Below are 56,628 nucleotides of genomic sequence, written 5' to 3' on the forward strand. Positions count from 1 at the left end.
AACTAGATCAGCCACACAAGGCCTTCTCTCAATCCCGCCAACCAAAATAGCTAGGTTGGTGGGTACAAGGGAGAGAGCCTTTTCTGTGGTGGCCCCCACTCTCTGGAACTCCCTCCCATGTGATCTTCGACATGCCCCTTCCCTAGAGGTATTCCGCAAGGCCCTGAAGACGTGGCTATTCCAACAGGCCTTTGAGGTCCTTGGGAAGGGTAAATCTTTATGATTTTACCATCTATCATATGCTGCTAATATAATTGTTTTATATATGTAGTGATGACTGTCCAGTATTTATTTTATCTACTGATATTAATGTGACTGCATTTGATATTATTGCATTTGATATTATTGTATTTATCTTATTTTAATGTACGTCGCGTAGAGTGGCTATTTCCAGATAGGCGACACACAAATTAAATATTACTATTATTATTATTATTATTATTTCTCTGATTCTTAGGAACATTAGTCATTCTGCCCGATCTATCAGCATTAGGGATCGTAAAAAATCGAATTGCAGTAAAAGCATGACTTAGTTTAATATGCAGTGGTTGCAAAAGATAATGGGCACAAGTAGAGTCAATTTTAAATCTCCAGTACCATGGGGCTACACGAGTGCTGAGTAAAGTAAGTCGATCTAAATATTTACAATGATTAAAAATAACCTCTCTGAGCATTTTATTTGACCCCATGCTACAGAACTGCTGAGAAGTGAGATGATATCGATGCAGTAATTCATCTATTCTATTATTCCAAATTTTATTTGAAAAAGGATGGCCTAGGCAACAATTTAATAAATCCTTGCCTTGCGTAAATGCAAGAGTTCTCACAAATCTCAAAAGAGCTAGATGTATGTGAGCACATAACGGAACGGCTCCAGTTTCCGCCCGAAGCATAGGTGCAGGCGTTCCGGGGTGAAGAAACAACAGGCGCCTAAGGAAATTTGACTGGATGGTTTCTAATGCTAAAATTGTTGTAATTTCCCACCCCCAGATTGGTGCTGCATATAAAACCTGCGAGATTACCTTTGCCTCAAATATTTTAAGGGCTCGTAAAATCAGATTCCCCCCATCAGAGCGATAACATTTTAAAATTACCCCCACCATTTTTAACACTGATTGCTTTATAGATTGAACATGAAATTTCCAAGAGAGGGTGTCTGAAAAGGTCACCCCCAAATATTTAAATGTTCTGCACTGATCTAATTGCTGGTTTTCCACCGACCATCGATGAATTACCGGCCTTTTACCAAAAACCATGATTTTTGTCTTCCTATAGTTTATATTCAACCTATCTGCTGTGCAAAGTTCCTGTAGTCTTTTTATCATCCTTCTCAGGCCAATAGGGGCCAAAGAGAATAAAACCATATCATCTGCATAAAATAATGTAGATACTTTCCTTTGTCCAAAAGATGGAGGAAAGTATTGATGATCGGATAATTCTGAAATTATTTTATTTACAAAAAGGTTAAATAGAAGGGGAGCTAGGGGGCACCCCTGCTTCACCCCTCTCTCTACCGTTATCAGAGGTGTCATGGTTCCTTGTAGATTTACCTTAACCTGGGCTTTGGTGTCAGTATAAAGAGCCTTTATAAGGAATAGTAACCGTCGATCTATTCCCATATTATATAGTTTGGACCATAGATTGTTTCTGTCCACTGAGTCAAAAGCTGCAGCCAAATCAACAAATGCCACATAAAGATGTTTTACCGGACCTGTTATATTCATTTTGGCCAAAAAATAAAACGTTAGGCAATGATCTATCGAAGATGACCCTTTTCTAAATCCAATCTGTTCAGGGGGTATCAGCTGATTTAAATCCGCCCATTGTTCTAGCTTTTGACAAAGAAATTTACTATATAATTTGGCTACTACATTTATTAAACTGATAGGACGGTAGTTTGTCGGGTCAGCAGGATCATTTTTTTTATATATTGGCACAATGATGGTACGTCTCCAACCAACCGGAATGACACCAGTATCATTAATTTTAGAAAATAAATGAGCCAATAAAGGTGCCCACCACTCTGGGCAATATTTAAATATTTCCGCGGGCAAAAAGTCTTTCCCTGGAGCTTTCCCATTTTTCATCGATTGAATTAACAATCTTATATCTTCAGTGGAAACCGGAGACCACTGTTGTAAGTTTCCAATCTCCATTTCTAAAGTTTTAGTCTGGGAAGATGGAACAAGAGAATAGAGATTGTGAAAATGATTATACCAAATCAGGCTCGTAATTTGTTGTACTTTATTTTGGATGTAAAACCCCATTCCCTGTTTGGCTAAGTCCCAGAATAAACGCTCTTGGTTTGCATTGATCGCATTTTCTAGCTTCTGCCAGCGATATACAGCAAAATCTAATTTCTTTTGGCGCAAAAGTTTTTTATATGCTGCCTTCATTGATTTAAATAAACTAGTATAAGTTTCATCATTATCCTGCCTGAGAGTTAACCGAAGTTGTAATCTAAGGTATCTTTTTGCTGCTCTGCATTCGTAATCAAACCATGAGGGAGGACCATGTCTCTTATTTGTTACGACTACCTTCTGCGTCATTAATGGTTTAAGCAATAGGACAATATTTTGAAAAGCCTGAATCGGATCTAAGGCACCTTCTAATATTCCCTGCCGAATAAATTCGAAAGAATTGGACATTAAAGTTGCTGCTAGCTGTTCCCCCTTTCTTTCAGACCAACGAACCCTTTTCACCGGTCTGGGGTGTATCTGGTGTGGAATTGGGTATACTTTGGGCACAGAAAAAATAAAATTTAATTGAAGCAGAAAATGATCACTCTCTGTTCTACATATTACTTTAAATTCATTAGTGGCCAGTAACAGTGATCGTGAGACAATTATATAATCGATTACACTTGTCCCAAAAGAGGACCAATAAGTGAACGAGCCAGCAGAAGAATCAATTGCTGAACCATTTAAGATTTCTAAGGAATGCGAGGCCACTAATTCAAGAAGTGAAAGTCCCTGATTATTTACTTTTGGGTCTTTTGAATTCCGATTGTCACATACATTCTGAAAAGAAGGGGCTCTTTCCACATTCCATGCATTCATATGGTTTCTCTCCTGTGTGGGTTCGTTGATGTGAAGTAAGGTGATGGCTCTGACTGAAACTTTTTCCACATTCCATGCATTCATATGGTTTCTCTCCTGTGTGGGTTCTTTGATGTGAAGTGAGGTGTTGGCTCAGACTGAAACTTTTTCCACACTCTATGCATATATGTGTTTCTCTCCTGTGTGGGTTCTTTGATGTAAAGAAAAGCTTCTACTATGACTGAAACACTTTCCACACTCCAGACACTTACATGGCTTCTCCCCTGTGTGGGTTCTGTGATGTGAAGTAAGGTTTTGGATCTGACTGAAACTTTTTCCACACTCTAGGCATTTAAATGGTTTCTCTCCTGTGTGGATTCTTTGATGGGAGGAAAGTGTTCCACTATCGCTGAAGCTCTTTCCACACTCTATGCATTTAAATGGTTTCTCTCCTGTGTGGGTTCTTTGATGTGAAGTAAGCTGTGAGCTCTGACTGAAACACTTTCCACACTCCAGACACTTATATGGCTTCTCCCCTGTGTGGGTTCTGTGATGTGAAGAAAGGTTTTGGATCTGACTGAAACTTTTTCCACACTCTATGCATTTAAATGGTTTCTCTCCTGTGTGGATTCGTTGATGCAAAGTAAGTTTGCTGCTTTCTTTAAAGGTCTTTCCACATTCCATACATTTATATGGTTTCTCTCCTGTGTGGGTTCTTTGATGTAAAGAAAGGCTACTACTGTGACTGAAACTCTTTCCACATTCCAGACGATTAAATGGCTTCTCTCCTGTATGGGTTCTTTGATGGGAAGCTAGATTGTTACTACAACTGAAACACTTTCCGCACTCCAGACATTTATATGGCTTCTCCCCTGTGTGGGTTCTGTGAATCTCTCTCTCTCTCTCTCTCTCTCTCACACACACACACACACACACACACTCTGCTTTTTAAAAAAAGGCGTACATGCTGTTAATGCGAAAAATAATAGTGTATGGGTGGGACTGATGTGGGACTGGAGAACGGGTAACTGCTGCGGGGTATAAAATCCTCAACTCATACATCATATTAAGTAACGTGAGGAATTACCTGACCCTGTTTCTGCTGCCATAACCCCTGTTCTGGCTCAACAAATGTACAAGAGGCTTGTGGTCCTTTAAAAAGCAGATGTGTGTGCAATCCTATTTTTATTTAGAAACTTCTCTTGTCCTATTTATAGAACTGGTTGTGGCATGAGCTTTTGTGGGTAAGATGAGTGAGCTCTAGTTTATGGAAACTTGTGTCACAATCTGGATAGTATGTGTTTGCTCTGCAATTTGTTGTGTGTGTTACAGTCCAAACTTCATCCAGAACTATGTGGTCCAAGAGGAGAAAATAGCTATCTTTGTACCCATACATTCAATCTGACAGGTGATTAATTTATGTTTAGTGGTCTTGTAAATGCATAATTTATCCATGTTGCAAGCTGATGATGTGCATGCAGTGAAAGAACTGAGAGTGAAAACCAGCACCAAAGAGTAGTAGTAGTTAACATTTTTATAGCACTTTCAAATTTAACACACATTATCCAGATGTAGTGCTGGTATAGCACAGTGGGGAGGAGAGCCTGGCTGGGAATCCAGAGTCTACGAGTTCAAATCCCCGCTCGTGTCTCCTGGGTGTAAAGGGCCAGCTAAAGATCACCCCCACAGGGAGTGGCTCAGGGGTTATGTGCCCTGCCACCTGTGCAGCCGTGGGCAAGCTGCATAGTCCCAAGGAGCCCAGTTGCCCCCCAGCTGGCAGTTGTGGATAAGGAAGGGGCTGGCTTGTGCAGCTGTGGCAAACTGAGCAGGCCCTAGCCAGCTGGGGAGAACTAGCCTCAGAGGGAGGCAATGGTAAACCCCCTCTGAATACCGCTTACCATGAGCACCCTATTCATAGGGTCACCATAAGTCGGGATCGACTTAAAGGCAGTCCATTTCTATTTCATCCAGATGTATGGGAAAGGTAAGATTCAAACCAGAGGCTTCCTGAGTATGGGATGGAATACGTATAAGAGAAATATACATACAGAAAAATACAGATGGATACATGCCCATGAAATTGATAGACATGATCACATATGTCATCATCCTTACCAAGGATGGCAGTAAATTTACAATCTTGTTTTTACAGATACCTTTAATCCACATGGAATAATCACAGACAGTACAAAAGCAGGATAGGGGAAGAGCTGTAGTCCAGTGGTAGTATTTCTATTGCATGAAGAAGGTATTGCTATTGCCACTACATTCAGTGATATACGGGAATTACAATTTACGAGTAACATTAGTACAAAAAACATTACTAAGGATTCTGTATGGTCAGAGACATATAGACCTCTGCCCAAATATAAAACCCGTAATCCTAGGATTTCTTAATCCCCAAAATCCTAACGGTGTCCTTGCCTTCCTGTTTAGATGAAGGGGTGCACACGCACGCACGCACGCACACACACACACACACACATTCATATAGAATGTCTTTTACTTTTGTTAGGCTGGAATGTAGCCCATAGTACAAAGGTAAAAGTCACATTATTTCTTCACCCACTTTTACCTCTACCTCACATGCAGCCCCCAGAAGATTGCCAATGATGGAATGTGGTCCTCAAGCTGATGAAGATTCCCTACCCCCTGTTATGCAGAAACACCATCATAAGAGCCTGGACCAAGAAGAGATTTTTCAGGTGTAGACAAATGTGCATGAAATTCAGGGAAGTTCCCGCAGACTGTCAGGAGCTCCTGACTCTGCCAGCCCAGAATATGGAGCCACCTTGCATCAGTGTTGCCTACACAGGAGCTCCCCAAGATCTCAGGCAATGAAGGGGCATATCCCAGCCCTGACCTCTTTCATGAGCCTCCCCAGTGCTGAAACAAAGCACTGGGGCAGATGCATCGCTGGGGCAGTCTCTTGGCAGGTGCATGAGTTGCAGTGGCTCAAAGATGAATTCTGGGGTCGGGAATCTCAGGCCCCGGGGCCAAATGGGTCCAAGCAGGGACACCAGGTTGGATTGTACAACCCTTTTAATTTTCCACACCATAGTATAGCTAGACTCAGTCACTCAGCGCTGCTTGGACCACATTAAGCCCACCGTGACCCACTGGTTGAGGAGGGGTCCCTTCTCCCAGATGACCTTTTTCCTGGGGGCCCTCAAACTTTGTGCCATTCCTGGGAGTGGCTCCAAGCTGGGGTGGGTGGTCCCCAGGTCAACCCTTGGCAGGTTGGCCTGATCTCCTCTGCCGGACTGTAGCCATGGGGCACAACAAGGGGGAGGGTCTGTGCACAGCCCTAGCAAACAAGTCCTTCCTTTTGTCTATCCAGAATTTTCTCACATTCGTCTTCATTGGATGCCCCCAAGTTCTAGTTACAAGAGTGGGAGAAAAACTTTACCCTCTCCACTTTCTCAACTATAATTTTATGCACCTCTGTCAGGTCCCTCCTTACCTTGTCTCTAAACTAAAAAGCCCCTTATGTTGCAACCTTTCCTCATAGGGGAGCCGCTCCAAACCCTTGATCATTTTGGCACCCCATATCAACCTCCTGGACTGTGCTTGATGCAAGAACACAGAGGGTTGGTTTGAGGTGGAAAATGTGGTCTGGACCAGCTCCCCGTGTGTAGTGATGGATCAGGCCAGAGACTTCATTACCCATTTACAAATAAGTGTTGACCAGAAGGAAAGGAGATTTACATTGTAGAGCCAAGAGCTCTGAGCAGCAAGCACGGCTGTCATCAACATGAGGGTTGAAGGAAGAGAAAGAAAACGGAGGAAGTAGAAGAGGGAGCTATGGCTAGAGAAACAGGAAGCGACAAAGTGGCTTTCCCATCTCAACAAGCTATAGATTAACCCTTTGAGCTCAGGTTCTCAGTGACTCACGGACTGAGTCCTCCAACAGAAAACACAGAATGGAGCGGCAAACCTTCTATGGGCCAGGAAAGGCCTTGGAGAAGCAAATTTGGAGAGGCATTTCAAGGAGGGAAGGAGGCTGATGGGTAGAGAGGAGAAGGCCAGGCTTGGCATCAGGCCAGAGGGTCACCAGGAGCATATTGTCCCCGGTGCGTTCGAGCACATCACTCTTCCTTTAAAGGGCAGGCAGAGATGGTCCAGTGGCCCTCCACTGCATCCTCCATCTGCTGTCCCATCATAGCCAGACAACAGGGAAGAGGGGCGTTGTAGTCAGGCAGCATATGGAGGGCTGCAGACTCCCCATCCCTGCTATTATTGTTGTTGCTGTAAACCACCCAGAGAGCTTTGGCTATGGGGCGGCATACAAATGTAATAAATCAATAATTATTACTACTATCTGATTTGATTGAATGCAGCCCTCAACGGCTTCTCTCCTATTCTGTACTAAGTTACAGCTTTCCAATTACAAAATAACCCAATCAGAACATGACATGCCAAGGGCACCCAAAGGCGAAAAATGACTGGGATTTTTTTGGCATAAGTGGGGGCCACAAGAAGTCATTCAGAAACTTTCTCCCTATGTTAAAAGGCAATATAACCCAGAAATTAACCTTTTCATCATCTGTTACAAAGACCTCACTCTGACTGTTCACTGTATCCCACTTTGGCAAGACTTGGGGCTCATCCTGCTTGTGACATCATACATGACATCATAATCAAATCTTGATTTCAGACTAGGCTGTATCCCTGCTGGCTGAGGTGGATAAAGCCCTATACTAAGTAACTGTCAGCCTGACCCTTCAGCAAATCAGGCTTCAGGTGTCACCCCAGAGCTGCTCCTGAGATGTGCAGAAGCTTTGTTCACAGCCCACCCCCCATCCCTATTCGTCTCGATACCCGGACAGTTATTGACATGGGCACAACATGCTTAGCAATGGCTTTATCCCAAGCAAAACATGGTGCTGGAGGTACCATTAGGGCATGTTGCATAGTGGACACTTTCCTGTATTTGTCAGAGTATGATTTGGATTGGCAATTGGTCATTTACATGTATGTTTCATTTAATAGGACTATGGTCACTGCACCCAACTGGTTCAGCAACACTTACCTCTCACACCAGGTCCTGGGTGCCACTTAAGTCCACAGTTGCTGTCTCTCTGGTCGGTACCATGACCAACTGTTCTAGGGCAGTCATTTAGGATATCTAAAAATATCTAAAATATTTTATATTTTATCTAAAAATTTTGCTTCTTAGGTCATGACTGGAACACACATGTAGCCAGTCTATGTGAGTATAGTTGAAGTCACCCATTATTACAACATTCTCTAGTTAACTTAAGAACATAAGAAGAGCCTGCTGGATCAGGCCAGTGGCCCATCTAGACCAGCATCCTGTTTTCACAGTGGCCAACCAGGTGCCTGGGGGAAGCCCGCAAGCAGGACCCGAGTGCAAGAACACTCTCCCCTCCTGAGGCTTCCGGCAACTGGTTTTCAGAGCATGCTGCCTCTGACTAGGGTGGCACAGCACAGCCATCACAGCTAGTAGCCATTGATAGCCCTGTCCTCCATGAATTTGTCTAATCTTCTTTTAAAGCCATCCAAGCTGGTGGCCATTACTGCGTCTTGTGGGAGCAAATTCCATAGTTTAACTATGCGCTGAGTAAAGAAGTACTTCCTTTTGTCTGTCCTGAATCTTCCAACAAATTATCTCGTATCTTTTCGACGCCTTTTGAAGACTTTTCTTTTTCAGCAAGCCTTTTAAGTTGAGAGCTATCCCAGTCTGTGTCTCTGTCAGAATTGCTTAACATGGTTTTTAATAATGTTTTTAACCCTTTTTAAAATGTTTTTAATGCTGGTTTGTCTTAATGTATTTTAAGATTTGTTTTTATGATGTTTTAAAGTGTTTTTAGTGCCTTGTTTGCCGCCCTGGGCTCCTGCTGGGAGGAAGGCCGGGATACAAATTAAATAAATAATAATAAATAATAGTTTGGATGCTTCCTCAATTTCATTCTTCATTTCAAGCTCTCCCAGGGCATTTTGATCAATATAAAACATGCATTGGAATTATCAATAAAAATCCACATATTTAAAAAGGAAAATGAATAACATCAACAGTTAAAAGTATACTAAATGATATGAAAGCACCTGATAAAGTGGCCATTACATAGGATTAGCATTACTTTTTAATTTCCATTTATTAATTGCTTCCCCAAAACACCAACAAAACCATTTCATACATCAAAATGATTAAAAGTATTTTAAAATCCAATACAAATACAAACAGGGATAAAGATCTCCATTTAAAAGTTGGTTTGGGGGGGGGGGGAAGGAAGGTCTTCAGTTGATGCCCAAAAGAAAACCGAGACAGCAGATATCTGATATGTAACGGAGGGAGTTGCAGTGATTAGTTGGATATATAAGAGGTATCTTGGCCCAAAGCCATATAGGGCTTTAATCTTTGATAGCCTGTACGATTAAAATTAACTACATACTTAACATTGCTAAATACTACATTGGTCCACCGAAATCCCACCACTCCTCTACTTTAAAGATGTAGAGTAAGGCCCACACTGAAGGTCATTCCATATTCCATTCATTTACAGTTTCTCCCCTGGCTGCATTCTTTCATATAAAGTAAGGTGACGATTCTCACTGAAACGCTTTCCACACAACATATATCTGTTGTGGAATTTACAATGGCTTCTGTTTTGTGGGAGACTCCATGAAGAAGCCAAAGCCTGTTTTAAGGTTGTTTAGTCAGTGAAGCACTTCACTAGAGCAGATCTACACCCTAACTCCTCAGGGGCAGTTAGGTCAGGCCTTCTATTGGTAACAGCAGTATGTGACAACAGCTCCATGGGCGGACGAGTGCGCCAGGCCTTGCTCTAATGGCGGCCTATGCCACATCACATCTCAATGGTTTCTTCCCCGTGTGTATTCTGTGATGTACATTAAGTGCACTACTCACACTGAAGCTCTTTCCACATTCCATGCTTTTAAATGGTTTCTCCCCGGGTGTGTCCAAGGTATGCGCAAAGCTCTCCTCCAACACCACCTTTCAAATGCGTTGATTTTTCTCTTACCCGCTTTTTTCACTGTCCATCTGCCCAAATTGTATAAGCTAATATCGGACAGCAACATCCTTCTTCATTTTGTTACGAAGGACAAACAGGCCAATCAAGAATGAACCATGCTTACTGTTTATGTTGGAGGAGAGAGAAGATCCCTCAGAGTGTGAGAGGAGGAGCATGGCATGACAGTAAGTGTCTTGGTGAGAATTTAATCAGTTGGCAGTGGGTACAAGGGATTAATGGAGAACTAGGGAAAGCTATCACACCTATCCCAGACATTAGCTGATTCTCAATTTGGTTTCCTTGTTGCTGAAATCAATACTCTGGAAGTTGGGTTCAAAATCATCCATGTCAACCGTTTCTAGGAGCAGATAAAATGTTGCAAGGCCATAGTCTGAAAGCAGGGCCATGATGCAGCCACTTCATTTGCTTTTACTATGACTGAAGTTCGTTACACACTCCATGCATTGTTGCTTTCTTCCCTGTGTGGGTTCTTTGCTGTGCAGTAAGACGATACTGGTGGTTCAAATTAAGGTAAGAGCTCGCACTGAACCTTTCCACATTCAAGACATTTTTATGGCTTCGCCCCTCTGTGGGTTCTCCCTCGTATGGGTTCTATGATGGGGAGCTAGCCTTTGACTACGACTGAAACTCTTTCCACACTTCACTTATATGACTTCTCCCCAGTGTGGGTTCTGTGATGCGAAGTAAGGCTTTGGCTCCAACTGAAACTTTTCCCACACTCTATGCATTTATATGGTTTCTCTCCTGTGTGGGTTCTTTGATGGGAGGAAAGGTTTCTACTATCACTGAACCTCTTTCTACATTCCATACATTCATATGGTTTCTCTCCTGTGTGGGTTCTTTGATGTGAAGTAAGGTTTCGACTACAACTGAAACACTTTTCACACTCTGCACATTTATAGGGTTTTTCTCCTGTGTGGATTCTTTGATGTAAAGTAAGGTTTTGACTACAACTGAAACACTTTCCACACTCCAGACACTTATATGGCTTCTCCCCTGTGTGGGTTCTGTGATGTGAAGAAAGGTGTGAGCTCTGACTGAAACATTTTCCACACTCTATGCATTTATATGGTTTCTCTCCTGTGTGGGTTCTTTGATGTAAAGAAAAGCTTCTACTCTGACTGAAACTCTTTCCACATTCCAGACACTTATATGGTTTCTCCCCTGTGTGGGTTCTTTGATGGGAAGCTAGGCTTTTTCTACAACTGAAACTCTTTCCACACTCCAGACACTTATATGGCTTCTTCCCTGTGTGGGTTCTGTGATGCGAAGTAAGGCTTTGGCTCTGACTGAAACTATTTCCACACTCTGTGCATTTATACGGTTTCTCTCCTGTGTGGATTCTTTGATGTAAAGAAAGGCTACTACTCTGACTGAAACTCTTTCCACATTCCAGACACTTATATGGTTTCTCCCCTGTGTGGGTTCTTTGATGGGAAGCTAGGCTTTGACTACAACTGAAACTCTTTCCACACTCCAGACACTTATATGGCTTCTCCCCTGTGTGGGTTCTGTGATGTGAAGTAAGGTGATGCCTCTGAGTGAAACTTATTCCACACTCTGCACATTTATAGGGTTTTTCTCCTGTGTGGATTCTTTGATGTAAAGTAAGCTTATTTCTCATACTGACGCTCTTTCTGCATTCAGTAGATATATACGTTTTCTTCCCTGTATGGGTTCATTGATATAAAGTAAGCTGAGTTCTTATACGGACGGACTTTCCACACTACATGTATTCATGCAGTTTCTCCTCTGCATGCACACATTTATGTTGAGTAAGGTGGCCCTTCTGACTGGAGCTTCTTCCACACTCATGCATTCATATCATTTCTCCCCGTCTGCGTTCTTTGATGTAAAGTAAGGTGAGAGGTCATGCTGAACCTCTTTCCACATTCCAGGTACTCATATGCTTTCTGTTCTATATGGGTTCTTTCATGTGAAGTAAGCTGGTGAGAGTCTGAAACACTTTTCACATTCCATGCATTGATATAGTTTTTCCCCTCTGTAGGTGCCGCAATTTTACTTTGGCTTACTTTTTAATATTTTTGCCCACACTGGACATTTTCCCTTTCTTTTCTCTTAGTGATCTTCCTAGGGGATCCAGAGTTCATCAATAACAGTGCCCTGCAAAGTACAGGATTTCCTCTTTCATTGATTTTCCTTCTGCCTTTTAAGTCACTTCTATTCCCAGATGTCTCTTTTCCCACTTTGTACTTGCTTGTTTACAAAGACACCACAAAGGGATCCATATAATGGTTTTTTCCTGCCTTTCATCTGTTTGGGCAAATAAGAAAGAAAAGGAAAAACCTGTAAGGATTTCAAGGCACAGAGAAATGATTGGATCAGGGATCAAACACAATGACCTGCTTCTCTACATTCAAATATCCAGAAGATATTTCTCTTTGCTTTCTTTATGCTCACATCTTTCCTAAATTGAGATGCACACACTGGTCTATTGCTGATGTATTTTAAATAAATTGTCCAATCAGCTTCCAGCTTCTGCCCGTATCTGGTCACCAGCCTCTGGGCTACTGGGGCAAATTAAGGACCTCGCTTTCAGCAAGAGAGGTTACCTGTTTCTGCCCTGTGTTGGAGTTTTAAAATATATCAGTTTTGTGGAAACATGCTTCAGTATATACACATATGTTACATATAGCTTACATTATACATACAGATCTAGGACAATAGGCTGAAATCGGCATACGCAAACATATAATAATATAATAAATAATATTATAGAAACATATAATAATGGCTACAGAGCTCTCTTGGTCTGTTTTAAGTATTAGACCTCTGTATAAAACACTCTGGTTGAGGATTCCTGACTTGAGTTAGGCCTGAGTTGGCACAGAAGCTACAGGGGTATCTTCTTCCAAGCTACACAGGAAGTGGATTGGACTGTGAAAGACCAACCGAAATTGTGTTTGCTTTTTGACAAATCTGTAAGGCAGTACAATATCTCAGAGAGGAGGTCAGGTCTCCTGCTCCCCTGGTGCATTCACTATAGCTGCCCAATTTCCCTGCTTTTCAAAGTTTGATAGAAATATCTGTGGGCTATAGGTATGTTCTTAAACAGCAAGGGTTTTTGGCAATTAGTGAATTTCTCTGCTTTTTAATCCAGGAGGTAAGAAATGGGATCCTGTACAAGTTCGTTGAGAATGGATTGATCATTTGCATGCTTATTGAGTTCCATGGGTTGTACTCCCCTGCAATCACGCTTAGGATAGGTGAAAGTGAGCATGGAGAAGGGGGAGGAGGGAGGGCAGAGGGGAGGAGGGGGATGGGAGCAGGCAGGAGGGGGAGGAGGACAGGTTTGATCATTTGCATGCTTATTGAGTTCAGTGGGATTTATTCCTGTATAATCATGCTTAGGATAGGTGAAACTAAGCATGGGGAGAAGGGGGAGCGAAGAAGGGCTGGTGGGAAGGAACCGTAGGAAGGGGAATGAGAACTCTGACAGAAAAAAGTCTAACAGGGCTCTGGATTTTTTCCCTATTTTTACACTTTGAACTCTTGATTCTCTCTGTCTCTTTTGTCTATTGCCATGAAAACTTAAGACGGTTGTTAAGCAAGCGCTTCTGAGTTCAGGACTATAAGTTTAGTAAGGTTTTCTTTTGAAATGAGCTTATGGGAAGCAGCAGAATGCCATGGAGGAGATTTTCCATGCAACATGGCAGAATGTGACAAACTCATGCTGGCTACAATATACAGCCACTCTTCTGACTCTATAATGTATGTTAATTGTGAAGCTGTATTGAGGCCTCGAACCATCTGGAAATGACCTTTGTCTCCTGGAGGTGTGGATATGTGATTTGAGTTGGCCCAAACTGGTGATTTAGGGGTACAACCTGGCCATTTTGCTGTGTCCAGAAGGGCATCAAGTGCAGCACATAGTATCTACCTGTTACCAAATGCTTCCAAGCTACACAGGAAGTGGACTGCACTGTGACAGACCAACCCAAAATGTGTTTGCATATTTACAAATTTGTAGGGCAGTCCAATATATCAGAGAGGAGGCCAGGTCTCTGCTCCCCTGGTGTATTCTAATTAATTAAGCTTAGGAATGTATCAAACATATTCTTTTGCTTGTCAAAGGAAAAAGTAATGTAAACATTCTTTACTTTGAGCACTTAGTCTTCTCATCCGTGAGGCTCACACATTGCTTATGCCCAGATAGCCTTGTGATTCAGGTAATGATGAATTCAGAAAGGTACCTCCACTCTGCATCAATGCTTTAGATCTGTAATGCCTTGTAATTTAGCACTGGGGATGTGTCAATCTGAACTTGAGAAGAAAATTAAATGAAGGGAGTACCCAAAAGAGAAAATGTAGCAATGGGTGACTTCAACTGCCCTCACACAGATTGGCAACATGTGCGTTCCTGTCACAATCAAGAGGAGAAATTTCTACACATCCTAAATAACTGTGCCCTAGAACAGGTGGCCATTCAACTGACCAGAGGGGTGGCCACCGTGGACTTTGTCAAGAAAACCTGTTCCTTCGGCCTGAAAACATGGCGCTGCTATGAAGAATTCTGGGTAACATCTTGCTCCTGGAATGCAGCCATATGGGTAATATCCTTCTGCTGAGAAGCAGTTTTTCCTCACTAGATGAGCCATGAGCTCAGGATTAAGACATCCACATATACACAGGCTGCATTCACACTGTACACTTATTCCACTATTATTCCACTTCAAACCGTCATGACTTCCTCCAAAGAATCCTGGGAAATGTAGTTTGAGAAGGGTAGAGAGAGTTGTCAGGAGACGCCTAATCCCCTCACAGAGCTACAATTCTGAGAGTCCCCTTGGAAGAGGGATTGATTTGTTAAACCACTCGGGGAATTGTAGCTCTCTGAGGAAAAGAGGAGCCTCCTGACAACTCTTAGCCCTCTTCACAAACTACATTTCCCAGGATTCTTTGGGGGAAGCCATGAGTATTTAAAGTGGAATGATAGTGGAATAAATGTCTGGTGCGAATGTGACCTGAGAGTCCCCAGCTCTGCGAGCGCACCTATGAGAAGGCAGGAAGAGGCCCTGGAATAGTCCACCTTCCAGAGGTCTCCTGATTGGCTATTAGACCCCTCCGCTGTTGCTGCCAGGCCTTTTCTTACAAGAGTCAGAACCATCCTAAGCTTTGTCGAAGTGTCTTAGTGTTAGGAATAGTCAGTATTTCATCATGTGCTTCAATTTGCAACCGCCCTTGGATCTTTATTGGGAGATTTCTACCTGTGCCTTGTGGGTGTTCTGGGTTCAGGATTTTCATGTTGCTCTTTTATATGCATTTATATTTTTAATAAAGCCACCTCATATTGACTGGTGTGTGTTCTTTCCTAAGCCTTGGCCTTTCCAGTACCTTGGCCTTTGGGATATGTGCTACCATTTAGCTGTTTTGAGTGGGGCTCCAAGAAGCAAAGAGTTTGGCCTTTAACACTTGCCTCTTTGGAATCCTAAGCATGCCTGTTCAACGTAAGGTTTGAGAGTCCCCTGGCCCAAACGGGTGGACAGAAGGGTTGGTAGCAACATGGCCTACCTGATAGGGCTGGCTTTGATTATTTACCAGCCCTGGTGAAGTTGGTCACTGCAGGGTGCCTGAAAAAGAGCTGTGGTGTTCAGCAGCGTTCTACGTTGCAGAGCTGGTTTGGGGGTTTCAAGGATTTTGGGACACAGTGATCACGACAGACTCAGGATTAAGTAGCTCCCGGGAGAGAGAGACAAAAGTGTTGTCAAACCGACTGGGAACAGTGACCACAGTACTATCAAATTAAGTCTTCCGCTCACTGGTATAGTGGAGAAGGCAGAAGTCTTCCCCTCACAGCAACGGGACGAGAAGACCCAGCATAGAGAGAAACTGCTCTTGTACCTTCAGCCCTTGCCAGGCCAGAAGACGGTGACACAGGAAGGCTCAGGATGGGCAGGGCACACTTACTGGACACAGCCTTCCTCTGGCCACAGCCTTACCCATAACTAATAAGAACAGGGCTGCAAGCCTTTCAGCCATACCACAGAAGGGGCAGAGAGCAGGATCTGTACCCAGAGATGCCACATTTCCACAGATCCCCAGCAAGGCGTCTTTCTGCAGAGCCCTTTGGCCTGGATCTAGCAGAGCCCACTCCTCCTTGGACAGACAGTTGGTCACCTCCTCAAAGGACACCAAGTGGGGGGAAGAGGGGAGGCTTGGTGAGGAAGACGCAAGTGCATGGGGGACTTAGCAAAAAATCTTAAAAATCTCAGCAGGAGCAGTAGAAAAACTCTGCTACAAGGACCCCCTAAATGTCACCAATTGTTGCCTCCTTACCTACAGCCCACTACAGTTCTCCTGGGCTGACGGGGACTCAGATCGGATGCCTGAAAAGGGGCCAGAGAACAGCTGCCTTCTCCGTATTCAACAGCGCTCCAGATTCTTGATTTGGGCCTTAATACAGGGCTGGAGCGAGCAGTCTGTGAAGCCAGCAAGGTGGCGCCGCGCCTTCCGGGGGGGGGGGGGCAGCTGGGGCATCCCGCAGCGCCAGAGGCAAAGCTAGGGAGACCCTTCCCGTCAGCCCCGGTGGAGGACCTCGGGGTGTCCCCAGGACCCCTCCCTACAGGAGCAGGGGCTGAGCCTGCTTCCCGAGGACCAGTCCCGCTTCTCTCCGCTGCGCTGGAGCCCGGCCTGGCCGTCAGCCGGGAGGAGGGCGCCGCTCGCCCCACACACACGTCGCGGCTCCCGGGCCAGAAGTAGCCCGGCCTGGAGGCGCCTCTCCGCGCCCAGCGCTGCCTTGTTCCTCCGCGCACAGGAGAAGGCCTCGCTGCCCGCCTGGGATGGCGGCAACCCACCCCGGGGACTGCATGGTGGATTGGCAGAAAGAAACCATGGAAATGAATGAATGGCCCGGAGGTCAGCGGAGAAGCCCCTCCGGGGAAGAAGGGGGCTTTCGCGGTTCATTCCCTCCAGCCTCTGCCTGCAGCCATTTACCCCCCCCCAAAGGAGGCTGCTTTGTCTCACCCCAACCCCCACCCCGACTAGACAGAACTCAGAAAGGAGAGGGCGGGAAGAGCCTGCAAGTTGAGCGGGGGGGGGGATCAGTTGGAGAGCAGCGGGGCGATTCTTGGTGAGGGGGATCTCTTCCTTCTTTTTCCTCCTCCCCATCACGAGGCCGGAGGGAGTTGCTCTCCACGGGAGAGGGAGATTTCAACAGGATTGTGCAATGCAAGACTAGCTGTTCGGCCCCCGCACCGAGTTTTTCTCCCTCTCTCGGCCGGAGTGCATGCATTCCCAGAGGGGCGTTTGGGAGGGGGCTCTTCCTGTCCACAAAAAGAGGCAAATTAACCCCCCTTACCGCTTTGTCCGCTCCAGGCACCAGCCTCCCCTTTGCCCGAGGATCTGACCACGCGGGTTTCCCCTTCCTGGAGGCTCTCAACTGCCAGAACTCCGCCCCTCGGAATATCTCCCGCCCCTCGAGAAATACTCCTCCCCTCCCCTCCCTCGCTCTCTTTAAAATGGGGAAGGTGTAAAAGCTGGAACGGAACACTCTGGAAGGGCTCTTTATATAAGAATTTGATGCCAAAAACACTGGGATGTGTTAGACACACTTGAGAACAACATTTAGGAACAAAAACCATTCCGATAGGATTTTTATTAACCCTTTAACAACCAAAATGCCCTCCGGAATGGAATGAAACAGCCTGGAACAGTGACTTCCCAGTGAGCCAGACCTCCGAAATTCACCAGTCCCACATGACTACATGGGATGCATGCAATAAGACACAAAACTTTCACATAAGCCACATTCCATGCAATAATACATCTTTCTGAACAGAGCCCAGAACAACATCTGAACCAGCCAAGTCAATAGCCAGTTCAAAAGCATCCCAAACAATCAAACTCGCCAGTAGACTGCTAACCCACTTGCGTACACACAAGCAAAGATTTGTGCTATGCGCCCCAATTGTTTTCAATGGTATATAGTCAAATATAACTTCAGTTAATTTAACAACAGAGACAAATTTCATTTGATGATGTCAAATTTAAATTGGTACTGCTGAAAGTTAAGGGCACACTTCTGTATTTTTGTGAATACTTTGATTCTCTTATGTTACTGTAATATATATTAAAGATGACCTTTCATTCCAACAATGAGTGGTAGTGTTTATTTATAAATTATACAGTCATCTACACAAAACATCCTGAATGAAATGTTGATAGTATGCAAATTTAACTGCAAAACAAATTGCTCCAATAAATATTATTACTTAGTTGGCAGCTCTAGTAATGATTAATGAGGTATGTGTGTGAAAACAATATAGTACATTGTTGTTTTTCTTGAATGCAACTACAGATAGCTTTTGGTGCTAGAGAATAGCTGCAGTTTACTCTTCTTCCCACTAGGGGCACTATAAGATCTGCTGATCTCTGCAGAGAGAGGATGATCCCTTCTTTTTTCAGACCAATAAGGCAGCAGCCCAGGTATCCTATATTTCTACTGTGGAGGTGGCTCAGTGGCAGCAAGGAGTGTCTTCTCTCATTACCGATAGCAGAAAAGCCACAAGTAAAAGCCAGCCGACTTGCCCCTCCAATCTCTCTCCCTCCCCAATTCACCAGCCATTCGCAACCTGGTAGCAGCATCAATAGTGTTGCTTAGTGGACCTACATACAGCAAGAAAGGGTATTGCTGATCACCCCAGAGGTTCCTGGGTCATCCTGTGTCATCTCCCATTTCCCAACACAAGGAGAGGCAGTGGTTGGTGAATTTGGTAGGTCTGGCTCATTGGGAAGTTGCCGTTCTGGGCTTTTTTACATAAAAAGCGTATTATAGCCCAGAGCGGGTATCGGAACATGGCGCCATCTCTGCTATCTTTTCAGCGCCTTTTGAAGACTTTCCTCTTTCAACAAGCCTTTTAAGTTGAGACCTATCCCAGTCTGTGCCTGTGTTAGAATTGCTTTTAATATGTCTTTTAATAATGTTTTTAACCGTTTTAAAAAAGATGTTTTTAACATTTTTTTAAAAATGTTTTTAACGTTGTCAAAGTGTTTTTAATGTTTCTGTTTGCCGCCCTCAGCTCCTGCTGGAAGGAAGGGAGGGTACAAATAAAATAAATAAATAAATAAGGTGCTTACAGATTGACTGCTTCATTATCTGCTCCAGAGTTTTTCCAGGGATTGATATTAGGCTGACTGGTCTGTAGTTCCTCCTTCTTGCCCTTTTTGAAGATGGTGACAACATTAGCCCTCCTCCAGTCATCTGGCACTTCACCCATCCTCCATGATTTCGCAAAGATAATAGACAGTGGTTCTGAGAGTTCTTCAGCCAGCTCCTTCAATACTCTAGGATGCAGTTCGTCGGGCCCTGGAGGTTTGAACTCGTTGAAAGTGATTAGGTATTTCTTGACCATTTTTCTATCAATCTCAAGCTGCAATCCTGCCCCTTCCACTTCAAGTTTCCTAGGAGGATCATAGACCCTTTTTGGGGAGAAGACTGAGCCGAAGCAGGAATTGAGCGCTTCTGTCTTTTCTTTGTCATCTGTTATCATTTTGCCATCCTCATTGAGTAGTTGCGCCACCATTTCTTTTCTCTGTCTTTTACTATGGACATACCTGAAGAAAGCTTTTTTGTTGCTTTTAGTGATTGGCTGCAGCCTGATTGGCTGCAGTCAGGAAGCACAAGGGCATTTCTCAGTGGCTCCCGAGATCCTTTTTCATGCTGATTGGCTCATACATAGGGGCTTGGCTGGGACCCTGCTCCCAAAAAAGCAACCAGTTTATGACTCCAGGCAACCCCGACGACATCCCTGTGATCCAGGTGAGCAAGCAGGTGTCTCTGGAGCCACCAGAAGTAGGGATTTCGGCTGCATGCTTCTTCTAGCCTGCCTGCCCCCAAGTGGAGGGGGTGGCGGCTTCCGCGCAGCAGAGTAAGCCTTGCAATCTGAGCCAATAAAAGAGCGCCCTGGTGAAGATCAGCCTGTTGCCGGGCGAAACTCTCCAGTTGGGAGCCTCTGATGGGATCTGGAAGCGATCCGCTCCCTTCTTCCCCCCCAAACGTCCTTACTCTTTGTGGATTTATGCATGGGTGAATAAAACTGTTTTGTTTGAAACTAAGGGCTACCAGGCCCGGCTCTAGCAGTGAGTGGCCCGGGAATTTAGAGGGGGCCCTCACTGGTCCCAGCGGAATGGGATCTGCTGCTTGTTGCCCCCCCCAGGCCTCATGTGGGTCAAGGACCTTGAGCTCTGGTTCCTGCCGAGGCGGGAAGGGTTAGCCCCAAGGGGGAGGGGAGGGGTCGCCCTTCCTAATCCGGAAGGAGAAAGACTGAAAGAGCCAGGAGAGGAGGAGGAGGCTGGAGCGCGTGGAGGGAAAAGAGGTGCGACATATTGGGGAGGGGCAAGATTTGCTTTTGGGGGGCTGGGTGGAGGGAGAAGGAGGAGAGAGCTCCCCTCCTCCTCTGGGAATCCACGGAAAGGGGGGGGTGATCCATGCGGTCCAGCTGCAAAAGGGGGCAGCTGCTTCCCCTCCTTGCAGACCAGCCCCCTCTCTCCAGGGACGATGTGCAGCTCAGATGGGGGGAGGAAAGGGGGGTCTTGATGCAGAGGAAAGGGCTCTGTTGGGGGGCACATTGGAGAATGCTGTGCTGCTTTTGCACGCCAAAGCGGGAGGGAGAGACCCATTTAGATTTTGGGTTTCCTCTTAGGCAAGGGAAATGAGGGGTGCTTTTCTGGGGGGGAATATTTGGCCTTCTCAATAAACAGCCTGCAGGCAGGAGTCTGTTGGAGGGGGAGGGCAAAGCCGCCTGGTGGATCTGGCCTCCTCGTTCAGGTCTGGCCCAGCTCAGGGGTGCAGAGGGTCTTGGAGACCTTCTGGTAACAAGCAGCTGATAAATAATGTTTATTTATTTTTCTTTTATTTGTTTATTAAATTTATTAGTCTCTTTTCTACACAAATATGTGCATTCAAAGTGACCTTCAGGTAATAACAATTGAAAGTAAAAGATAAATAAAAAAGTAATAAAATTTATAAAAAAACCAGTGTCTCTGTCCAGCCTCACCATTTGCCTTAGGAACATCCATATTGACAGGAGGGCCTCCTAAGTGCTATCGACAGTCCAAAGTACAATAGCTGACCAATGCTCACAACAACCCTGTGAGGTGGGGCAGGATGAGAGCCTGTCAATAATGTATTGGTTGGAGCAGGGGAGGGCACTGTCCAGCCTGAGGGCCACGTTTCCTCATGAGCTGATCCGCTCTGGGAGCCACTTTACAGCGATGGGCAGGGCTGGAGGTAAGAGCATGTAAAGCTGTGGCTGTGAGTCTGACCTTTCTCTAGGAGGTACGCTGCAGCCATTTAAAAGTCAGAAGTTTCTTCAGCACCCCCCCCCATACAGAGAACTCAAGGAGTGGGTCAGAGCACTGGGCTTAGGCTAAGAGGTCTAGGTGTGAAGGCCCAGGAAAAATTCATACTGGGGGTGGTGAAAGAGGTGGGGCCTTTCCAGGCACAGAGGGCGGTCTGGAAGAACCCGGGGACGGCTCTGGAAGCTATCTAGGGCCTGACGGTGAAGGCTTTTTGCAGGTCAAACATCCTGAAGGACACTGAGGCTGGAGGAAAGTAACACAGAAAGGAGACACTGAGGCAGGTTGTAATATTTAAACACCTGAGATTCAAATTTGTGTGCAGGATGAAATTCTTCCCCTCCCGTCTCTCCCCTGCAGACACTTGAAAGCCGCTCCTGGCTTGAAGGTGCATCGTGGCCGCGGCTGCGAGATCCCCAGATCCGACTCCCCAGCGGGCAGGGCAATGGCCTTAGAGGGACTGTCTGGACTGCCCCTTCTCTGGGGTGGGGTGCAAAGAGCTGCCGGGCAGCCCCCTCAGGTAAGAGAATGATCATTGGGGGTGCCTCTCTCTGTGGGGAGTGGGGAGGAGCTGTGAAAGTATATCCCTTTTTCTCTTTACTTTTGACACTGCCTAAGAAAAGCTGGATCAGGCCAGTGGCCGGTCTAGTCCAGCATCCTGTATTCACGGTGGCCAATCAGATGCCCCAGTTGGAAGCCCACAAGCAGGACCTGAGCGCAAGAGCAACTCCCCCCACGTGTGATTCTGTTTCATGTGCCTGGCAGAACACGCACGTGCCCACATGTCTTAAAAGACACTCCTGTGCGAGTGAAGTTTCCGTTTGTTACGGGAAACAGCGAAGACATTTAGCTGCAGATTGATCTTAATGCATTCACGCCTTAAAATGGAAGAAAAGGGGTGTGGAGCACGTCAGTTGGTGTGAAACAGTTTCTGGTTTTACTCATGTCATGAAACAAGAGGGGGTCAGTAAGGGAATAATCTCAGCATGTTCCATTGCCCAGGCTAATATGCACTTGCCACTGGCCTGCTATGTCACGATCCCCAGCATACTGCCTCCGACAGTGGAAGCATCGTGGCTAGCAGCCACCGATAGTGTTATCCTCAATTTATCTAATCCTCTTATAAAGCCATCCAAGTTAGCGGATTTCACTGCAAGATCTAACAGCGACTACAGGGGTGATAAATCAACAAAAGCTCACATGCAATTACTCTGTTACTCCGTGGTGCAAGTTGGAGAAATTATCTCTTCTCCTCCTTCCAGGGTCCGGTGACCTTTGAGGAGGTGGCCGTGGATTTCACGGAGGAGGAGTGGGCTCTTCTGGATCCCGGCCAAAGAGCTCTGCACAGGGAAGTCACGGAGGAGATATACGACATGGTGGCCTCTCTAGGTAAGGACACTGGTTTTTTTTCTTGACTGATAAATGTTGAAGGTATGGATTTAGTATTAGTGCCATTTAACCCTCCACTGCAGGGATGCTGTTATGGAAATGGGTGCCTTGGCCCTGGACATTTGGGGAGGGACCACAGCTCAAGGGGTTAGTACCTGCTTTGCACATGAAAGATTTGGTGGCAGATGCCGGGAAAGGGGTTTGTCTGCCTCAGATCCTGGGGATCCATTGCTTGTTGCAGTAGACAAGGCAAGAATTCATCCAGCATTTCTGCAGTCTCGTTGTCATTCTTTAGCACTCTTTTAACTTCCTTGTCATCGCAACCCTCCCAATCACCTTCCCTAAGAAGGGGGTATTTGCGACCAGTCGGTAATTGTTGCAGACCAATGGGTCCAGGGTGAGCTTTTTCAGGAGCGATCAAATCACTGCTTCTTTCAGGACGGCTAGAACCACTCCCTCCCGCAATGATGTGTTGACCACACCCTGGATCCACTTGGTCAACCCCCCATGGCAAGCTTTAATAAGCCAAGAAGGGCAAGGGTCGAGAGGATCATCATTGCTTGCCGCATCATCGCAAGCACCTTGTCTACGTCATCAGGCCGCATCAACTGAAACCGTTCCCAAGAAATTGCAGCAAGCATTTCACTGGTCACCTCATTGGGGACTACAGTATATGTGGAGGGGGCATCAAGACTGCTACGGAGGCGAGCAACTTTACCCTCAAAGTGCCTTGCAGACAATTCACAGTGGGCCTCCGAAGGGTCTAAGACTCCATTTCCTGGAGCTGATGTCAACAGACCCCTGACAATACGCAAAAGCTCCACTGGACGGCTACTTGAGGATGTGATGGAGGCAGAGAAGTGGGCCTTCTCCGCCACACTCACCGCCACACAGTAGGCACGGTTATGATGTTTTACTCATGCCGGATCAGCCTCACAGCACATCTTTCACCATTTGCGCTCTAGCCGTCGTCCAGCCTGTTTCATTGCCCTTAGCTCACTGGTGTACCAAGGTGCAAACCAGGCTCCACAATGCCGGAGAGGGCTGTCAGGGGCAAGCGTGTCAAGATCCAAAGCGCCTCGTTGTTTGACAAGGGCTTCAACAGGGTTACCTGCACTATTTCCTGGAATCTCCCCCAGGGCATTGAGGAATCCAGTGGATTCCACTGGTCCCCAGGTTGGACAAATTAATGACTGATAATGCTATCAATGGCTACTAGCTAGGATGGCAACACTTTGCTTGTGAATACCAATTGCTGTTGGAGCAAACAATTCTGGACCACATAGATCAATGGTCTGATCCACAACTTCAAACATGTAGAATTTTCAGGAGTATCTCATCCATGTTGTGTGATTGTTAACAAGGGAGGTGTTTCTATGTACCGGGAAAGGAATGACTCCCCAGTTATAAAGTTACATGATATCTTATATACATCCTCAAACACTTTAAAGCCCTGAGCAACTCGACGACTGGGTTGCATAAAGGATTGCCTGCACTCATCCAGTCCTGCCTCTACCTTAGGATCTAGCCAGTAAAGGCGATTCGACTGGTGAGCTGGGGTAAAAGTGGAAAGAAAAGCTCTTACCGTTTTTCTCAATTTTCTAATCTTACTTTCCCTCCTCAAAACCCTTTATTATGGATTATGAATCATAGAATAGTAGAGTTGGAAGGGTCCTGTAAGGCCATTGAGTCCAACCCCCTGCTCAATGCAGGGATTCATTGCAGGGAACTGAAAGCATAATGAGGGTAGGTAACTTGGCCAAGGTATTCTCGTCTTTTGACGATTTTGATGTTACTGGTTACGGTAACTGACTGCGTGCATCAGGCTTTTGTTGCTAATATTCTCTGGCTCACCGAAGAGGGCTGTAGCCTGAGGCTTTCTCCTGGGGCTGTCTCTTTCACAGTTCTTCCCCTCGCAGCTGACTTTGGATGGGTGGGAATTTCAAGCCAAATTAATCCAATTTGCACTTTCTGAAACTGTGAGCACAGACACAGGCATCCTTGGAAATCTGCACTTATTCAGACTTTGCGATGTAGTTTGCCAGCCAACCAATGTTTGCAAAAATGATATATTAGTGGAAAGTGTGCGTAAGAATGAATATATGAGTCAAAATAACAAGCAAAAATGTATTTGACAAGAAATGGCTGGCAAAAATGTGTACATTGGCCAAATCTCCCTACAAAAATGTGTTTATTAGGGTAAATTTGCACTAATGAGGATGATTTTTAAAAAAATCAGAAATTACTGCAGAAATGTGGAGAATGGATTTAATTTGCTTGTCTTCTACTGATATATTCTAAGAGTAATTTTCCAAGCCAATATTATTCTCCTCGAAAAAGTAATTTCATTTCTGCATTTCTCTTCCCCCTAACCCCACTTCTTATTGCGTATTACTTTAGAAATATATCTCTGTTGTATCACAGTAGGAGGAAAAACAAGACACATCTGGGCCTAGTGATACGAAGTGGAATATGGACCTGAGAGGAATTCATGTTGTGTGACGCTGTAGAATATTCAGATAACCTTGGTTTCAGCTGGGCATAGAAACAGAAAGGGGGAGAACTGTGGAGATGGAAAAATTGAGAAGTAGCTTGTTGGGCTTGATCTGTAATGTGATCCTTTGTCTTTGCCTTGAAATTCCAACATTATTTTTTTCTCCCTCTTCCCTTTCAGCAGATGATGTGCAGAAGAATGAGAATGATAGGGAACCACCGATGGTGTCACTGGTAAGATTGGCCAGGTGTGAACCACAAAAAGAGATGTTTGGAAATCACAGGGGACCCAAAACATCTGAAAGAAACCAGTCAAAGAGTGGGAGGAAGAAATCCTCTATTTCTCAGACTTTGTGTCAAAGAACCCACACTGGGGAGAAGCCATTTAAATGCACAGAGTGTGGAAAAAGTTTTAGAGTGAGCAATCATCTTACTGTACATCAACGAACACACACGGGGGAGAAACCATTTAAATGCACAGATTGTGGACAGAGTTTTAGTGAGAGTGTTAACCTTACTTTACATCGCAGAACACACACCGGGGAGAAGCTATATAAATGCATGGAGTGTGGGAAGAGCTTCTGTCGGAATTACTCCCTTACTTCACATCAACGAACCCACACAGGGGAGAAACCATTTAAATGCAGGGAGTGTGGAAGGAACTTCAGTGTGAAACATAGCTTCACTCAACATCAACAAACCCACACAGGGGAGAAACCATTTAAATGCAGGGAGTGTGGAAAGAGCTTCCGTCAGAGCTGTCGCCTTACTTTACATGAAAGAACACACACAGGGGAGAAACCATATAAATGCATGGAATGTGGGAAGAACTTCAGTCGAAAGGATTCCCTTACTTCACATCAAAGAACCCATGCAGGGGAGAAACCCTTTAAATGCATCAAGTGTGGAAAGAGCTTCCGTCGGAATTATTCCCTTACTTCACATCAAAGAATCCACATGGAGGAGAAACCCTTTAAATGCATTGAGTGTGGAAAGAGCTTCAGTCGGAATGATTCCCTTACTTCACATCAAAGAATCCACATGGAGGAGAAACCGTATGAATGCATGGAGTGTGGGAAATGCTTCAGTAACAGAAGTAACTTAACTTCACATCAACAAGCACATACAGGGAAGAACAGATTTGAATGCAAGGAGTGTGGAAAGAGCTTCAGTGCGAGCAATAAACTTAAGGTGCATCACAGAATACACACAGGGGAAAAACCATTTAATTGCACAGTCTGTGGAAAGAGTTTTAGAATGAGCAGTCATCTTACTGTACATCTACGAACACACACGGGGGAGAAACCATTTAAATGTATGGAATGTGGAAAGAGTTTTAGTGAGAGTGGTAACCTTACTTTACATCGCCGAACGCACTCCGGGGAGAAACCATTTAAATGCAGTGAGTGTGGAAAGGGTTTTATTCGCAATGATCATTTAACTTTACATCAAATAACCCACACAGGGGAAAAACCCTTTAAATGCAGGGAGTGTGGAAAGAGCTTCATTGCGAAATGTGGCTTGACTGAACATCAACGAACCCACACCAGGGAGAAACCTTTTCAGTGCATGGAGTGTGGAAAGAACTTCAGTGCTAACGGTGCCCTCTCTAGACATCAACGAACACACACAGGGGAAAAACCATATAAATGCATGGAGTGTGGAAAGAGCTTCAGTGACAGCAGTAAACTTAATGCACATCATACAACACACACGAGGGAGAAACCATTTAAATGTGTGGTGTGTGGAAAGAGTTTCAGTAAGAATCGTCACCTTGCTTTACATGAAAGAATGCATGCAGGGGAGAAACTAAATGAATGGAATGCGGAATAAACTTCAGTGTGAGCCGTACTCTATGTCTTTAAAGTAGAGGACTGGTGGAACTTAGGTGGACCAACGTATTTAGCAATGTTGAGTATGTAGTTGCCAAGGCCATACTGCCGTGATCACACCTGATCTCATCTGAGGTCGGAAGCTAAGCAAGGTTAGTCCTGGTTAGTACTTGGATGGGAGACTGCTTAGGAATACCGGGTACCGTAGGCTTGGAGGAAGGCAATGGTAAACCGCCTCTGAATACCTCTTACCATGAAAACTCTATGAATATATCCAAAAAAAGATTCATAGGGTTGCCATAAGTCATAATCGACTTGAAGGCATATAACAACAGGAACAAAAAGTATGTAGTTAATTGTAATCTTGCAGGCTCCCCAAGATTAAAGCCCTACACGGCTTTGGGCCAGGGTACCTAGAAGATCGTCTCACCTCTTACATATCCAACCAATCACTGCAACTCCCTCCCATTACATATCAGACAAGTGCTGTCTCTATTTTCTTTGGGCATCTACTGAAGACCTATTTTTCCAATCAAACTTTTAAATGGAGATCTTTATCCCAGTTTGTATTTGTACTGGATTTTAAAATACTTTAGTCGTTTTGATGTATGAAATGGTTTTTGGTGTTTTAGGGAAGCAATTAATAAATGGAAATTAAAAATAATGCTAATCCTTCTCTGTAATGGCCCCTTTACCAAGTGCTTGATTTTATTCATTTTGTTTTTTAAATTTGATTTTAAATGTGGGTTTTTATTGATAATTCCGATACGTATTTTATATTGATTAAAATGCCCAGGAAGGTCTTGAAATGAAGAATAAAATGGAGGAAGCATCCAAAGTAGGAAATGCTGTAATAATGGGTGACACCCTAGAACAGTTGGTCATGGAACTGACGAAAGGTACGGCACCCGTGGACTTAAGTGTAACCTCCAAAACCATCTTCTGCTGGGGGCCAAGCCATTGTCAAGCACGGTGTGCACATGTCAAGAACTGCCAAGGTATGAAGAGATGGATAAGCGACGAGCGGGTGGATGGGTTGCTGTAAACAAAGTTTCTGTTCTGCACATCTCAGGAGCAGCTCTGGGTGCTACCTGAAGCCAGATTTGCTGGAGAGTCAGTCTGACCTAGTTCAGGGCTTTATTGAGCATGGATACAGCCTGGTCTGGAATCAAGATTTGATAATGATGTCATGTATGATGTCACAAGCAGGATGAGCTCCAAGTCTTGATGAAGTGGGATACAGTGAACAGTCAGACCCAAGCTTAATACTCTCAAGGTGGATCTCTGTAACAGGTGATGAAAAGGTTAATTTCTGGGTGATACTCCCTTTCAACATTCATTCATTCAGGTGGCCGAGTAAGATTGTCTTCCAGGGTAAGGTCTTCCGTAAGTGACTGTGGAGGCCAATTCTGGAGGTTTCTGAATGACTTCTTGTGGCCCCACTTATGCCAAGAACATACCAGCCTTTGGGTGCCCTTGGCATGTAATGGTCCAATGGTGTTATTTTGTAATTGGCAAGAAGCACTTGACTACTAAATAAGAGCTAAGAAGATGCCCTCAGAAACTGACAGAGCCCAAGCCCTGGAGGGCTGCATTCCATCAAATCAGAGCTTCAGAGGAAACACGTCGCCCTGCAGACCAGGGTTTTTTAACAGATGTTTTGTTTTAATATATTTCAAAGTCTGTTTTAGATGTTTTAGAGTGTTGTTTTTATTTGCTGCCCTGGGCTCCCATGGGGAGGAAATTTTAATATAAGAACTTTTAACCTTTTCTTCTATTCTGGATAGTAAGCAAGTAAAACTAATGTAAGCCTCTTTATTTTTACTTTTGCAAATGTCATATTATGGTTATTTCCGCTCCTCTAGTCACCAGCTGGAAGCAAAGGTGGGGCTGGGTTTGGGGGAGGTGGCTGCTCAGCCTGAAGATGGCCATGGGTCAACCAGGGGTGTGGTTGTCCAAGGTCTCAGGGGGTCTTGGACCTCTTACATTTTGGGAACAGGGTCCCAATGTCTCCAGCATCAGCATGAAAGGGGAGTGTGTGAGCCACTGAGAAGAGTCTTCTAACATGCTTCTTTGTTCTTTCCTGCTGATTAGAGCCAATCAGAGTGAAAGGAGTCAGTCACTGAGAAGACTCTTTTCAGTAGCTAACACTCCCCTTTCATGCTTCAGGTGGGGACCCCTTGGGGGAAGGTATGAGGTCCATGGTGCTCTTTCTCTGCTCCACAGGTTCATGGGGAGAGGGGGTTGGCCGAGGCCCTCGATCCTTGACATGGGGCAGGAAGCAGCGATTTTGCACACCTGTTTGTGTCATGTTGGGGTAAGAGAGTGGGCTCAAAACTCACCATATGCTCAGAGGCACATTGGTAACAATTTGGTAATTCTTCTGAGCTACACAGGAAGCGGATCGGACTGTGAAAGACCAACCCAAATGGTGTTTGCGTTATTACAAATTTGTAGGAGAATGGGCTTTTCCCTCAGGAGAAAGTCGGTGGGTGGGCATCCAATGAAGCTGGATGTTGGAAGGTTCTGGACAGACAAAACTCACCATATGCTCAGAGGCACATGTTACCAAATTCTTCCCAGCTACACAGTAAGCGGATCGGACTCTGAAAGACCAACCCAGATTACGTTTGCATTTCGACAAATTTGTAGGGCAGTCCAATATCTCAGAGAGGAGGTCAGGTCTCCTGCTCCCCTGGTGCGTTCACTATAGCTGCCCCATTTCCCTGCTTTTTAAAGTTTCATAGAAATATCTGTGGGCTATAGATACATTCTTAAACCACAAGGGTTTTTGCCTATTAGTGAATACAGTTATCTGGTTCATTTAAATTCCTGGTCACGTGTGCTACCCTATCAGGGTCCTATCAAGTTCCTGTGCCTACATCCTATTGTAGTAACAGGGAATAGCAGTGGCCCCCTTTTGGGTAGGACAGAAGGTGGAAGGTCTGAATCTGGATGTCTGGAAGAGCCCTTTTCCCTCCCAAGCCCCGCTGAGGAGGGGCATTATTCATTTCCTCCCTCCAGCCTCCGCCATCAGATGTCTCAGAAGGCCATTAAGGGGCGTGCTCAGTTTCAAATTCCCACCCCCAAGACCCCCATTTTACTTGCCGAGCAGGAGGGGGGAAAGTGAGCAGCCACTTTGCAGGATCCAGGGAATCCCAGCAGGCTCTCCCCCTCCAGCTGTGGGGCCCTGAAGGAGCACAACCACCCCAGCAAGGGTGCCTCCTCTCCCCCCAGGCCCCGCCCATTCCCTGGGTCGAACTGCAGGGAGGGCGTGAGGGGGCTGCTTCAAGCCAGGGATGTTGCAATGGAGGTAGCCTGCAGCTTGAGCCCCACTTTGCAGGGGTCTGGGGCTGGATGAAGCCCCTTCCTTCCTCTCTGTGGATTCTAGGAGGGAGGGAGGGTGAGTGGGGGGGCTCTTCCTTCTTTTCGTTCAACCTCCCCAAAGCAAATCCTTCTCCTCCCCCCCAGTCACCGCCACTCCCAAATATGTTGGGCCTCGTTGCCCCTTGCACGCCCCACCTTTCTCCCTGGGGGGCTGTTTCTCTTCTCGGGACATACTGTCTCCCCCAATTCCTTTTGAGGGCAACTTCCTGCCTCTCTAGGCACCAGAGCTCGGTTCCTTGCCCCACTGGAGGACTGACGGGCAGGACTGCTCTCCCCCTCTCCGCAAGCCTTAAGATTTCTTCCGCCCCCCCCCCAAACACTTTGCCCACTATGCAACATCATCTTTGACAGCATATTTCAGGGCTCACCTTTTAAGGCCCCCCCCTCATAAACACCCCCTTGCATGCCCAGCCATGCCAGCAGGGTCCCTTTGTCTCCAGCATAGGATGAGCCAATCAGAGTGAAAGGGGAGCGTGTTAGCCACTGAGAAGAGTCCTCTAACATCGTTTCTTGTCCTTTTTTTGGTGATTGGAGCCAAACAGAGAGCTCTCCGTAGCTAACGCTCTCCCCTTAAGAGCAAACTCTCATGGCCTCCTAGGGAGGGTCTGTTGTTAGGGGAGAAGGCAGGAAGGAGGGATCTCAGGCCTAACCCAGCCGCGAAACACAAAAAGGGGGAGGGGCGCGGCTGCGACTCTGCACGTCTGGATTTGCCCCGCTGCCCGCCACCGGGTCCTCCGGTGGGCAAATGGGAGGGAGGCGCTTTGAATCGCAAGGGGTGTGTTGGGGGAGGCTCAGTATTGAATGAGGAGGGGGCGGGGAGAGGGTGCAGGGGGTAGGTGGAAGGGTTTGGTACGGGGCCCCGCATGATGGGGGCCTCTTGTTCAGATGCACCCCCACCCTATTTCCTGGGGCAGCTGCAGCCCCAACCAGAAGAGCAGGGAGGGGGAGCGGGGAGAGAGAGGGAGGGGACGCGTGTTGCCCCCCCAGGCCTCCGGTGGGTCAAGGCCCTTGAGCTCTGCTTCTTCCCGAGGCGGGAAGAGTTAATCCCAAGGAGGAGGGGAGGGGTCTCCCTTGCTAATCCGGAAGGAGAAAAAGCCAGGAGAGGAAGAGGAGGAGGGTGGAGCGCGCAGAGAACAAAGGTGCGACATTTTGGGGAGGATTTGCTTTTGGGGGGTGGGTGGAGGGAGAAGGAGGAGAGAGCCGCCCTCCCCCTCTGGGAATCCACAGAAAAGGGGGTGATCCGTGCGGTCCAGCTGCAAAAGGGGGCAGCTGCTTCCCCCCTTGCAGACCAGCCCCCTCTGTCCAGGGACGATGTGCAACTCAGATGGGGGGGAGGGAAGGGGGTCTTGATGCAGAGGAAAGGGCCCTGTTGGGGGGCACATTGCATGGCGGGGGGGGGGAGAGGAGAATGCTGTGCTGCTTTTGCGAGCCAACGCGGGAGGGAGAGACCCTTTTGCATAGATGCCCTCCTCTGTGCCCTGCGCCCATCAGAAGCTCTGGACCAGGTGGGACGCAGTGGCATCTCGTAGAGGACACTCTCCCCTTTCCTGGACTGTATGATTTGCCTTGGCCCAGAGCAGATTTTGGGGTGAGTATCCCCAGTTACTTATTTTTTCCTGTGTGTTTTTGTCTATTTTGATGTTGCATAAATGATCCCCTGGGTGCCCTGCGCCCAGTAGAAGCTCTGGGCTGGATGGGATACACTGGCATCCCGTAGAGGACACCCTCCCCTTTCATGGGGTGTATGATTTGTCCTGGCCCAGGGCAGATTTTGGGGTGGGCACCCCGTTACTTATTTTTTATGATTTTATGACATATATTTATGATAATATCAGGAGCCTGATGATTTTGATTGCATAAATGTATTGTTATTCTTGACGGGGAGAGTCCCCCGATCACAGCGATATATCATACAGGGTACCCCAACATATATTTTGGGGTTCAGAGACATGTTAACTTTGGCTTGAAGTTGTAGCTGTCAACTTTTCTTCTTTTTTTAGTGTTTTGAACTTTCAAGCAAGTAAGGAACTGGGAACTAGGAACCAACTTCAGCGTCGTAGGAGAATGAGGGGTGCTTTTTTGGGGGGGGAGATTTGGCCTTCCCAATAAACAGTCTGCAGGCAGGAGTTTGTTGGAGGGGGAGGGCAAATCCGCCTGGTGGATCTCTCCTTCTTGTTCATGTCTGGCCCAGCTCAGAGGTGCTGAGGGTCTTGGAGACCTTCCGGTGACAAGCAGTTAATAAATAATATTGATTTATTTTTAATTCATTTTATTTGTTTATTAAAATTATTAGTCGCTTTTCTACGCAAATATGTGCACTCAAAGTGACTTATTTGTTATTGTTATGTGCCTCCAAGTTGACTACGACTTATGGTGACCCTATGAATCAGTGACCTCCAAGAGCATCTGTTATGAACCAAGTGACTTATAGGTAATAACAATTGAAAGTGAAAATGGAAATGGACTGTCTTCAAGTCGATTCCGACTTATGGCGACCTTATGAATGGGGTTTTCATGGTAAGCGGTATTCAGAGGGGCTCTCAATAACAATTGAAAGTACAAGATATATAAAAAAGTAATAAACATTATTAAAAAAACAGTATATGAGGTGTGTCACCATTTGCCATAGAAAGACCCATATTGACAGGAAGGCTGTGATGCCCCTGTATATATATTACTGTAAATATGGTAAGTGTGGGTTTATTAGAGTATATGTGGTAAGTAGACTGAGTGAGAGGGGGGAGTACATGGGCTGGAATGCTGGAGAATGTTGTATTATGATTGGCTGAGCGTTTGAGTGTCTGAAGGTATAAATGAGAGGATGACAGTTGAGAGAGGAGTTCTGTTGGTGGGAGTTCTGAGGGAGGTTGGAGTTGGTTTTGTGGGTTGGATTGGATTAGGCTGGTAGTGAGGCAGGTTATTGATGACTAGAAACATAAAGAGAAAAGCATCTGATGAAACCATACTCTTGTTAACTATACGTTTAAGTAATCTTGTTATTCCTGAGTATATAAATAAATATTTCTTGGTTTACCAGAACGCCTGATCCTTGGCTGGGGATATCACAGACCAGAAGGGTGGGCAGGGCATATACCAAGGTTGGGAAACAGTGTCAATGGTGGCAGCGGTGAAGAGATAGTGTAACATCATCAGGTATCCAGAGCAACCCAGGGCTGTAATCTTTTTAGGCACAAAGATACAGGGGGGTTGTGGCCTGCAAGTGCACCCAGACACAAAGCAGCAATAATCCAGGAGGAGACTAAGGCACAGTCTCAAGGCAATATTGTTTTATAGGAAGGTCTGGTGGTGCTGCCTAGCAGTGGGATCTTGAGAGATCTTTGCTAGAGCCGGTGAGAACCATTTTGAGAGCAGACCCTGAGGTGGGACCGTGACAAGGCAGTGACTACAGCCGGGATCCTAGCAGGTGGTGGCTGAGGTGGGATCCTGGCAGGAAGAGTCCTGACAAAGGCCTCTTAAGTGTTATAGAGGGTCCAAAGCAATAGCTGACCAATGCTCACAACAACCCTGTGAGGTGGGGCAGGATGAGAGCCTGTCAATAATGTTTTGGTTAGAGCAGGGGAGGGCACTGTCCAGCCTGAGGGCTGCATTTCCTCACCAGCTGATCTTTTTTAAGGGGTCACTCTACAGTGATGGGCAGGGCTGGAGGAAAGAGCGCGTAAAGCCGTGGCTGTGAGTCTGACCTTTCTCTAGGAGGTACGCTGCAGCCATTTAAAAGTCAGAAGGTTCTTCAGCACACATGCGCACCCTTTACAGAGAACTCAAGGAGTGGGTCAGAGCGCTGGGTTTAGGCTAAGAGGTCAAGGTGTGAAGGCCCAGGAAAAATTCACACTGGGGGTGGTGAAAGAGGTGGGGCCTTTCCAGGCACGGAGGGCGGTCTGGAAGAACCCGGGGAGGGCTCTGGAAGCTGTCTAGGGCCTGACGGTGAAGGCTTTTTGGAGGTCAAACATCCTGAAGGACACTGAGGCTGGAGGAAAGTAACACAGAAAGGAGACACTGAGGCAGGTTGTAATATTTAAACTCCTGAGATCCAAATCTGTGTGCAGGATGAAATTCTTCCCCTCCCATCTCTCCCCTGCAGACACTTGAAAGCCGCTCCTGACTTGAAGGTGCATCGTGGCCGCGGCTGCGAGATCCCCAGATCCAACTCCCCAGCGGGCAGCGCAATGGCCTTAGAGGGACTGTCTGGGCTGCCCCTTCTCTGGGGTGGGGTGGAAAGAGCTGCCGGGCAGCCCCCTCAGGTAAAAGAACGATTATTGGGGGTGCCTCTCTCTGTGGGGAGTGTTGTGTAAATTTGTATATTTGTTAGCAGAGAACGACAGCGATCTGAAATATATGTGTGCCCGTGTGTGTGTTTACCTTATGAGGAGAGGTTGCAGCATTTGGGGCTTTTTAGTTTAGAGAAAAGGCGGGTCAGAGGAGACATGATAGAAGTGTATAAAATTATGCATGGCCTTGAGAAAGTGGATAGAGAAAAGTTCTTCTCCCTCTCTCACAGTACTAGAACTCGTGGACATTCAAAGAAGCTGAATGTTGGAAGATTCAGGACAGACAAAAGGAAGTACTTCTTTACTCAGCGCACAGTTAAACTATGGAATTTGCTCCCACAAGATGCAGTAATGGCCACCAGCTTGGATGGCTTTAAAAGAAGATTAGACCAATTCATGGAGGACAGGGCTATCAATGGCTACTAGCCGTGATGGCTGTGCTCTGCCACCCTAGTGACAGGCAGTATGTTTCTGAAAACAAGAGGGGAGAGTGTTCTTGCACTCGGGTCCTGCTTGCGGGCTTCCCCCAGGCACCTGGTTGGCCACTGTGAGAACAGGATGCTGGACTAGATGGGCCACTGGCCTGATCCAGCAGGCTCTTCTTATGTTCTTACCTAAGTAGCAGACTCTTACCCTGCATTGAGATCACTGAGACTTAAGACTTAGGAAGATAAGAAAAGCTACTTTATTTATAGAAATACATAGTAGATAGAAAGGCATACCTACTTTTGACTAACTAAGTTGGAGGCGCAACGCCTAGACGTGGCCTCTCTCTCGGACAGTCGAAGAAGAGAGAAACGGGTGGAAGGAGGAGGGGCAGATCAGCTTCCCTAAGACGTATCAGTCTAACAACGGAAGGAAGTCAGCCAGAGCATCACAGGTAAAGGTAGCCAAGCCTATCCATCTGGTGGACCCTCATTCTTATCTCCCTTCTGGTACATGAACAGAAGAACAAAACAGGAGTTGCTCTTGCCCCACTTCCAACAGGGAGGAGCTGTGAAAGTATATCCCTTTTTCTCTTTACTTTTGACACTGCCTAAGAAAAGCTGGATCAGGCCAGTGGCCGGTCTAGTCCAGCATCCTGTTCTCACGGTGGCCAATCAGAAGCCCCAGTTGGAAGCCCACAAGCAGGACCTGAGCGCAAGAGCAACTCCCCCCACGTGTGATTCTGTTTCATGTGCCTGGCAGAACACGCACGTCCCCACGTGTCTTAAGACACTGCTAGAGACGTGGGATCTTTCCCAGGAGTCAGCTGTGTGCTGCTGTGAATATTCTGTAGAAGCAGTCTCAAACCTAGAAATGCATTCCCTGCGCAAAAGCTGTCTTTGAATGCACGAGTGAAGTTTCCGTTTGTTACGGGAAACAGCAAAGACATTTAGCTGCAGATTGATCTTAATGCATTCACGCCTTAAAAAAGGAGAAAAGGGGTGTGGAGCATGTCAGTTGGTGTGAAACAGTTTCTGGTTTTACTCATGTCATGAAACAAGAGGGGGTCAGTAAGGGAATAATCTCAGCATGTTCCATTGCCCAGGCTAATATGCACTTGCCACTGGCCTGCTATGTCACGATCCCCAGCATACTGCCTCCGACAGTGGAAGCATCGTGGCTAGCAGCCACCAATAGTGTTATCCTCCATTAATTTATCTAATCCTCTTATAAAGCCATCCAAGTCAGCGGATTTCACTGCAAGATCTAAAAGCGACTACAGGGGTGATAAATCAAAAGCCCACATGCAATTACTCTGTTACTCCGTGGTGCACCTTGGAGAAATGATCTCTTCTTCTCCTCCTTCCAGGGTCCGGTGACCTTTGAGGAGGTGGCTGTTCATTTCATGGAGGAGGAGTGGGCTCTTCTGGATTCTGGCCAAAGGGCTCTGCACAGGGAAGTCACGGAGGAGATATACGACATGGTGGCCTCTCTCGGTGAGTTCTCTCACAAACCTATTAGAATTCTTTGAGCAGCATTTAGATAGAGGTGGTCCAGTGGGCATATTGTAGTTGGACTTTCAGAAAGCTGTCAACAAGGTACCTCACCGAAGACTCCTGCGTAAGTTTAGCAGTCATGGAATAAGAAGAGAGGTCTGTGACAACCTTCCCTGGCTCTCCCTGTCAGGTTCCTACCTGCTCGTGGTTACTGCCTGTCTCTAGGCAGCACCAGGGACTCCACCAGTCCAGACCGCACTCTCTTATGGTTTACCTATCCGTTCTAGCACAGATCTCAACAGATCCCCCTGCTAGGCAACCACCAGTAACGTCCCAATACTAGTATTCCCAGAGACTCTGAATACTGGTATTGTTATTCTCTTCACCGCTGCCACCCTTTGTTACAGTTCCCCTTCAGCCTTGGTCATTACCTTACCCTCCCTTCTGGTCTGTGAAACCCCAGCCAAGGATCAGGCCTTTGGTGAACCAAATTAAGTATTTATTAAAGATAACAAAGCTAACAAGATTAACAAGATTTCTTCTTAAGGCACATAAGCATATGGTTTTACTCAATACTAATCCGAACTCCACCTCCCTCCTTCTCCACGCTCTCCTGGCAAACAACTCTCTCAAACCCCACCAAGCAATCCACTCTTTCTCTTCTTCTCCCAGATTCCACTCTCACTCCTCCTTTTATACATTCAGCCATTTTAAACACTCAGCCAATCATCTCGCATTCTACTGCCCATTCACTCCCCCTCCTCTTTCACTCCACTTACCATGTATCTTCTAAAACAACAACACTTACCATATATACATTAATATAGGAACATCACATTAGGCACTCTCCGGCTAGCATGACTGGATCTGGACTCAAAGCACGTTTGCCTCTCCTGAGAGGCACTCTGTGATGAGATTGCATTGTGAAAGGTCGTGTCCTGTGCATATGACTTGCAATATCATCTCAGGTGAAATGACCAATTTTACTGCTTATGCAACTTTTCCCATCAGGCTTCCTGCAGTCTCTGCTTCTATTGCAGAGTGAACCAAACTGAGGCCGTTTTAAAACTAACACAGGCAATATTAGGGTGGAACATCTCCCAGGCTCATAAGCTTGTAGCCAGCCATCAATGTCTTCGCCCTGAACCTGCCCATGCGTTAAGGTCAGCAGGTGAGGTCTTCCTGGGATGAGGTGCACAGTGTAAAGGTCTGGGAAAGGACTTTTTTGGTGGTGGCTCCTCATACATGTCTGGCTTTATGTCTTTATACTTTCATGCAGTTGCAATTGTCTTCAGTGATTTGTTGTTGTATAGTGTCTGTGTGTTTTTTAGAATATGTGTGTGTCTAAAAAGTGATATATGCAGGCTAAAAGAGCTGAAGTAGCACCATTTCCACAGTTACTTACAGAGCTGGTGCCTTCTGCACTCCTCCATCCCGATGCTCGCTCTCAGCTCCCATCTGGGAGCTTTCTCCGCCCCACTCTCCCACTCGGCGACACCTTCCTTCCCTGTCTCCAACTCGGAACTTTTCAACATCAACCCGTCGGCTATTCTCAGAAGGTTGCCACATGTTGTTCCTCCTGATGTGGTGCTGCTCCACTTTGCACCAGTCACTGTTCAAGTTGCTGTGAATTGGCAGCCGCTGTTGTTATTGCTGGGAGTAGGGAGAGCAGACGTTGCAAAGATCCCTTCCCTGCTCCTGTCGCCTTGGCTGCTGCTGCTGCCACCTCTGACACTGCTCCGCTGTTTAAGATGGGAGGATTCATGGGAAATGTACCATTATTTCTTTTTCTTCTCTCTCTCCTCTCCTCTCCGACGATATTCTCTCTCTCATACACACATATTATTTTCCAACCCAGACAGCAAAGAGCTGGTGGTGTTGATGTGAGCATTTCTAGCTACATCAATATGTTGCACTGGCTTTGATCTTAATTGCCATGGAAGATTTTGTCCAGAAATAGACATTTGAAGTGCACCCCTGGCTCGCCTACTTGGGGCAGAGGAGGGACAGTTCCCAGGATGATTTTTGCTTTTGGCGTGATAAAATGATAGGGCCCAAATGAAAACAGCTGGCTTTATTAGGTTCCGTAGAGTCATCCCCAACAGGCATTTCAAGATGAGCTTTATGTCCAGTGAATGCCTGTACACAAGTGCCAGACTGATCCTACTGGCTTCACATGGCCCTACTCTATTCACAGGACTTTACAGATCAAAAATATGCCTCTGCTTAGTTTTAGAAAGCTCTGTTTGGAATGGCTGAATATTTTTTGGTCAAAAATAACTAGTCTTGTCTTTTTCCTTGAAAGAATCGGACCTCAATTCCTGTTGGGAAGAAGGAGAAGATCTGCTTATCCAGGACCCCGAAGAAGAAGTGGCTTCATCAGCAGGTAAATGCTTAGCTGTGTTTTGAGGTCCTTTTGTTTGGGAATGGAAGGATTTTGTAGTTCCTGTGTATTGATTCATTGGCGATCACTCCTGGCTGAGTAAGATTGTCTTCCAGGATAAGATCTTTAACGGTGGGTCTCTAAGTGTCTGTGGAGGCCAATTCTGGATCCACACAGCCTCCCAAAGTGAGGACATCGGTTTCCAGATGGAAGACGGTCACGATGAGGATTTACTTGATGCGCCTTCCGCTTAGCTCGTTTGTCCCTTTCGCCCTGTACTTGTGCTTCTTCAAAGTCCAACCTGCAATTGGGATGCTCATGGGCGAAAGCTTCCCAGTTCTCAATAATTCCTGTGTAGTTCCTATCATTGCTGTCAAATTAACCCATCAGGGTGGGAGTTCTCCTGGAGAATTTAAGAAGAGCCCTGCTGTATCAGGCCAAAGGTGGAGCATCTAGTCTAGCATCCTGTCCTCACAGTTGATGCCTGTGAGAAGTGAGCAAGCAGGATTGGAGTGTAATACAGGCATACCCCGCTTTAACATACGCAATGGGACCGGAGCGTGTATGTAAAGTGAAAATGTACTTAAAGTGAAGCAATTATCTATGCATGTACTGCACTGCAATTGCCACTAGATGGCAGCGGTGTCACGCCATTAAGTGTCCCTGATTGCGAAGCGCGCGTACGTTAAGGGGGGCATGGTGGAGTATGGAGCATGTATGTTATAGCGAGGTGACTAAGTGAAGCGACGTTAAGCGGGGTATGCCTGTAGTTGCTTCCTCCTGCTGTTCTCACAGTTGTCCTTGCAATTTGTATTCAGAATGAAATAGTCTGCGCTACCTCTTTCTCGAGGATGCACCGAGGGGTCACAAGAATTCCCTGTTAACCTTGTGGCTCCGCAGAGCTCCTGTCACCAAATTCTGTGCTGATCTAAGTGCGCCCTGTCTCTGAACATTGGAGATATCCACAGGGGCCAATCAAAAGAGGACAATCCCACCAAAGGTTCTCTTAGGACTAGGGATTTATCAGCAAAATAATGAGATCTTCACACAAACAAATAAATAATGTTTATTTCATACACACTTAATCCTTAGTTACACAGGTAACATGCATTCCTGGCTTTAGCCAGTAAACTGACTTAAATTCTCAAGGCAAAGTATTATAACTGAACATGTCAGGCTGTTACACAAAGCCTGTTCAGTTAAATAGATAGTATTATTCAAGCTTTAAAGTATATTGTTATACAGTGATATAGTCATGCAGTTCTAGACATCCTGTGAAATCTAAGAGCAACAATGGAAAAGAATGAATAAGTCTCACCTACTAAGTCCCAGGACAAAGAAAACCTTGGAGTCTTCCCATGAAGTAATAGAACGACGAGTGTCCAAGTCCAGGAGACTGGTAAACTGTGGGGCTTAACAGACTCCTTTTTTGAGGAAAAAAGGGGCAAATGATGGGGTAAATGACACGTTACCTTGGGAACCTTTCGCACTTCTCAGTCTATAGCCATCTCTCAATTCATTTGCCGATATGCACATCTTTTGCATTACAGGCATCAGTCGGGTGTCAGTTGGAAACAGGAAGGTCAGGAAAGAACTGACAGCTTTTATCATTGTTTTGATGTTATATGCCTGGGAGCTCGGCAGACTTCCCAGCATTAAATAAAAAAGCCTCCACTCAAACTGGAGAAAAGAAAATGAAATGGTGCAAGAGCCTCTTAGACTTAGATATTACAAATCAATATGCAATATGGGCTTCTGGCACACAACAAGAAGCTTGTTGTCTCTGGCAGTGGATTTCTGAAGGTCTCTCTTAGTTGCTTTCATCTCCTTTTAATATTGTTACGTTATTTGCTTCAGGTGGCATTTTTGTTTGGCTTACTTTGTTTTTTTTTAACTGCACACCACTTAGTGCAGGGCTAAGTCTCCCCACGCTTCCCCTTTCAAAGACAAGCCCATGTGAAGCATGCAAGCAGGACTTGAGTGCAACAGTCGCCCTGTTGAGAGCATGGCGGCTGTCTTAAAGCTGCAAAGCACTCAAAGGGGGAAGGAGACGATTCCCCCTCCTACAGCCCATCAGCTGATGAGCTGGTGAAAGCCGCCTCGCTCCAGCACAGCAAACATTAAGCTCCTGGTTGTTCCCTTGCCTGCCCCACATCTGACGTCATGCATAATCAGGTATGGGGCAGGTGGGCGTGGTTTCCCTAAAGCAGCCTTGTGAGCCAAACAGGGAGGTCTGGTGGGTCAAGACTGGTCCATGGGTAGGAGGTTCCCCAGCGCAGGCATATGAGATGTTAAAAACACTGAACAGTTTTAAATAAAATGTTAGTGGCCATTGATAGCCTCCTGGCATTTGTCTAATGCTCTTCTAAAGCCATTCATGTTGGTGGCCATCACTGCCACTTGTGGGAGCAAATTCCATAGTTGAACTATGCGCTGCTTGAAGAAGGACTTTCTTTGGTCAGTCCTGAATCTTCCACTTCCGGCTTCACTGTATGTCAACAAGTTCTCGTGTTATGAGAGAGGGAGAAAAGCTTTCCACTGTCCACTTTCTTCACACCATGCTTAAATATATACACGTCTGTCATGAAACCTCTTACTTGAAATGGAAATGGACTATCTTCAAGTCGATTCCGACTTATGGCAACCCTATGAGTAGAGATTTCATGGTAAGCGGTATTCAGAGGGGGTTTCCCATTGCCTCCCTCTGAGGCTAGTCCTCCCCAACTGACTAGGGCCTGCTCAGCTTGCCACAGCTGCACAAGCCAGCCCCTTCCTTGTCTGCAACTGCCAGCTGGGGGGCAACTGGGTTCCTTGGGACTGTGCAGCTTCCCCACGGCTGCACAAGTGGCAGGGCACATAACCCCTGAGCCACTCAGTGGGGGGGTGATCTTTAGCTGGCCCTTGGCTCCCAGGAGACACAAGCGATAATTTCAATTCACAGACTCTGGACTCACAGCCAGGCTGTTACCTTTCCTCTAAACTAAAGAGCCCAAAGGCTGCAACCTTTCCTCTGAGAGGATTTGCTCCATCGCTTTGTTCATTTTGGATGCCCTTTTTTGAACCGTTTCCAGTTACTTTTGAGGTGAGGCAACCAGAACTGTACACAGCTTTCCTAGTGTGGTTGCCTCATATTTCTATAACTGCATGATGATACTGGCAGTTTCATTTTCAGTTCCTTTTCTATCTCCCCCTAGCATGGAATCCATGTATTTCACAGCTGCCGCATACTAGGTCGCCATTGCAATGGTGTATGGGCTTTTTCAAAAGCTGTCTGGAAGTCTAAGTCAAATGGATCACCTCTGTCTCTGTGCCTGTTGACACTCTCAAAGAACTCTAAAAAATTAGTGAGACAGGACTTACCATTGCAGAAACTATGCTGAAATCACAGCAAGGCTTATTCTTCGATGTTTGGTAATTTTCTCTGAAAACAACCATTTCCATCAGTTTCCCCAGAACAGACATTAAGCAAACTGATGTGTAATTTCCAGGATCCCCCCTGAATCCCTTTCTAAAAATTGGTGTTACATGGAACACTTTCCAGTCCTCGGGTATGGAGGCTGATATTAAAGAGAAGATACATATGTTCGTTAGAAGATCCGCAATTCCACATTCGAGTTCTTTGAAACTCTTGGATGGATGCCATCTGGACCTGGCAATTTGTCAGTTTTTATCTTGTCTATTAGGCCTAGAACTATCTCAGTCTCCCTTCCTGCAAAAGTTAGTCCAAGATCTGCCTTATGTCTTCAGCAGTGAAGATAGATGCCAAGAATTCATTCCACATCTCTACAGCACTCTTTTGACTCCGTTGTCATCCAAGGACCAACCGCCCCTGTAGACGGTCTCCTATTACTAGTGTGTTTAAAAAATTTTTTCTTGGTCTTTGTGTTTTTAGCAATGTGCTCTTCAAGTTCTTTGTTAGCATCTCTTATTGTCTATTTGCATTTCTTTTGCAAAGTTTGTGTCTGTGTTCCATTTTTTTGAAGGAAGCCTACTTGACTCTAAAGGTGTCTTTGACTTTGCTTATTTACCATGGCATCCTCTTGGCCCTGATCACACCTTTCCTGAACTGCGGCATATGCTCCAGTGGAGCTTCTAATATTGTGTTTTTAAACAGCTCCCAATCATATATAATGTATTTTAACAGTAATTTTCCAAGCCAGTATTCTCCTAGAAAAAGTAATTTCATTTCTGCATTTCTCTTCCCCCTAACCCCACTTCTTATTGCGTATTATTTTAGAAATATATCTCTGTTGTATCACGGTATGAGGAAAAACAAGACACATCTGGGCCTAGTGATACGAAGTGGAATATGGACCTGAGAGGAATTCATGTCCTGTGACACTGCAGAATATTCCAATAACCTTGGTTTCAGCTGGGCACACAAAAAGAAAGGCACAGAACTGTGGAGATGTAAAAGCTAAGACCCCCTTTCGGATGCACACCTTAATGTGGTCAGGGGGTTTGAGAATGTTGAAGAAGCTGAGAGCAATGCTGTCAGGAGTCTAGACCAAAAGGCTAGACTCCTAGCAGGAGCACCCAAGGCAGAATGGTCAAAGCTGCTTTAAAAGAGATGGGGGTGCCACAGCATCTGATTGTCCTGATGCGCAACCTATGCTCTGCAGAAGAGGCTACTGTAAGGACAGAATATGGAGAAACCGATTGGTTTCCCATCAGAAAGGGTATGAGACGGGTGTATTTTATCACCCTATTTGTTTAATCTGTACACAGAAGATATCATACGGAAAGCGGGATTGGACCAAGATGAAGGAAGTGTGAAAAGTGGAGGGAGAAACATCAATAATTTAAGATATGCAGACGATACCATACTCTTAGCAGAAACGAGTAATGATTTGAAACGAATGCTGATGAAAGTTAAAGAGGAAAGCACAAAAGCAGGACTACAGCTGAATGTCAAGAAGACTAAAGTAATGACAACAGAAGATTTATGTAACTTTACAGTTGACAATGAGGACATTGAATTTGTCAAGGATTATCAATACCTTGGCACAGTCATTAAACAAAATGGAGACAATAGCCAAGAAATTAGAAGAAGGCTAGGATTTGGGAGGGTAGCTATGAAAGAATGAGAAAAGGTCCTCAAAGTCAGGATCATTCAGACCATGGTACTTCCGATCTCTATGTATGGATGTGAAAGTTGGACAGTGAAAAAAGTGGGTAAGAGAAAAATCAACTCATTTGAAATGTGGTGTTGGAGGAGAGCTTTGCGCATACCATGGACTGCGAAAAAGGCAACTAATTGGGTGTTAGAACAAATTAAACCAGAACTGTCACTAGAAGCTAAAATGATGAAACTGAGGTTATCATACTTTGGACACATCATGAGAAGACATATTTCACTAGAAAAGACAGTGATGCTGGGGAAAACAGAAGGGAGTAGAAAAAGAGGAAGGCCAAACAAGAGGTGGATTGATTCCATAAAGGAAGCCACAGACCTGAACTTACAAGATCTGAACAGGCTGATTCACGACAGATGCTCCTGGAGGTCGCTGATTCATAGGGTCGCCATAAGTCGTGATCGACTTGAAGGCACATAGCAACAACAACAAGAACTAAGAAGCATAAAATTGGGCTTGATTTATGATGAGATCCTTTGTCTTTGCCTTGAAATTTCAATGTGATTTTTTCCCCTCCCTCCTCCCCCTCAGGAGATGATGGGCTGAAGAATGAGAATTATAGGGAACCAGAGATTATGTCACTGGTAACATTTGCTAATTTTGAAGCAGAAAAAGAGACATTTGGAAATCACAGGGGACCAAAAACGTCTGCAAGAAACCAGCCAAAGAACTGGAAGAAGAAATCCTCTATTTCTCAGACTTTGCCCCAATGCACGGAGTGTGGAAAGAGTTTCAGTAAGAGCAGTCATCTTACTTTACATGAAAGGACACACACAGGGGAGAAACCATTTAAATGCACGGTGTGGAAAGGGCTTCATTGTGAAAAGTACCCTCACTAGACATCAACGAGCACACACAGAGGAGAAACCGTTTCAATATACGGAGTGTGGAAAGAGCTTCAGTCGAAAGCATTCCCTTGACGTACATGAAAGAATCCACACAGGGGAGAAACCCTTTAAATATATGGAATGTGGAAAGAGCTTCAGTGTGAGCAGTAAACTTAATGCACATCACACAACACACATGGGAAAGCCATTGAAATGCACGCAGTGTGGAAAACCCTTCAGTAAGAATTGTCACCTTACTTTACATGAAAGAATGCACGCACAGGAGAAACCATGTAAATGAATGGAATGCGGAATAAACTTCAGTGTGAGCCTTACTCTACGTCTTTAAAGTAGAGGACTGGTGGAACTTAGGTGGACCAATGTAGTATTTAGCAATGGTAAGTATGTAGTTAAGTTTAATCTTACAGTCTACCAAAGATTACAATCCTGTACCACTTGGGACCAGGATACCTAGATCATCTCTTATATATCCAACCAATCACTGCAATGTGCAGGAGAGGGCCTCTTGCATGTAACATCTCATCAGGACATCCATTCTGTATGGCATAGGAACTGTTCTTTACTGTGGTGGCACCTAGCCTTTGGAACTCCTTCCCATTACATATCAGACAGGCGCCGTCTCTATTTTCTTTTGGGTGCCTATTGAAGACCTTCCTTTTTTTCAACCAACCTCTTAAAATGGACATATTTATCCCAGCCTCTATTTCTGTTAAATTTTAAAAAAAGGTTTTAAATCGTTTTGATGTATGAAATGTTTTTGTTGGCATTTTTGAGATATCTTGTGTGAAGCAATTAATAGATGAAATAATAATAATAATAATGCTAAATCTTGTATGTAATGGCCACTTTTCCAGGCGCTGGTAAAGCACCTCTGAATACCACTTACCACAAAAACCCTATTCACAGGGTCGCCAGAAGTCAGGATCGATTTGAAGGCAATCCAGCATCATTCAGTATACTTTTAACTGTAGATCTTATTCATTTTGCTTTTTAAACTTTTTAAATGTTGATTTTTCTTGATAGTTTTAATACATATTTTATATTCTTTGTAAACTACTTAGAGGTTTTAATTACACTTCAGCAGTATTCACATTTTGTTAAACACGTAACTAAAATGAATTGTAAAAGAAAACAATCATTGTGGGTGGTGATACCAGACCCCAATAATAATTCCCCCTGATCAAAATGCCCATCGAGATCTTGAGATGAAGAATGAAATTGAGGAAGCACCCAAATTAGGAAATGTTGTAGTAATGAGGGACTTTGAACTACCCTCACATAGACAGGGTGTTCCAGTCATGACATGGAAGTAAAATTTCTACATCTCTTCAACGACTGTGCCCTAGAACAGTTGGTGATGGAACCGACGTGGGTTCTTATGTAGCAACTTCCCTATGAGGAAATGTTGCACATAGAGAAAAGTTTTTCTCCCTCTCTTTGATGGCTTTAAAAGGGGTTAGACAAATTCATGTCTCCGTGCGGGGAGGCAGCACGCTTGTGAATACCAGTGGCTGGAAACGGCAGGAGGGAAGAGTGCACTCAAGTCCTGCTTACGAGCTTCCCCTGGGCATCTGGTTGGCCACTGTGAGAAAAAGATGCTGCAGGGGATGGCGCATTGGCCTGACCCAGCAGGCTCTTCTTCTGTTCTTAAATAGTTCCTTCACTTTATTTTCCCAGGTAAGCATAGTATCCTGTTGTTATTTTGATGTATACGGGCTTTTGATTTTCCTTTAATTTTTTTGTGTGGATTATGCTAATATCTTTTGTAAACTGACATGCATTCATTTGCTGTATTCCTTTCAGCACCTGCTTAAAACCTTTTGGTTTACCCAAGTCTATCCATATAAACAAATGTTTTGTTTAATGTTTTTTAGTTTTGTTTTAAAATGTTTTTAATGACTTGTTTTTAACTCTTGAATTGATCTTTTTTTGGTAAACTGCTTAGAAGTGTTTACAATCGTGGTGTATAGATTTTGTGAAATAAAATAAAAATTGACTGCTTTGCTGCTATTTGTTATGTACCTTTTCCTAGCTGATGTCGCTCTCCAGTTGAAGTTTGTCATAGTCCTCTTGCCCAGCAGGGCAGATGAAGGACACCACCTTCACCTGGCACTCATAGCATGAAGGGAGTGAGAATTGGGGGTTTTCATCAGTCAGACACATGTAACAAAACTGGCTTCTCTCTGCAACAGAAGGGCCTTTGGGAAAGGTGGCAGGTGTGGGGAAAATCTCTGCTTTAGTCCATGGGGGAGCCACTGCGTATCGGGGCCAACAATTCTGGACCAGATAGATCAATGGTCTGATTCACAACTTCAAACATGTAGAATTTTCAGGGGTAACTGATCTATGTTGTGCGATTGTTAACAAGGGAGGTGTTTCTATGTACCGGGAAAGGAATGACTCCCCAGTTATACAGTTACATGATATCTTATATACATCCTCAAACACTTTAAAGCCCTGAGCAACTCGACGACTGGGTTGCATAAAGGATTGCCTGCACTCATCCAGTCCTGCCTCTACCTTAGGATCTAGCCAGTAAAGGCGATTCGACTGGTGAGCTGGGGTAAAAGTGGAAAGAAAAGCTCTTACCGTTTTTCTCAATTTTCTAATCTTACTTTTCCCCCTCAAAACCCTTTATTATGGATTATGAATCATAGAATAGTAGAGTTGGAAGGGCCCTGTAAGGCCATTGAGTCCAACCCCCTGCTCAATGCAGGGATTCATTGCAGGGAACTGAAAGCATAATGAGGGTAGGTAACTTGGCCAAGGTATTCTCGTTTTGTGACGATTTTGATGTTACTGGTTACGGTAACTGACTACGTGCATCAGGGTTTTGTTGCTAATATTCTCTGGCTCACCGAAGAGGGCTGTAGCCTGAGGCTTTCTCCTGGGGCTGTCTCTTTCACAGTTCTTCCCCTCGCAGCTGACTTCGGATGGGTGGGAATTTCAAGCCAAATTAATCCAATTTGCACTTTCTGAAACTGTGAGCACAGACACAGGCATCCTTGGAAATCTGCACTTATTCAGACTTTGCGATGTAGTTTGCCAGCCAACCAATGTTTGCAAAAATGATATATTAGTGGAAAGTGTGCGTAAGAATGAATATATGAGTCAAAATAACATGCAAAAATGTATTTGACAAGAAATGGCTGGCAAAAATATGTACTTTATTTATTGATTTATTATTTGATGAATATCCCACCCTTCCAGCAGGAGCCCAGAGCGTACATTAGTCCAATCTCCCTACCAGAAAATGTGTTTATTAGGATACATTTGAACTAATGCTGGACATTTTTCATGAGGGTGATTTTTTAAAAAATCAGAAATGAATGTAGAAATGTGAACTGAATTTAATTTGCTCGTCTTCTGCTGACATAGCTTGTGTAATTTTCCAAGCCAGTATTATTCTCCTCGAAAAAGTAATTTCATTTCTGCGTTCCTTTTCCCCTTAACCCCACTTCTTATTTCATATTGTTTTAGAAATGTATCTCAGTTGTATCACGGTAGGAGGAAAAACAAGACACATCTGGGTCATATCATAGTGATATGAAGTGGAATATGGACCTGAGAAGAATTCATGGTGTGTGACACTGTAGAATATTCAGATAACTTTGGTTTCAGCTTGAGATACAAAGGGGGAGAACTGTGAAAATGGAAAAATTGAGAAGTAGCTTATTGAGCTTGGTCTGTAATGAAATCCTTTGCCTTTGCCTTGAAATTCTGACTTTTTTTTCTCCCTCTTCCCCCTCAGCAGATGATGGGCAGAAGAAGGAGAATTATAGGGAATCACAGATGATGCCATTGGTAACAACCAAGCGTGAAGCACAGAACGAAACGTTTGGAAATCACAGGGGACCAAAAAAGTGTAAAAGAAACCAGTCAAAGAATGAGAAGAAGAAATCCTCTACTTCTAAGGCTTTGCATCAAAGAACCCACACAGAGGAGAAACCATTTAAATGCATGGAGTGTGGAAAAAGCTTTCGTCAGAGCGGTCACCTTACTTTACATAAAAGAACCCACACAGGGGAGAAGCTGTATAAATGCAGAGAGTGTGGAAAGAGCTTCAGTCGAAAGGATTCACTTGCTGTACATGAAAGAACCCACACAGCGGAGAAACCCTTTAAATGCATCGAGTGTGGAAAGAGCTTCAGTCAGAGCAGTCACCTTACTTTACATGAAAGAACACACACAGGGGAGAAACCATATAAATGCATGGAATGTGGGAAGAACTTCAGTCGAAAGGATTCCCTTACTTCACATCAAAGAACCCATGCAGGGGAGAAACCCTTTAAATGCATTGAATATGGAAAGAGCTTCAGTCGAAAGGATTCCCTTACTTCACATCAAAGAACCCATGCAGGGGAAAAACCCTTTAAATGCATCGAGTGTGGAAAGAGCTTCAGTCGGAATTATTCCCTTACTTCACATCAAAGAATCCACATGGAGGAGAAACCGTATGAATGCATGGAGTGTGGGAAATGCTTCAGTAACAGAAGTAACTTAACTTCACATCAACGAGCACATACAGGGGAGAAGAGATTTGAATGCATGGAGTGTGGGAAAAGATTCAGCGCTAGCAGTAAACTTAAGGTGCATCACAGAATACACACAGGGGAGAAACCATTTAAATGCACAGACTGTGGAAAGAGTTTTAGAATGAGCAGTCATATTACCGTACATCTACGAACACACATGGGGGAGAAACCATTTAAATGTATGGAATGTGGAAAGAGTTTTAGTGAGAGCGGTAACCTTACTTTACATCGCCGAACGCACACCGGGGAGAAACCATTTAAATGCAGTGAGTGTGGAAAGGGTTTTATTCGCAATGATCTTTTAACTTTACATCAAATAACCCACACAGGGGAGAAACCCTTTAAATGCAGGGAGTGTGGAAAGAGCTTCATTGCAAAATGTGGCTTGACTGAACATCAACGAACCCACACCGGGGAGAAACCTTTTCAGTGCATGGAGTGTGGAAAGAACTTCAGTGCTAATGGTGCCCTTTCTAGACATCAACGAACACACATCATAGCAGTAAACTTAATGCACATCATACAACTCACATGGGAAAAACCATTTAAATGCATGCAGTAAGAATCATCACATAAGAACATAAGAAGAGCCTGCTGGATCAGGCCAGTGGCCCATCTAGTCCAGCATCCTGTTCTCACAGTGGCCAACCAGGTGCCTGGGGGAAGCCTGCAAGCAGGACCCGAGTGCAAGAACACTCTCCCCTCCTGAGGCTTCCGGCAACTGGTCTTCAGAAGCATGCTGCCTCTGACTAGGGTGGCAGAGCACAGCCATCATGGCTAGTAGCCATTGATAGCCCTGTCCTCCATGAATTTGTCTAATCTTCTTGTAAAGCCATCCAAGCTGGTGGCCATTACTGCATCTTGTGGGAGATACATGCTTTACATGAAAGAATGCATGCAGGAGAGAAACTGTAAATGAATGGAATGCAGAATAACATCAGTGTGAGCCTTACTCTATGGCTTTAAAGTGGAGGACTGGTGGAATCTAGGCGACTAACGTAGTATTTAGCAATGTTAAGTATGTAGTTAATGTTAATGTTATGTGCCTTCAAGTCCATCTCAACTTATGGCAACCCTATGAATCAGTGTGCTCCAGTAGCATATGTTGTTAACCACGCTGTTCAGATCTTGTAAGATCAGGTTTGTGGTTTCCTTTATGGAGTCAATCCATGTTTTGTTTGGCCTTCCTCTTTTTCTACTCCCTTCTGTTTTTCACAGCATTATTCTTTTCTAGTGAATCATGTCTTCTCATTATGTGTCCAAACACCCATTTATTTGTCTTTTTCTAGGTCCATGGTATCCACAAAGCTCTCCTCCAGCAGCACATTTCAAGTGAATTGATTTTTCTCTTACCCGCTTCTTCCACTGTCCACCTTTCACCAACTTTTTGGTTAATGACTGTGCCAAAGTATTGCTAATCCTTGACAAGTTTAATGTCCTCATTGTCAACTTTAAAGTTACATACATCTTCTGTTGTCATTACTTTAGTCTTCTTGATGTTTAGCTGTAGTCCTGCTTTTGTGCTTTCCTCTTTAACTTTCATCAGCATTCGTTTCAAGTCATTAATGACAACAGAAGAAAATTTATGTAACTTTAAGGTTGACAATGAGGACATTGAACTTGTCAAGGATTATCAATACCTTGGCACAATCATTAACCAAAATGGAGACAATAGTCAAGAAATTAGAAGAGGGCTAGGACTGGGGAGGGTAGCTGTGAGAGAACTAGAAAAGGTCCTCAAATGCAAAGGTGTATCACTGAACACTAAAGTCAGGATCATTCAGACCATGGTATTCCCTATCTCTATGTATGGATGTAAAAGTTGGACAGTGAAAAAAGCGGGTAAGAGAAAAATCAACGCATTTGAAAGGTGGTGTTGGAGGAGAGCTTTGCGCATACCTTGGACACACCCGGGGAGAAACCATTTAAAAGCATGGAATGTGGAAAGAGCTTCAGTGTGAGTAGTGCACTTAATGTACATCACAGAATATACACGGGGGAGAAACCATTGAGATGTGATGTGGCATAGGCCGCCATTAGAGCAAGGCCTGGCGCACTCGTCCGCCCATGGAGCTGTTGTCACATACTGCTGTTACCAATAGAAGGCCTGGCCTAACTGCCCCTGAGGAGTTAGGGTGTAGATCTGGTCTAGTGAAGCGCTTCACTGACTAAACAACCTTAAAACAGGCTTTGGCTTCTTCATGGAGTCTCCCACAAAACAGAAGCCATTGTAAATTCCACAACAGATATATGTTGTGTGGAAAGCGTTTCAGTGAGAATCGTCACCTTACTTTATATGAAAGAATGCACCCAGGGGAGAAACTGTAAATGAATGGAATATGGAATGACCTTCATTGTGGGCCTTACTCTACATCTTTAAAGTAGAGGAGTGGTGGGATTTTGGTGGACCAATGTAGTATTTAGCAATGTTAAGTATGTAGTTAATTTTAATCGTACAGGCTATCAAAGATTAAAGCCCTATACGGCTTTGGGCCAAGATACCTCTTATGTATCCAACTAATCACTGCAACTCCCTCCGTTACATATCAGATATCTTCTGTCTCGGTTTTCTTTTGGGCATCAACTGAAGACCTTCCTTCCCCCCCCCAACCAAACTTTTAAATGGAGATCTTTATCCCTGTTTGTATTTGTATTGGATTTTAAAATACTTTTAATCATTTTGAAGTATGAAATGGTTTTGTTGGTGTTTTGGGGAAGCAATTAATAAATGGAAATAAAAAAGTAATGCTAATCCTATGTAATGGCCACTTTACCAGGTGCTTTCATATCATTTAGTATACTTTTAACTGTTGATGTTATTCATTTTCCTTTTTAAATATGTGGATTTTTATTGATAATTCCAGTGCATGTTTTATATTGATCAAAATGCCCTGGCAGATCTTGAAATGAAGAATGAAATTGAGGAAGCATCCAAACTATTATTTATTATTATTTATTTAATTTGTATCCCGGCCTTCCTCCCAGCAGGAGCCCAGGGCGGCAAACAAGGCACTAAAAACACTTTAAAACATCATAAAAACAAATCTTAAAATACATTAAGACAAGCCAGCATTAAAAACATTTTAAAAACTTTTTAAAAAGGGTTAAAAACATTATTAAAAAACATGTTAAGCAATTCTGACAGAGACACAGACTGGGATAGCTCTCAACTTAAAAGTCTTGCTGAAAAAGAAAAGTCTTCGAAAGGCGTCGAAAAGATACGAGATAATTTGTTGGAAGATTCAGGACAGACAAAAGGAAGTACTTCTTTACTCAGCGCATAGTTAAACTATGGAATTTGCTCCCACAAGATGCAGTAATGGCCACCAGCTTGGACGGCTTTAAAAGAAGATTAGACAAATTCATGGAGGACAGGGCTATCAATGGCTACTAGCCATGATTGCTGTGCTCTGCCACCCTAGTCAGAGGCAGCATGCTCTGAAAACCAGTTGCCGGAAGCCTCAGGAGGGGAGAGTGTTCTTGCACTCGGGTCCTGCTTGCGGGCTTCCCCCAGGCACCTGGTTGGCCACTGTGAGAACAGGATGCTGGACTAGATGGGCCACTGGCCTGATCCAGCAGGCTCTTCTTATGTTCTTAAGTTGACTAGAAAATGTTGTAATAATGGGTGACTTCAACTATACTCACATAGATTGGCTACATGTGTATTCCAGTCATGACCTAAGAAGCAAAATTTTTAGATATCCTAAATGACTGTGCCCTAGAACAGTTGGTCATGGTACCGACCAGAGAGACAGCAACTGTGGACTTAAGTGGCACCCAGGACCTGGTGTGAGAGGTAAGTGTTGCTGAACCAGTTGGGTGCAGTGACCATAGTCCTATTAAATGAAACATACATGTAAATGACCAATTGCCAATACAAATCATACTCTGACAAATACAGGAAAGTGTCCACTATGCAACATGCCCTAATGGTACCTCCAGCACCATGTTTTGCTTGGGATAAAGCCATTGCTAAGCATGTTGTGCCCATGTCAATAACTGTCCGGGTGTCGAGACGAATAGGGATGGGGGGTGGGCTGTAAACAAAGCTTCTGCACATCTCAGGAGCAGCTCTGGGGTGACACCTGAAGCCTGATTTGCTGAAGGGTCAGGCTGACAGTTACCTAGTATAGGGCTTTATCTACCTCAGCCAGCAGGGATACAGCCTAGTCTGAAATCAAGTTTTGATTATGATGTCATGTATGATGTCACAAGCAGGATGAGCCCCAAGTCTTGCCAAAGTGGGATACAGTGAACAGTCAGACCGAGGTCTTTGTAACAGATGATGAAAAGGTTAATTTCTGGGTTATATTGCCTTTTAACATAGGGAGAAAGTTTCTGAATGACTTGTTGTGGCCCCCACTTATGCCAAAAAAATCCCAGTCATTTTTTGCCTTTGGGTGCCCTTGGCATGTCATGTTCTGATTGGGTTATTTTGTAATTGGAACGCTGTAACTTAGTACAGAATAGGAGAGAAGCCGTTGAGGGCTGCATTCAATCAAATCAGATAGTATTAATAATTATTGACTTATTACATTTGTATGCCGCCCCATAGCCAAAGCTGTCTGGGTGGTTTACAACAACAACAATAATAGCAGGGATGGGGAGTCTGCAGCCCTCCATATGCTGCCTGACTACAACGCCCCTCTTCCCTGTTGTCTGGCTATGATGGGACAGCAGATGGAGGATGCAGTGGAGGGCCACTGGACCATCTCTGCCTGCCCTTTAAAGGAAGAGTGATGTGCTCGAACGCACTGGGGACAATATGCTCCTGGTGACCCTCTGGCCTGATGCCAAGCCTGGCCTTCTCCTCTCGACCCATCAGCCTCCTTCCCTCCTTGAAATGCCTCTCCAAATTTGCTTCTCCAAAGCCTTTCCTGGCCCATAGGTTTGCCGCTCCATTCTGTGTTTTCTGTTGGAGGACTCAGTCCGTGAGTCACTGAGAACCTGAGCTCAAAGGGTTAATCTATAGCTTGTTGAGATGGGAAAGCCACTTTGTCACTTCCTGTTTCTCTAGCCATAGCTCCTACTTCCTCCGTTCTCCTTCTCTTCCTTCAGCCCTCATGTTGATGACAGCCGTGCTTGCTGCTCAGAGCTCTTGGCTCTACAATGCAAATCTCCTTTCCTTCTGGTCAACACTTATTTGTAAATGGGTAATCAAGTCTCTGGCCTGACCCATCACTACACACGGGGAGCTGGTCCAGACCACATTTTCCACCTCAAACCAACCCTCTGTGTTCTTGCATCAAGCACAGTCCAGGAGGTTGATATGGGGTGCCAAAATGATCAAGGGTTTGGAGCGGCTCCCCTATGAGGAAAGGTTGCAACATAAGGGACTTTTTAGTTTAGAGACAAGGTAAGGAGGGACCTGACAGAGGTGCATAAAATTATAGTTGAGAAGGTGGATAGGGTAAAGTTTTTCTCCCGCTCTTGTAACTAGAACTTGGGGGCATCCAATGAAGACAAATGTGAGAAAATTCTGGATAGACAAAAGGAAGGACTTGTTTGCTAGGGCTGTGCACAGACCCTCCCCCTTGTTGTGCCCCATGGCTACAGTCCGGCAGAGGAGATCAGGCCAACCTGCCAAGGGTTGACCTGGGGACCACCCACCCCAGCTTGGAGCCACTCCCAGGAATGGCACAAAGTTTGAGGGCCCCCAGGAAAAAGGTCATCTGGGAGAAGGGACCCCTCCTCAACCAGTGGGTCACGGTGGGCTTAATGTGGTCCAAGCAGTGCTGAGTGACTGAGTCTAGCTATACTATGGTGTGGAAAATTAAAAGGGTTGTACAATCCAACCTGGTGCCCCTGCTTGGACCCATTTGGCCCCGGGGCCTGAGATTCCCGACCCCAAAATTCATCTTTGAGCCACTGCAACTCATGCACCTGCCAAGAGACTGCCCCAGGGATGCATCTGCCCCAGTGCTTTGTTTCAGCACTGGGGAGGCTCATGAAAGAGGTCAGGGCTGGGATATGCCCCTTCATTGCCTGAGATCTTGGGGAGCTCCTGTGTAGGCAACACTGATGCAAGGTGGCTCCATATTCTGGGCTGGCAGAGTCAGGAGCTCCTGACAGTCTGCGGGAACTTCCCTGAATTTCATGCACATTTGTCTACACCTGAAAAATCTCTTCTTGGTCCCGGCTCTTATCATGGTGTTTCTGCATAACAGGGGGTGGGGAATCTTCATCAGCTTGAGGACCACATTCCATCATTGGCAATCTTCTGGGGGCTGCATGTGAGGTAGAGGCAAAAGTGGGTGAAGAAATAATGTGACTTCTACCTTTGTACTATGGGCTACATTCCAGCCTAACAAAAGTAAAAGACTTTCTATATGAATGTGTATGTGTGTGTGTGTGTGTGCGTGCGTGCGTGTGCACCCCTTCATCTAAACAGGAAGGCAAGGACACCGTTAGGATTTTGGGGATTAAGAAATTTTAGGATGAAGGGTTTTCTATTTGGGGAGAGGTCTATATGTCTCTGAATATTATAAATGCCGCCTAGTAGCTTTCACTGTGCTGAATTAGATGAGAAAGGGGAAGTGGTATCATGGTCACAGAGTTATGGGTAAAAAGGCAGGCAGTGGCGTCACTAGGGGTGGTGTCACCCGGTGCGGTAACGCATGGTGTCACCCCATGGACCTCCTCCCGTACCAGACCATACAGAATCCTTAGTAATGTTTTTTGTACTAATGTTACTCGCAGATCGTAATTCCCGTATATCACTGAATGTAATGGCAATAGCAATACCTTCTTCATGCAAAAGAAATACTACCACTGGACTACAGCTCTTCCCCATCATGCTTTTGTACTGTCTGTGATTATTCCATGTGGATTAAAGGTATCTGTAAAAATAAGATTGTAAATTTACTGCCGTCCTTGGTAAGGATGATGACATGTGTGATCATGTCTATCAATTTCATGGGCATGTATCCATCTGTTTTTTTCTGTATGTATATTTCTCTTATACCTATTCCATCACATACTCAGGAAGCTTCTGGTTTGAATCTTACCTTTCACATACATCTGGATGAAATAGAAATGGACTGCC

General features: G+C 45.1%; 3 protein-coding genes and 1 pseudogene across 7 annotated transcripts; 2 read left to right on the forward strand and 2 right to left on the reverse strand.

Moving 5' to 3' along the window:
- Positions 1–3,168: 3,168 nt before the first annotated feature.
- LOC133379075 (zinc finger protein 239-like) lies at positions 3,169–6,223 on the reverse strand. Its single transcript, XM_061613685.1, has 2 exons — positions 6,149–6,223; positions 3,169–3,791 (listed from the first exon to the last, which is right to left on the reverse strand). The coding sequence occupies exons 1-2, from the start codon at positions 6,221–6,223 to the stop codon at positions 3,216–3,218; spliced, it is 651 nt and encodes a 216-aa protein (XP_061469669.1). The 3' UTR covers positions 3,169–3,215.
- Positions 6,224–9,123: 2,900 nt separating this feature from the next.
- Positions 9,124–17,482, reverse strand: LOC133381861 (zinc finger protein ZFP2-like). Its single transcript, XM_061621421.1, has 2 exons — positions 17,376–17,482; positions 9,124–12,331 (listed from the first exon to the last, which is right to left on the reverse strand). Exon 2 carries the CDS (start codon positions 11,679–11,681, stop codon positions 10,698–10,700), a length of 984 nt encoding a protein of 327 aa, XP_061477405.1. The 5' UTR covers positions 11,682–12,331; positions 17,376–17,482; the 3' UTR covers positions 9,124–10,697.
- A 9,698-nt stretch (positions 17,483–27,180) lies between these two features.
- On the forward strand, positions 27,181–27,298 carry LOC133382569 (5S ribosomal RNA; annotated as a pseudogene).
- A 4,141-nt stretch (positions 27,299–31,439) lies between these two features.
- Positions 31,440–52,944, forward strand: LOC133381834 (zinc finger protein OZF-like). Of its 5 annotated transcripts, none has more exons than XM_061621353.1 (6): positions 31,440–31,613; positions 32,832–32,905; positions 34,574–34,733; positions 36,556–36,682; positions 38,988–39,068; positions 48,800–52,944. In XM_061621353.1, exons 2-6 carry the CDS (start codon positions 32,886–32,888, stop codon positions 50,143–50,145), a joined length of 1,734 nt encoding a protein of 577 aa, XP_061477337.1. In that variant the 5' UTR covers positions 31,440–31,613; positions 32,832–32,885; the 3' UTR covers positions 50,146–52,944. The 5 variants fall into 5 exon arrangements, with proteins under 5 accessions (XP_061477337.1, XP_061477338.1, XP_061477336.1 ...); XM_061621354.1 differs by lacking the exon at positions 31,440–31,613 and adding an exon at positions 31,896–32,062 and having other exon boundaries at positions 32,832–32,991; XM_061621352.1 differs by lacking the exon at positions 31,440–31,613 and adding an exon at positions 31,896–32,062.
- Positions 52,945–56,628: the final 3,684 nt, after the last annotated feature.

Source organism: Rhineura floridana, chromosome 3, assembly GCF_030035675.1.
Source record: "Rhineura floridana isolate rRhiFlo1 chromosome 3, rRhiFlo1.hap2, whole genome shotgun sequence".
Classification (NCBI taxonomy): Eukaryota; Metazoa; Chordata; class Lepidosauria; order Squamata; family Rhineuridae; genus Rhineura; species Rhineura floridana.

What these genes read in the sequence shown, in the direction of transcription:
- LOC133379075 (XM_061613685.1), bottom strand. Translation starts at nt 6,223, where the DNA reads ATGGCACAAAGTTTGAGGGCCCCCAGGAAAAAGGTCATCTGGGAGAAG. An exon ending in TCCTCAACCAGTGGGTCACG is followed by an intron (nt 3,792 to 6,148) that starts GTGGGCTTAATG and finishes GAATGTGGAAAG; the next exon opens with AGTTTCAGTCACAGTAGTAG.
- LOC133381861 (XM_061621421.1), bottom strand. Translation starts at nt 11,681, where the DNA reads ATGAGAAATAAGCTTACTTTACATCAAAGAATCCACACAGGAGAAAAA.
- LOC133381834 (XM_061621350.1), top strand. Translation starts at nt 32,031, where the DNA reads ATGATTTGCCTTGGCCCAGAGCAGATTTTGGG. An exon ending in CTGCCGGGCAGCCCCCTCAG is followed by an intron (nt 34,734 to 36,555) that starts GTAAAAGAACGA and finishes TCCTCCTTCCAG; the next exon opens with GGTCCGGTGACCTTTGAGGA. An exon ending in AGAAGTGGCTTCATCAGCAG is followed by an intron (nt 39,069 to 48,799) that starts GTAAATGCTTAG and finishes CTTCCCCCTCAG; the next exon opens with CAGATGATGGGCAGAAGAAG.